This window comes from Lactuca virosa, chromosome 5 (genome assembly GCF_052849685.1).
Source record: "Lactuca virosa cultivar CGN04683 chromosome 5, Lactuca_virosa_CGN04683_v6, whole genome shotgun sequence".
Classification (NCBI taxonomy): Eukaryota; Viridiplantae; Streptophyta; class Magnoliopsida; order Asterales; family Asteraceae; genus Lactuca; species Lactuca virosa.
This window is the reverse complement of record NC_136430.1, coordinates 174,934,190-175,006,278: the sequence shown is the minus strand read 5'-3', so window position 1 is coordinate 175,006,278 and position 72,089 is coordinate 174,934,190. Positions and strand designations below refer to the sequence as shown.

Below are 72,089 nucleotides of genomic sequence, written 5' to 3'. Positions count from 1 at the left end.
GAAACCATATCATTCAGGGCCTCGCACCCTGAAAAACACACAAACTCCTTGATATCATCCCGCAACATATCATGGTACGTCACCTTCTTCATTTCCTCGTCTGCTGTGTACTACGGTACCAATAAAGCCCTCTCCTGGAACTTGGTAGTGATCTCTGCCACAGTCCCAGTAGTCCGGCGGAGATCCAGAAACCCTCGTTCCAACTGTTGCACCTCAATCGCCAGCGCAAACTCATCTCGGAACCTAGTCGAGAAGTCATCCCATAACAAAGCATCAATAATATCATCACCCAACTCACTACCAACCTCTTCCCACCAATCCCATGGCCTGTCCTTTAATAGGCAGGAAGCATATCTGACCTTCGATCCTCGGGGCAGAAACTCGTCCTGAACGCGTTAGCCATATCCGCTAACCACCTCCTACTAACAATGGGGTCCCTTTCCCCATGGAACGCAGGAGCTCCACAAGCACGGAACTCCCGGAACGAAAGAGTGCGAGGTCCTACAATAGCCATAACCTCAACACGGAACGCGCCGAAGCGCTCATCCGAGATATCCGAAATACTACGAGAAATCTCCGATGAGATGAATTCCCGTAACTGCTCGCTAATCGGCTCAGCACCTGCACCTGGGCAAGAACCCGAAACAGAGCCAGAACCAGAACCTGAACCACCTCTTTGAGTGCTCACCACCATAGCGAAACAACATGCAAGAGATTCGAATATACCCAAGAATCCTCATCCCACAGGCTTCTTAGATTTTCCAAGATTCTCCCCGATTCGAGTATGGATCCTATGCTTCCAGTAGTACGGGGATAATACTACCTTCCACACCTATCCACACTTTTGTCAAGAATCATACCGAATCCTCTAAGCCACCCACTCAAACTGATACTCTAACGCTTTCTAACAGCACAACTAAATCCACTAAAGCATTTTCTAGGCTTTCCTAGGTTTCGTCCTCACCCTGCCATCAACTGCTAAAGAAGTCCCCATAATGTCAGTTAGCTACCTTATGAATATAGTCACATGCAATAAATCTCAGATAATCCTTCGAGTAAAAGACTCATCCCTACAACGGTTAGACTCAAACGAGAGCTGCGCAATAGGGTCAAGTCCATCACTTTAAGATTATTCAACCTTTACTACATATGACTTAACACATTCACTTAATAGCTAACTCACATCACTTAAGAGTCCCACAAAGCACAAAGCAAGCAGCATTTGTGCAGTAGCGCTCCAATCCATAGAATAATCAAGGAACATCCAAACTCATATACTAGAACTCATGCTGGAAACTTCCACTTTTACTTCTGATTGCCTTATGCATGCAAATTATACACAATACATGATCAAATATACTGTTGAATAAAAGACTCTACCCTAGGACCACAACCAAACAAGGAACAGGAAATAAGGCCAAATCAATCATTCTAGGGCTATAAGATCCTAACCATACAAAATTTTAAAGCATACACAAATCAAGCCATTCTATCCACTGATCTGAAAACCATACTAGCATGCAATTCTACAAGCGCATACAATCAGACATATAAAGGCATATCTCCTATCATAAAATCCTGAGCAAATCCTTAGCCCTAATCTAGTATGCAATTCTTATAATCATATCATATATCATAATAAACATGTATGGTATTTTGGGAAAACTTACTTGAGCTCGGCTGATTGCATGCACTACACCCTTTCTTCTCTTAGAAAATTCTTTTCTCAAAAATGTATTCCTTTTTGAAATACTTACCAAATCCTCAGTTTGAGTTCAGACACACCCGAGAGTATGTTTGAATCCCTCAAACTAAGGCTCTGATACCAACTTGTAACGTCCCAAAAATAAGACCATACAATCACATTTTTTATTCAAATAAAAAACAGTGCTCCAAACATTGTCCATACAAGTTTAACAAAGTAAGTGTATGAGTATTGTTTCAAATCAGAGTAAATTATGAATGCAGAAACATGCGGTGTGTGCCCTACAATCATCCGGAGCTCCCTTGTTGAAAACCGAAGTACCTAAAAACACAACTAAAAACCGTAAGTACAAATCTTAGTGAGTTCCCCCAACATACCATATAAAAGACAAACGTATTGTCAGACATATCTGGGTGCCCGACCTACCCTACCGAGCATATATGGGTGCTCGACCTACCCTGCAAGGCATATCTGGGTGCCCGACCTACCCTTCCAGGCATATCTGGGTGCCCGACCTACCCTCCGGTCTATTTCAACCGGTTATGGGGTCTATTTCACCCCTACCACTACCACATAATAAAAACACAATCATACTGTCAGGCATATTTGGGGGCCCGACCTACCCTCCGATCTATTTCAACCAGTTATGGGGTATATTTCACCCTTACCACTACCACATAATAACATACATAAATCACATGATCATCAAACAATACATGAATGATGATAATTATCACACAGACAACCATCATACTATGTAATAAACAAAGGGTCTGCATTGGTGCCTTCGACCCGTAACATTCGCGAAGGGAGACTCACCTCAAATGCAGAAGCTCACTAAAAGAAATCCCTAGCTGCTGCCTGACGACCTCCCAAACTATCAATGCCAAAATAACACCCAATTAGCAATTGGGTTCCAAAGTATGCTCCATAATCCATACTTGGGGTAAAATGACCATTTTATCCTTGGCCCAACCAGACTCACAACTAAGGCCCAAGCCCAAAACTACAAGTTCCATAAAAGCCCACTATTGACCTAATTTTCCAAATTGGGCCCAACCCATATGGACCTTATCCTACAGCCCAATAATTCCTTGTCCAATGATAAATCTCAGATGACCCAAGGCCCAAACAGCAAGTCCAATAAAGTGGCCCAAAGGAAAGCAAAGCCCAAAATGCAACAACCCAAAATCCATCAAATCGACGAACGCGGGGTGTACGCTCAGCTATGCTGGGCATACTTGAGGAGTTCTAGATCGCGACCCATACGAGGTAGATTGGGCGTATCTTCATGTCACACCCCCAAACCAAGGATGGCGGAAACGTCTGGGGGTGGAGGAGTTCATGTATAGTATCACAACAACGAGTATAATAGTGCTCAAAGTAAATACAACCATCATAAATATAATTGAAAAGGTTACACCATAGTATATGTTTACATGTTTCAAAATCAATTACATTATGATGACAAAATGAAATGTTTGACGATTTAACGTCCCATCCTCAAAATGCTGTTGTTTTCCTGTTTCACTGATTTCCTGAGAATACAAGTAGTTTTGAAAAGTGTCAACAATTAAGTTGGTGAGTTCATAAGAGTTTTGTTTGAGGAAGAAACCGTTTTCCTTGTAAAAACGACAGAGTATGTGTCCAGAAAATCCAATATTTTCTTTATTAGGTGTGAAATGAATGCTCCTATGTTATGCGATAATGTACCCTAGAAAGACCCGTAGATTCCTTCTATAATCACCCAGTGTATATAAGTTATATAAAATTTAAGTTAAATAAACCGTCGAATATAATGGGTCTGCCCTAGGTCCACAACCAAACAATGAACAGGAAGTAAGGCGGGCCCACCAATTCTAAGTCGATTACAACTCAATTTTATATAACTCAAACATATACACTTAGCAATTATAGCTGAAAACTAGCAATTCTAAATGATATTTAGTTTTAATACCATGAAACCATTTTGTATAAACCCGGTACTTTGTATTCGTACCCCGTTTATATGAAAACCCGGTACTTTGTAATGTACCCCTTTTTGTATAAACCCGGTACTTTGTATTCGTACCCCATTTATATGAAAACCCGGTACTATGTAATGTATCCCTTTTGTGTGAAATGAAAACCTTTTGTAATGAGTTCGTAATGTAAATGAAACATAAACTATACCTATTATAGTTTATCATAATGTTTGTAATGTATATGCAACCTAACTATACCTATTATAGTTTAGCATATTTGTTTGTGGTGTATAATAGACTTAACTATACTTATTATAGTTTATTATAATTATTTGTAGTGGTAGTAACCCTTTGTATATGATTCATACCTTTAAACTAAGGTAAATAATATGTACTATCAGCAACATGTATTCAAATAATCCTACATACCTTACTCAACAAGTTACAAGGTGTAAATACGATTGTTAACTATTTTATAGTTTTTAACTTTCCTGATCCTGTTATTGGAAAATTTATAGAAAGATCATCAGAGGTTGAAATTTAGATCCGTAAACTCTGAGGGTTTAGAAAATGTGTCTATTTATTCATAAATTTTATCATGATTTTTAGTGACCTTTAACTTGTGCAAAGATGTCCAACTTCACAGACTGGTCCGAAGTGGTTTTTGAAATGATTGGCTGTTTTGTAAAAATCTCCATAAATTGTAGAAAAATCGTATGGAGATGTGAAAGTAGTCATTTTAAGGGTATAAACCTGAACTATTTTCATCTAATACAGTTTTGAAAACTAAAATGTTTAAGATTTTCAAAACAGTCCGTGAATGGAACTAAACTTTCTTGATGAAAGTTGGAGTTTGAGTTTAAGTTATATTATGATGTTTTAACTTGTATTCCCCCCCCCCCCCCCCCTAAAACTTGAAGAAAACATGAAAATGTAGGGGTATGAACTCACCTTGAGTGATTTCAGAAGATGGATGATGAAGAAAAGAAGTGTTCAACTCAAGAACACTTAGAAGATGCTTGAAGATTTGAAGATCTAACAACAAATATGACGATATTTGTGTAAGGAACTCATGATTTGAGTGAAGAAGTGTAAGGAAGTAAAGTGTGCGAAAAGATTTACTTACCAAAGGTGTGTGAAGAGCTCAAGATCAGCCTTGAATCTTGAATTCTTGGTGAGAGGAAGTGAGAGAGAATGGGTTTTGCTTTTTGGTGAAAAGTGAGTGAAATGGAAGGAGAGAGGAGATTTTCAGCTTTTGGGTGAACCTTTACAGCTGGAGGAGGGGTGTCAAAGGACCAATAGTACACTAGGTAGGGAGGAATAGTGACTGAGGGTTGTCCTATGAAGGTATGGGGGAGGTTGCTTGTGTCATACTCTAGATAAAGTCAACACTCTACCCCAAAATCTAACTTAACAGATTTTATTCTTGAACAAGGATTTCCCCCAAAAATATGATTAAAAATGAATATTTAGGGTCTCTTATGTTAAAATACGAGTTTTGGTGAAAATACCGCGTTAAAATCACGAAAAAAGGGCTTAAAACGAAGATTGGATCAAAAACCGGGAAGAAGTTGTGAAATTCCAAAGTCAGGAGGCGAGGTTCGGTCTTAGGAGCTTAGAACCGAAGGGAGGGCTCGGCTGATGGATTAGAACCGAGAGGAGGGCTCGGTCCGAGCAGGCTCGCAGACGGACACATCAGAAGAGGGACCGAAGGCGAAGGGTAGTTCGGTTCCAGAAGGAGGTTCGGTTCTTAAGGCCATGTTCGTTTCCTAAGAGGTTTCGGCTCCTTAAGGGGGTTCGGCTCCTTAAGGCTGTTTTTCGCATAAACTTCCGTTTTCGAGCGGTTTTCGACTAAATTAAGGGTCAGGATGCCCCGAGTGATTATAAAAAGTTGAGAGAGATTTTGAGAGAGATTTGGGAGAGATTTCACATACTTGGAGAGATTTCTCATACTTAGAGAGATTTAGGAGAGATTTCACATACTTGAAGAGATTTCTCATACTTAGAGAGTTTTGGGAGAGATTTCACATACTTGGAGAGATTTGGGAGAGATTTCACATACTTGGAGATATTTCTCATACTTAGAGAGTTTTGGGAGAGATTTCACATACTTGGAGAAATTTCTCATACTTAGAGAGTTGTGGGAGAGATTTCACATACTTGGAGAGATTTCTCATACTTAGAAAGATTTGGGAGAGATCTCACATACTTAGAGATATTTAGGAGAGATTTGAGAGAGATTTCGTTTGCAACCTTTATGAGTGTTTGGCTTCGTAACGCAAGGTTTGTACATCCCGTTAAGTCTCGTTATGAATGTTATACGCCCCCGAGGGGTATGGAATAATGTTTTATCGAGTATTTTCATCACCTGCCCTGATTAGGGTTTAGAATTTCCGAACACGTGAAAACTCTAAGTGATACTTTGTATTAAGATTGCGAGTTGTACAATAAGAAACATAATGTAAACCCTAATATACAAGGGTTAGATGAGTTGACCGGTTTGACTTGTTGACTTTAGTTGACTTTGACTTTACCAAAAATTGACGGTTGTCACATCATCCCCCCGTTAGAAAGAATTTCGTCCCGAAATTAGCACTTTGACCGGGACTTCGAGAGTTGGGGAAAGATGCGGGTACTTTTCGTAGTACAAGAAATTGATATGGCGGGGACCAATCCGCCTGATGTTAAATAACGACCTTGGAATTTCTTATTGTAACTTGAGTTGAGTCGATTTAAAAGGAGTTATTGTTTTGGAATGATAGTGTATTCTATGTGTGCCTTTATGCTCCCCGTTTTATCCTTGTTGTTACCATTACGAATATTCCAGGTTGTAGTTAGTGAGTACTAGTATTACGAATGCTTCAACAATTTGTAATGAAATTTGCATTATAAGTCCTACCAGATCTTTTATAATTGCTTGGTGTAAACTAATCGTATATCATTAAGATTGCTAGGGCATTCAAATGAGTGACCCCGCCTTAAGCCCACAACCAAACAAGGAACAGGAAATGAGGCGGAATCACACATTCTAAGTCCATAGAATCTTAATGATATATGCCCATAATGTTTACACCAGCCATCATAGATTCACTAGTAAAAACCCTGCGTTTTTATATAGATGATAAGACTTATTCGGGTTTTTCCGTGTTCTCGAGATGCTTTCAGCCTTTCTCGAATTTGTACTAAGTCATAAGTGATAACTTCTCCTCGGAGCGCTGCATAGGGCCTGCTTTAGTGTTTCTCGTCTGATTAGATCGGTAGGGAACATATGGGTTTGGTTTACACGACTAGACCTATTCGGATGCTAGAACGTTCACTCGCACTCCTGGGTAGCCTTGTCCCGAAGTTCATGGTAGGACTCGTACCTGGTCCATCTTTCATTAACTTGCGCATATAGGTCGTATGTAATTAAGGTTGGTAAGACAGTTGGATGGGTGACTCTGCCCCAAGTCCACAACCAGACAAGGAACAGGAAATAGAGCGGAAACACACATCCAATGTCCGTAGAATCTTAATTAATATTATCCTCGTGTATACACTTAGTAGGGATAGACTAACCATATTCGTCCCAAGCTTCTGTGCTTGAACCTTATCTGCTGCATGCGTGACATTCCCTAAGGGTCTTCTGGAAATACTTGTGGAAAGGTTTCGGAAGGTATAATACTCCTCTGGTGAGTGTTTTGGGGTTTCACAGCAAGAGATGACCCGGAGGTCCGTGTCAGATTTGTGTTTATAACAGACGAAGGTTTCGATATTCAGTGGGTTAGGTGAAGGGTCCTTTCATAGCCGTTTAATCGGGAAGGTGAGGACTATACCAATCGAAATCGAATGACGAGAACAGTATCTTTTTAGGTAAAGCATGTGTTAAGCTGTATTCGCACGAAATGTTCGTTAGAGTGATGGAGCATCTTGTGCCTCTTTTCAGTGTGTTCCGTTTTGATCAATTTTATTGTTACTGCAATTGATTCGTATTGATGTTACTAGTACTGATAGTAGGAGTGTCGTAAAACAAGGTTATTAGTTTTCAAGTATAGTATTTCCCGATTTTTCGAATGTGGCAAACAATTCATAGCAAAGGTTTATATAAATAAACTTATGAATTTAGTAGAAATGACTCGAATGTAATATTGTGATTTGTTCCATGCCTGATCCACTCCTAAGATCACCCGATGTATACCAGTTGTGTGTAATTAAGGTCCAATAGGCCGTTGAACTTAATGAGTCTGCCCTAAGTCCACAACCAAACAAGGAACAGGACCTAAGGCGGACTCACCATTTCTAAGCCGATCGTCTCTTAATTACAAATAATCTTGAGGTATACATTAAGTAATCATAGAGTTACCATAAGCAAATCGTTTGTAATACCAGGTTATGAAATATGTGGTAAACTCCCAATGAATTAAAATGCATGCCAATTTTATTGATATACTCTAGTTCATAGAGTTTAGGAAAGTTTGACCTTATATTAGGTCTATATTTCGTTAATCTAAGGAAAAACTTTGACGGTGACACGACCCCTTGAATAGCGTAGTCTCTAAATTTGAAGGGTCGAATTTATGTATATGATGTGGCAGTGTTCAAATGCATGCCAGGAGTTTAAGTCTGTAATGGTATGTCAGTAGCGTACACAATACTCGTGGCGGGTGACGTTCCGTGGGCCATAGAATGAAGACATGAGAGTTTTCATTGCCCTAAATCTTGCCCTGGCTTCTGCCATTTGATGTTCTGTTTTTACCACGTGTTTTCTCTAACGCTGTCTGACGTTCCCGATACTCTCTAATCTCAGCTCGAGTTGCGGTCACTTCCCTCTATAGGCTTTGATGTGGTTTCTGATCTGTTCATGGCCTCCATCCAGGTGACAAAGGCGAATTATGGTGATCTTGGTGGTAGCGCCAACCTCCATGATTTCGGCTGACCGATGCTCGTGTTTGTACGCTCTAGTGAGTGATGCGGCGTACTATGACAAGGAGAGCCCTGTATACTAATCCTCCTATTGTTGAGGTTGTAAAAGCCTCATCCATGTCATAGGGAGGGTGTTAACCTTGTTCCTAACTCCGTCTCTGTAAACCTACAGCTTATCGAGGCGTCGGACCATGGAAGCCTCGTCGGGTCTTTTCCCATTTCTTCTTTTCCTTTGTTTTCCTTCGGTTTCTCTTCCTCTCACTCCTCTTCCGAATTCCTCTCTGATCCAACCACCATTTTCCTGGTTAGGAAGAATGGGGTCTCTTGGTAGTTGAGCTCCCGTCACGTCGCTCGTGTGAGAATAGGGGTAGAAGAGACAATTAATATAAGTATAATCCTATGATTACTTATAGGAGGGGTGATCCTTATTAGTCACGTCTATAATCACATAGTGCATACCAGTTATACATAATCTGAGATAGAATAGACCTTCGAATAAATGGCTCTACTCTAAGTCCACAACCAAACAAGGAACAAGAAGTAGAGCAATAGCCATAGATTCTGAGTCTATAATATCTTTAATTATGTATAACCTTAGCGTTTGCACTCAGTCATTATAGACCTACTAATAGGGGTCTTTAGTTTTCACATAAGTTGGTTATAGTATCACCAAATACTCCTATAGTATTTTAATGTTTGTCTTATGTTTTCAATGTTTCTTTGTAGATAGAGTTGGTAAGTTTTTAGACTTGTTGCAACACCACAACCATTCCCGGGCATATGCTAATCACTTCTGGGATAGACATAGTTGATCAGGCTATGTCATTCCCAAACCTGACTATACATCCCCAAGCCTACTTGTGCCCTTCAACAATCACCACTTTTGTTTTATTCTAGTATGATGTTGACCTTAGTATGTATGCATGTATACTTTTAACAAGAAACTATTTACTTCTAAAAGTATAGTCTTTTGAAAATGTTTAATCAGAGACTTTTAGTCCCAAATGTATTTATAGTTTGTATATCTTATGTTGTTCGATATACTTAGTTCACTATAAACAATGCTCTGATACCAATCTGTCACACCCCCAAACCAAGGATGGCGGAAACGTCCGGGGGTGGGGGAGTTCATGTATAGTATCACAACAACGAGTATAATAGTGCTCAAAGTAGATACAACCATCATAAATATAATTGAAAAGGTTACACCATAGTATATGTTTACATGTTTCAAAATTAATTACATTATGATGACAAAATGAACTGTTTGACGATTTAACGTCCCATCCTCAAAATGCTGTTGTTTTCCTGTTTCACTGATTTCCTGAGAATACAAGTAGTTTTGAAAAGTGTCAACAATTAAGTTGGTGAGTTCATAAGAGTTTTGTTTGAGGAAGAAACCGTTTTCCTTGTAAAAGCGACAAAGTATGTTTCCGGAAAATCCAATATTTTCTTTATTAGGTGTGAAATGAATGCTCCTATGTTATGCGATAATGTACCCTAGAAAGACCCGTAGATTCCTTCTATAATCACCCAGTGTATATAAGTTATATAAAATTTAAGTTAAATAAACCGTCGAATATAATGGGTCTGCCCTAGGTCCACAACCAAACAAGGAACAGGAAGTAAGGCGGGCCCACCAATTCTAAGTCGATTACAACTCAATTTTATATAACTCTAACATATACACTTAGCAATTATAGCTGAAAATTAACAATTCTAAATGATATGTAGTTTTAATACCATGAAACCATTTTGTATAAACCCGGTACTTTGTATTCGTACCCCGTTTATATGAAAACCCGGTACTTTGTAATGTACCCCTTTTTGTATAAACCTGGTACTTTGTATTCGTACCCCATTTATATGAAAACCCGGTACTTTGTAATGTACCCCTTTTTGTGAAATGAAAACCTTTTGTAATGAGTTCGTAATGTAAATGAAACATAAACTATACCTATTATAGTTTATCATTATGTTTGTAATGTATATGCAACCTAACTATACCTATTATAGTTTAGTATATTTGTTTGTGGTATATAATAGACTTAACTATACTTATTATAGTTTATTATAATTATTTGTAGTGGTAGTAACCCTTTGTATATGATTCATACCTTTAAACTAAGGTAAATAATATGTACTATCAGCAACATGTATTAAAATAATACTACACACCTTACTCAGCAAGTTACAAGGTGTAAATACGATTGTTAACTATTTTATAGTTTTTAACTTTCATGTTCCTGTTATTCGAACATTTATAGATAGATCATCAGAGGTCGAAATTTAGATCCGTAAACTCTGAGGGTTTAGAAAATGTGTCTATTTTATCATAAATTTTATCATGATTTTTAGTGACCTTTAACTTGTGCAAAGATGTCCAACTTCACAGATTGGTCCGAAGTGGTTTCTTAAATGATAGGTTGTTTTGTAAAAATCGCCATAAATTGTAGAAACATCATATGGAGATGTGCAAGTAGTCATTTTAAGGGTAGAAACCTGAACTATTTTCATCTAATACAGTTTTGAAAACTAAAATGTTTAAGATGTTCAAAATAGTCCGTGAATGGAACTAAACTTTCTTGATGAAAGCTGTAGTTTGAGTTTAAGTTATATTATGATGTTTTAACTTGTATTCCCCCCATAAAACTTGAAGAAAACATGAAAATGTAGGGGTATGAACTCACCTTGAGTGATTTCAGAAGATGGATGATGAAGAAAAGAAGTGTTCAACTCAAGAACACTTAGAAGATGCTTGAAGATTTGAAGATCTAACAACAAATATGACAATATTTGTGTAAGGAACTCATGATTTGAGTGAAGAAGTGTAAGGAAGTCAAGTGTGGGAAAAGATTATTTACTAAAGGTGTGTGAAGAGCTCAAGATCAGCATTGAATCTCGAATTCTTGGTGAGATGAAGTGAGAGAGAATGGGTTTTGCTTTTTGGTGAAAAGTGAGTGAAATGGAAGGAGAGAGGAGATTTTCAGCTTTTGTGTGAACCTTTACAGCTGGAGGAGGGGTGTCAAAGGACCAATAGTACACTAGGTAGGGAGGAATAGTGACTGAGGGTTGTCCTTTGAAGGTATGGGGGAGGTTGCTTGTGTCATACTCTAGATAAAGTCAACACTCTACCCCAAAATCTAACTTAATAGATTTTATTCTTGGACAAGGATTTTGTAACACCCCGTTTATTTAAATAAATTAATAAATGTAAGTCCCAGACTAATTGGTGAAGAATTTTGATAGTTGGGGGTTGTTAGTAAGTTACAGAGTTATTTTGGGAAGAATTTTAGAAGTAGGGGTATGTTGGTAATTATTGGGTTAAAATTGAGAAGATTTTATGGGCCGAGGCGCTAAAGTGTAAGTTTTGGACTTGATTTGAAAAGAATATCAGAGGGCAGGGTTAAAAAGGTAATTGCTGGGTTGCTTTGCAAATGATTCTCAAGTGGAGGGCTATATGGTAAGTTTTGGACCTAAAATGAAAGGAAATTATGGAGTTAGGGGCTAAAAGGTAAGATTTGGGTTTAAATTGAAAAGAAATATAGTGGGGAGGGACCGATATTGGTAAAATAGTCCAAAGTTTAATGAAAACACGGGTGAACCCGTCACCTATATGTGCAGCCTCCATATTTAACCCATGACATGCGAAACCCTAAACCTAAGGATTCATTCAACCGCCACCACCTTGTGACCCCCCTAACTGCCACCTCCTTTCCACTCACGTCTCCGATGCGGACCAGGTCGCCATCTGCTGCCGGCGACACCGTGAGCGACAAGGACCAAGCGAGACCAGACTTGGAGCTGTACATGGCGAAGTGTGGGCTGCTAACGAACGGAATATCGCCAGAGAAACAAGCTGGGGAGGAGTCTCGAGCATTGAAGAACGAAGCCGACGCGCTTCGCCATCTGTTAAGGCGTTAGTGCCACTCCGAGTCCGATAGCCGCCCTTCCTTCTTCTTCTTCTGTTCAGCCGCCACCTTAGAAGCCTTCATGTCGCGCCGCTACTGTTACATTGTTGTTGTCGTTGCCGGATGAGTAACAGAACTGTGAAGATGCCGCCGCCACCTCTGCCCTTTTCTCTCCGTGATGATGGTTGTTGATGTTGCCATTAACCAAGACCGAGCAGGGACCATCGTCGGTCGTTGCTGTTGTTGCAGTTCGCTAGCCGAGACCGCTAACCCTAGCCGCCACCCTCATTGACGGACTGTTGAAGAAGAGAGGTTGTTGCCGCCGTCAACGTTCCTGTCAAGAACGATGATGGGCTGCCGGTGGGTGTCTATTTTCGTGTGCATGTGTTGTGTGTGTTTAATTGGTCGAAAAAAAAGTCACCGCCGCCACGAGCCACCGCCGGCCACCACTAGGGTGGCTGTGTGTGTGTGATTAGTTTAGTGTGTGTGTGTGTGTGGTTAATTGTGTAACGCCCGTAGATTAGGCTAGTCAATTTAGAGACGATAAGCGTCAAAAATGACTTTTTGATGGAAGATTATCTAGAAGGATTAATCTTAACTAAGTTATAGTATATGTTACGAGGATTCCGTACATATAAAGAACGCCGAAATCCGAGTTATAACGATGAAGTTATGACCTGTCGAAGTTTTGCGACAGAACCGGCACGACACAACGCGACGTAAATAGTGAATTTACGTTAGAGCGATATTTGGCCTTAGCGATCTAAATGAAAGTCGTAGAATACGTTAAACCGCGAGCGTGCATAAAAAGAACGTCTAAATCTGACTTCGTATGAGGAAGTTATGATTTTTCGAAGTTTCGGCTTAGCAGTGTACAGCCCGAAGTTCGAATATGAGATCGAGCGATATTTAGCCGAAATAATCTAAATGAGAATTGAAGATCTCATCTATAGTAGTGAAACGGCGGAAAGACATACGAAAACGGACGTCAGACGAAGGAGTTATGATTTTCTAACGGAGTTTTCCTGTCCTGGCCTACTAAAAATAATATATTAAAATATATTAAAAATAAATTCAAAATTAGCCAACGGAGTCTAAACGAGAGTTGTAGAGCATAGTCTCACCTACGCGTGCATATAAAGAACGTTGAAAACGTAGCTCGTATGCGAAAGATATGAATTTCTGAAGTTCGGGGCACGAAATCTGATCCTGTGTCAGAACTCACGACGTGAACACTGTGTTCACGACGTGAACTCAGAAAAACGTCACCTGGACTCTGTCAGACCCCACTTGTGATGACGCATGCAGTGACGATCAAGCCCCACGAAGTGAGCACTTGAAACTCACGACATGAACCCAGAAATTTCACCCTATAAATAGAAATCAAGGGTCAGCCGATTTTGGTTGCTCCTCCCTTACTCTCTCACTCCCGATACCCTCTCTAAGCCCTATTTTAACCCCCTGAAGCCCCAGTATCATCCCGAGAGCCGAAGCAAGTCCCGAAGCCCGAAGATCCCGAGAAGAAAAGAGTTTCCAAGCCGAAGCTCTGCCTGCGAGAAGCCCGGTGTGTGAAGATCTTCTAGTTTCACCGAAGAAATACTACTCTTAGAGCCGTAGTGCTGCCCGATCATCTTCTGATCAGGTAAGTGTATAGTCCCATTCATAAACACGATTTTAATACAAGTATTGTTTGAATGTAGTAAGTATACGTTTGGTGTGAGTGTGTAGTTACTTTCTTCTAACACATAAATACGAAGTATTTGCTATGAAATACGTGCTATGTGTTTATATATTATTTGTCTATTTGAAATGGGCATGGAATTGATGTTTTATACAGGTGTTAAATGATTTAAACTGTGTAAGTATTTGTATCTACGAAAATGTTGGGTAGAACATGAGTAGATGGGATAGTTGGTGACTATGGAGTTAGTGCCTATTGTATAAACCTTGGCGACGATGTGACTTCGTGCCTATTTGATGAACCTTGGCGACTATGGAGTTAGCGCACGTTGAGTAAACCTTGACGACTATGGAGTTAGCGCTTGTTGAGTAAACCTTGGCGACTATGGAGTTAGCGCTTGTTGAGTAAACCTTGGCGACTATGGAGTTAGCGCCTGATAGCTATGGATTTTGTACCTGATAGATAAACTTTGGCAGCAATGGACTTCGTGCCAATTCCTTAGGTAAATCCTTAGGAATGAATGAATGAAGGATAGTTGGTTCTTAAGGTAAAACCTTAAGAAATAAAGAAGATAATGGGGATGGGTAATTGGGTTGATTGTTTGCTGATTAAATATAATAATTATATTATTGTGGGTTGAAAACCCTATATGCTCGCCAGGCTCCCAAGCCTGACCCACTCAGTTTTCTTTGTATCACAGGTATCAATACGAAGACATATTTCACTGTGGGATTAAAGGAGATGTAAATCATTAGTGTAAATAAATGTAAGTTCTGTTTATGCTTATGTGTCTGTATCGGAACATGACATCCCGAGATTTTGTTATATAATGAAAATACTTTTCTTTAAGAAATGCTTTAATAAATTTTTATCAAAGTTTGTTTTGGGAACAAATTCCGCAAGAGTTTTCTTTAAACGATTACTCTGATTTTAAAAACAAAGCATAAATAAATCGGTCTTTTCTGGCCGTGAAATTGGGGATGTCACAGTTGGTATCAGAGCATTAGTTTAAGCGAACTATGAATTTTGTAGGAAAATTTCTAGACTTAAACTTAGAATGCTAAGTAATGATCGTGAGGAGTGTGTCTAAAATATGTTAGGTAGTACACCTAAATTGACACAAGCACTATTATAATTTAGGAATGATGCCTAAAATGCTTTTATGTGCTAAATGTTATATGTTTGCCATATATAATGTTATTTGTTCGGATCTATGATCTGTTGCCGACCGGATCTGGAAACCTTATGTGTTTAGGATTCTAAGCGTACGATTACGATATTAGGACTAGCATGTAAACGTTTCGGAGTGATAAGGATGATATATGTATCTATCGTGAATGAGGATCTAAATTCACCTTATTCGGTGTATAGATCAAGAATGGCAAGAACTAGAAGCGGAGTTGGAAACGCAAATGAGAACAGGAATCAACCACCAGTGATTGAGCAAATACCTGTTGTAGCTGCAGCACCTGAGCCAATGACGATGGCCGGTGTACAAGCAATGATGCATGCGATGTTGGATCGTCAAATGGAGGAGACCAGGCAGTTGCTTCGACAGAATCGTGAAGAACTGTCAATTCAAGTGGAAGAGCCCAAAGTAAATGGAGGGCATTCGGAAGGAGGAAACTACAGTGGGACCGTTGGTCAAGCCAACCCACCAATAGTTCGCCGAAACAACCAGGATGGAGGAAATGACGGACGTGGATGCAAGTACAAGGATTTTATGGCATCCAAACCACCGTGTCTTTCTGGGAGCCCGACACCGGTGCAAGTCATGGACTGGATCTCCGAGATGGAGACAATGTTTGAAAGTTGCGAGTGTAGCAACAGACAGAAGACCGCTCTTGCAATTCCTCTGTTAAAATCTGGAGTACTGAGCTGGTGGAAGTTACTAGCCGGTTCGATGCCCAAGGGGGAAGCTAGCAAGATGTCTTGGGAAGAGTTCGTGGTGCAACTGAAAATGCAATACTGCTCTGAGCAGGATCTTCTGGAAATCAACAATGAGTTCCAAAATCTGAAGAAAGGAAAATTGAGCGTCACTGAATACGCTACAAGCTTTACGGAGAAGATGAAGCTTATTCCATACCTAATTCCAACTGAAATTTCCAAGGTTAACAAGTTTGCCAATGGATTACCAGCGGACTTTGGTCCGCTAGTCAAGCAAGCAACCACTCTGAAAGCCGCCATCTGGGCAGCCAAGAATGTTGAGACCCAAATAAAAGAAAAGAGTCTGGAGAGAGCTGAAGTTGGAGAGAAAAGGAAACGTGAAGGATCTTCAATAACCAACAAAGAAAGCAAATTCTCGAAATCTGGGGGAAAAGATGAAGCTAAGTGGTGTGAGAAGTGTAAAAAGAAACACTTCGGGAAATGTAGCGAGGAGATGACTTGCTACAAATGTGGGAAGACAGAGTATTACGCCAACAAGTGCACACCTATCAAGAAGGTGTGCTACAGATGTAACGAAGAAGGGAATATTTCTAAAGATTGCCCAAAGAAAAACACACCTCCACAGCCAAGGGCATTCCACATGCTCCTCGACGAAGCAGAAAACGATGGGAGGATTAAAAGATGAAGACTTCATACCTATATATAAAGTCTGTATTAGGAAGTGTAGCCTATTAGAGGCATAGTATAGGGTGAACTTGAACCTTTGTGTAATCGTTTCAAGAAATAATATAAACCCTGGTTTTGTTATCTGATGTGTTGAATGATTATATGATTTATGTATGGTGACTTGGTTGACTGCGAGACAATACTTGGGACGAGTATGAGTATGTGTGAATGGTAGTATAGATCTATACTACTGGAAGCACAGGACTCACGCTTGGATCAGGGAAAGTCACAAGGTTACCAAGAAGCTAGTGATTGGTCTCGTTTTATTCAAATATGTTATTACCCTTGTTTCGGTAATGGCTAGTAGGATGATGGTTATTCCGACCCTAGTGGTCATATTAAATTGAGTCTGACTACGATGAGTTGGTTACATGGTCCAGAGGACCAAGTTCGATGTAACATCTGACTTAAGTCAGAAGATTGGAATCATTTTACAAGCCCTATTTCGTTGATGATTCCGGGATGTAATCATCCTAAGGGGGTGATAATTGTAACGCTCGTAGATTAGGGCTAGTCAATTTAGAGACGATAAGCGTCAAAATGACTTTTTGATGGAATATTATCTAGAAGGATTAATTTTAACTAAGTTTTAGTATATGTTATGAGGATTCCGTACATATAAAGAACGCTGAAATCCGAGTTATAACGAAGAAGTTATGACCTGTCGAAGTTTCGCGACAGAACCGGCACGACACAGCGCGGGCAGGATCGAAGAGCTTAGACAGCAAGCAAGCGAGAAGGAATCCTTTTACGTTGGAGCGATATTTGGCCTTAGCGATCTAAATAAAAGTCGTAGAATACGTTAAACTGCGAGCGTGCATAAAAAGAACGTCTAAATCTGACTTCGTATGAGGAAGTTATGACTTTTCGAAGTTTCGGCTTAGCAGTGTACAGCCCGAAGTTCGAATATGAGATCGAGCGATATTTAGCCGAAATAATCTAAACGATAATTGAAGATCTCATCTATAGTAGTGCAACGGCTGAAAGACAGACGAAAACGGACGTCAGACGAAGGAGTTATGATTTTCTAACGGAGTTTTCCTGTCCTGGCCTACTAAAAATAATATATTAAAATATATTAAAAATAAATTCAATATTAGCCAACGGAGTCTAAACGAGAGTTGTAGAGCATAGTCTCACCTACGCGTGCATATAAAGAACGTAAAAAACGGAGCTCGTATGCGAAAGATATGAATTTTTGAAGTTCGGGGCACGAAATCTGATCCTGTGTCAAAACTCACGACGTGACCTGTGTCCACGACGTGAACTCAGAAAAACGTCACCTGGACTCTGTCAGACCCCACTTGTGATGACGCATGCAGTGACGATCAAGCCCCACGACGTGAGCACTTGAAACTCACGACGTGAACCCAAAAATTTCACCCTATAAATAGAAATCAAGGGTCAGCCGATTTTGGTTGCTCCTCCCTTACTCTCTCACTCCCGATACCCTCTCTAAGCCCTATTTTAACCCCCTGAAGCCCCAGTATCATCCCGAGACCCGAAGCAAGTCCCGAAGCCCGAAGATCCCGAGAAGAAAAGAGTTTCTGAGCCGAAGCTCTGCCTGCGAGAAGCCCGGTGTGTGAAGATCTTCTAGTTTCACCGAAGAAGTACTGCTCTTAGAGCCGTAGTGCCGCCTGATCATCTTCTGATCAGGTGAGTGTATAGTCCCTTTCATAAACACGATTTTAATACAAGTATTGTTTGAATGTATTAAGTATACGTTTGGTGTGAGTGTGTAGTTACTTTCTTCTAACACATAAATACGAAGTATTTGCTATGAAATACGTGTTATGTGTTTATATATTATTTGTCTATTTGAAATGGGCATGGAATTGATGTTTTATACAGGTGTTAAATGATTTAAACTGTGTAAGTATTTATATCTACGAAAATGTTGGGTAGAACATGAGTAGATGGGATAGTTGGTGACTATGGAGTTAGCGCCTATTGTATAAACCTTGGCGACGATGTGACTTCGTGCCTATTTGATGAACCTTGGCGACTATGGAGTTAGCGCACGTTGAGTAAACCTTGGCGACTATGGAGTTAGCGCTTGTTGATTAAACCTTGGCGACTATGGAGTTAGCGCTTGTTAAGTGAACCTTGGTGACGATGGAGTTAGCGCCTGATAGCTATGGATTTAGTACCTGATAGATAAACTTTGGCAGCAATGGACTTCGTGCCAATTCCTTAGGTAAATCCTTAGGAATGAATGAATGAAGGATAGTTGGTTCTTAGGGTAAAACCTTAAGAAATAAAGAAGATAATGGGGATGGGTAATTGGGTTGATTGTTTGATGATTAAATATAATAATTATATTATTGTGGGTTGAAAACCCTATATGCTCACCAGGCTCCCAAGCCTGACCCGCTCAGTTTTCTTTGTATCACAGGTATCAATACGAAGACATATTTCACTGAGGGATTAAAGGAGATGTAAATCATTAGTGTAAATAAATGTAAGTTCTGTTTATGCTTATGTGTCTGTATCGGAACATGACATCCCGAGATTTTGTTATATAATGAAAATACTTTTCTTTAAGAAATGCTTTGATAAATTTTTATCATAGTTTGTTTTGCGACCAAATTCCGCAACAGTTTTCTTTAAACGATTACTCTGATTTTAAAAACAAATCATAAACAAATCGGTCTTTTCTGGCCATGAAATTGGGGATGTCACAAATTGAGATTTAGCCTTGTAAAATGTAATTTGAATTTGGAATAATGAAAATGAACCAAACCACCACCGTGAGGTGGTGGCTTCCGCCTCCTGCCGCCACCGGCCGTCGTGTCGGGTGGCGGTGTGCCTTGATTGGATCGTGACTAGCTTAGGACGTTTGGGCAAGGGACTTGAAACCCTAATAGGGCTTGTAAGCCCTAATGGGCCCAATGAAGCTTCATAGACTTAAAAGCCCAAGGAAGCCCTAATGGGCTTAGTGAAACCCTAAGGGACCTAGCAAACCCTAATGGGCTTGGGTATTAGTAATTAGGCCAGTAATGGGCCATCCGAGAATGATTATGGACTAGAATATTTAGTTGGGCTTTAGAGTAAGGCTGATATGAAGGATTGGGCCCAATTTGGAAAATTGGGCCATAGATGGGCCATAGTTTGGGCCTGGATGGTTGTATGATATTGGGCCCATAGAATGAGACATGTTGGACTGGACCAAATAATTGGGCCTTCAGAGAAGTCCATGTAGAGGCTTGGGCCCAATTTAGAAAATTGGGCCATATGTTGGGTCTTGATTCCTAGTTGACTTTGGGCCTATGGATTGGGCCTTGGGCTTGGGTAAGCTAAGCTTAGGGTAATGTTGTAATTATCCAAAGTATGTATTTATAGTTATGTAGTGGAACCCAATTATTAATTGGGTGTTATTTTGGTGTTGACAGTTCGGGAATCTGTCATCCAACAGCTGGGGTTGAGTCTGCGGGACTTCAGCAGTGTGGGATTGTGGTCTACGGGACTTCAGCAGTGTGAGGTGAGTTTCCTTCCAGTAGGAACGGGTCTACGACCACAATGCCGGCCCGTTTAGTTAGTAGTAGTTCCGGACTTCGGTCCGATGCAGTAGTTCAGTGTGCTTGATATCTTTGTGATTCAAGCATGTCTTTGTGTTATGTGTTCCGGACTTCGGTCCGATACAGTATGCAGTATATGTGTTTATGTTAGTAGTTATGATTATGATATGCTATGTTCAGTTCGTTCCGGACTTCGGTCCGATGCAGTAGTTCAGTGTGCTTGATGTCTTTGTGATTCAATCATGTCCTTGCGTTATGTGTTCCGGACTTCGGTCCGATGCAGTATGCAGTATATGTGTTCATGCTAGTAGTTATGATTATGCTATGCTATGTTCAGTCAGTTTCTGGACTTCGGTCCGATGCAGAGGGCAAGACCCTGGTTAGTTCCGGACTTGGGTCCGATGTAGTTTCCAGACTTCGGTCCGATGCAGAGGACAAGGCCCTGGTTAGTTCCAGACTTCGGTCCGATGCAGTTTCCGGACATCGGTCCGATGCAGAGGGCAAGGCCCTGGTTACTTCCGGACTTCGGTCCGATGCAGTTTCCGGACCTCGGTCCGATGCAGTGGGCAAGGCCCAGTAGTTGCTTTATATGCTATTGTATGGTATGAGGTAGTTTGGGGGAGCTCACTAAGCTTCGTGCTTACGGTTTTCAGTTTTGGTTTCAGGTACTCAGTTTTCAAAAGAGGAGCTCGGGAAGATTGCAGTGCACACACCATTTGTTCAGCCTGTGATGTTTATACTCTGATATATTTGACAGTTGTTATGATATTTTGAGATACATTGTTTACGATTCGTATATGACGTTTGATGAATATGGTTTTATTACCAATTTAAAACGAAATTTTCAGACTGTATTTTTGGGATGTTACAGATTTCCCCCAAAAATATGATTAAAAATGAATATTTAGGGTCTCTGTAACGCCCGTAGATCCGGGCTAGTCAATTTAGAGGCAATAAGTGTCGAAAACGAATTTTCGGCAAAAGATTATTTATAATAAATAATCTTAACCAAGTTGTAAAATATTTCTCAAGGTTTCCGTACATATAAAGAACTCCGAAATCCGAGTTATAACGAAGAAGTTATGGCCCGTCGAAGTTTTACGGCAAAACCGGCACGGCACCGGGAATCGTAAATAGTGAATTTACGATGGAGAGACTTTTAGCCTTAGTGATCTAAACAAAAGTTGTAGAAAACGTTAAACCGAGAGCGTCCATAAAAAGAACGCCCAAATCTGACTTCGTATGAGGAAGTTATGATTTTTTGAAGTTTCGGCTTAGCAGTGTACAGCCCGAAACTCGAATTTTAGTTCGAGCGGTTTTTGGCTTACGAGGTCTAAATGAGAGTTGAAGGTCTCATTAATAGGAACTCAACGGTAAAAAGACAGACAAAAACGAAGCTCGTATGCGAAAGTTATAGACGAAGCTTAGTCTTTACTTTTCAAGCGCGGCGAATTCGATACAGTTTTGTAAATCCGAGATAGAATGAGAATTAGCCAATGAGGTCTAAATGAGAGTTGAAGATCACATTAATAGGAACTCAACGGTAAAAAGACAGACAAAAACAGAGCTCGTATGCGAAAGTTACGGACGAAGCTTGGAGACTACTTTACTATACAATTCCTATAAATAAGAGATGAACTCTTCATAATTTCCTCACACCTTCAAACCTTTCTTTCTCTCTCTAACTTCTCTCTAACCTCCCTAAACCCCTCCCAAGTCTAGGGAACCTCCCTAGCACGAGAAGAAATCCCCGGAGCGCCCGACGTCTCCGAGAAGAAAAGCTTTCGGCTCGGAAAAGCTGCTCCAGCGAAGTCCGGTTTTTAATAAAAACTCGCTGTAAGTGAGCTACGCCTACGCTATTTTTAATATAACTTCTAATTAATTATAGTAACATTATTAGGACCTTAAAACAATTATTTGGGATATTATTATGAGTTATATAAGAGTGTTGTTTAACGCTTATATAATAATAATAATAATAGCTAGACTATTAATTAGTCGCGGTTAACGTTAGACTAAACCCTAGTGGTATTGATACTAGGTTTTGTCGAAAGAAATTGTTTTAAGAGTAACGAAGCGCTGTCTGAGTTTGGAATCATCACTTTAATAGGTGAGTGCATGGTCCCTTTCATCTTACACATAGATATGAAGTATTTTATATAAATTACGTGCTATGTGTGCATATTATCTGAATACTTGTTGTCTATGATGGATGAATGATTTTATACATGTTTTAAATGATTTAAATATATATTTATTTTATATCTACAAATACGTTGGGATAAAACATGGGTAGACGAAATAGTTGGTGTGTGATGAAATAAAATGATGAAAGATAGGTGATGATAGGAAGGTGATGATAATTAGGTGATGGATAGGTGATGATGAATCAGTGATGTAGGATGAAAGATACTATAACCTTGTCCGACAATTTAGAGATGTAGTCATCTACTAGAGTATAGATGGCGACCACGGAATATTCTAGACAACCCGTGGAAACACCAGCAGACTTATAACCTGTAGGTGATGAATTACGAGTCCAGGTGATGTGGTGACTGTATATTCATGCGATGATACTCTAACCCTTACTATGAATTACGAGTTCAGGCGACGTTGTAACTACGTATTCATGCCTTAGGAACGAGCATATAAGGAAATGTGAGGTAGAAAGATGAGAGGTAAATATGATATAGGAGATGACCCTTAAGATAATTCTTTAAGGAATATTAAAGAAGATAACGGGGATGGGTAATCGGGTTGATTGTTTGATGTTTAAATATAATAATTATATTATTGTGGGTTGAAAACCCTATGTACTCACCAGGTTTCCCAACCTGACCCACTCCAGCTTATTTGTATCACAGGTGTCGATACGAAGCTACTTTGCACTGAGAGATTTAAAAGAGATGTAGATCACCAGTGTAAATGAATGTAAGTTCTGTTTATGCTTATGTTTATGTATTGACGATGACATCCCAAATGTTTTAAATGAATAAAAATACATTTCTTCGGAAATGCTTTGATAACGTATTTATCATGTTTTTCTGGGAACAAATTCCGCAACATTTTTATTAAAAGAAGTACTCTGATTTTTTTATAAAGTATAAACAAAAAAATCGGTCTTTTCTGGCCGTGAAAATGGGGATGTCACAGTTGGTATCAGAGCATTAGTTTAAGCGAACTAGGAATATGGATTTATTTCTAGACTTAAACTTAGAATGCTAAGCAATGATTGTGAGGAGTGTGTCTTAGGTAATACACCTAAATAGACACAAGCACTAGCTTATTTAATGAAAATGCCTAACATGCTTTTATGTGATAAATGATTTATGATGCTAAATGTCTGAACGGATCTATGGTCTGTTGCCGACCGGATCTGGAAATTTTATGTGTTTAGATTTCTAAACGTTTAGATACGGTATTAGAACTGCCATGTAACTTTTCGGAATAATAGGAAGATTTACATGTCGATCGTAAATAAAATCTTTCCTATCTTAATTATCGTCATTATACACCAAACGTCTATAGATCGAATGGCTAGAACCCGAAGCGGAGTAGTGAACGCAAACGGAAATGGGAATCAACAGCCCCCAGTGATTGAGCAAATACCTGTTGTAATGGGAGTTGCGCCTGAGCCAGTCACCATGGCTGGAGTACAAGCCATGATTCGGGCTATGTTAGCTGAACAAAGGGAGGAAATGAGACAGATGTTGCATGAAAATAGGGACGAACCTACCATGCCCATCGAGCAAACCAAGCCGATTCCCGAGCAATCGGAGGAAGGGAACTATAGCCGCCAAGTGAGTCAAGTAGGGACTCAAGGTGAACAAAGGGATGACCCGGAGAGGGGAAACGACAAGGATGGGCGAAGGTATAAGAACTTCTTGAGTGCAAAACCACCAAGTCTTTCTGGAAGCCCGAAGCCGGTTGAGATTATGGACTGGATCTCCGAGATAGAGATGGTGTTTGAGAGTTGCGACTGTAGCAACAAGCAGAAAACCGTCTTTGCGGTCAGGCAACTGAAGAGGGGAGTCTTGAGCTGGTGGAAGATATTGGCAGATACGATGCCTAAGGGAGAAGCAAGTAAGATGTCTTGGGAAGATTTTCTGGTGCAACTGAAAATGCAGTACTGCTCTGAGCAGGATCTACTAGAGATCAACAACGAGTTTCAGAACCTAAAGAAAGGAAAAATGAACATCACCGAGTACGCTGCAAGTTTTACGGAGAAGATGAAGCTTGTTCCTTATTTAGTTCGAACAGAACTTTCCAAGGTCAACAGGTTTGCCAATGGATTACCAGCGGACTTTGGTCTAATGGTCAAACAAGCAACCACTTTGAAAGCCGCCATCTGGGCAGCCAAGAATGTTGAGACCCAAATAAGAGAAAAGGGTCTGGAGAAAGTTGAAGTTGGCGAGAAGAGGAAGCTGGAAGGATCCTCAAGACCTGATAATAAGGGAAAGTTCTCGAAGTCTAACCTGGACGACCGAAGGAATGGAGCCAAGTGGTGTGAGAAGTGCAAGAAGAAGCACTTCGGAAGATGCGATGGAGAAGTGACGTGCTATAAGTGTGGTAGGACCGGTCACTATTCCAGAGATTGTACATTCGACAACAAGAAGTGCTACGAATGTGGAAATGATGGGCATATTTCAAAGAACTGTCCAAAGAAAAATAAAGCTGCAAGACCAAATGCACCGCCAAAACCAAGGGCATTCCACATGATCCTCGATGAAGCAGACAACAACGCGAGGAATCAAGAATGAGGACTTCTTACCCGAAGATCGGATTATGCAGTAGCCATAGTTTCGTATGATGTAGCCTAGTAGAGGCATAGTCTAGGGTGAACTTGAACACCTATGTAATCGTTTCAAGAAATAATATAAAACCTTCGTTTTGTTATCTGATGTGTTAAGTTATTGTGTGGTTTTCTTGTATGGTGACTTGGAAAAACTGCAAGACAATACTTGGGACGAGTATGAGTAGGTGTGAATGGTAGTAGAGGCCTATACTACCGGAAGCACAGGACTCACGCTTGGATCAGGGAAAGTCACAAGGTTACCAAGAAGCTAGTAATTGATTTCGTTTTATTCGAGTATGTCGTTACCATCGAAGATGATTGTTATTCCGACCCTAGTGGTCATATCAAATTGAGTTCAACTACGATAAGTAGGTTACGTGGTTCAGAGAACCAAGTTTGATGTAGCGTCCGACTTAAACCAAAAGATTGAAATCAAAGCGATCAATAGAAGTATCGCGATTGTCGCTAAAAAGGCTTGTAGCTAGAGATACTAAGTTTTAAGATGTGATTATGTCACATTAGAACATGAAGGAAGGTATAGTTTGTTCTGGAATTTAACTCTAAGAGATTTGAGTTTAAGCACACGATGACAGGTCATTAGAATATTACACATCGGTACGTTGTAGTAACAGAGGAGCTTATCTTAAGCTTTCTAAGAAGAAGAAGGAGTCTCCATCAAGGATCGAGATTGTGACTCGAATGTCATAGTTTGGATTCTAACGAGCAGGTGCAAGTTCGAGCACCGCTTGCAGTCAAGAAGACCAAAAGTTAGATACACATTTGAAGGACCATAAAAGTTACGATTAATACCTAGGATGAAGAGATAACGTATGGAGTCATTATACAACCCTGTTTCATTGATGATTCCGGGACGTAATCATCCTAAGGGGGAGATAATTGTAACGCCCGTAGATCCGGGCTAGTCAATTTAGAGGCAATAAGTGTCGAAAACGAATTTCCGGCAAAAGATTATTTATAATAAATAATCTTAACCAAGTCGTATAATATTTCTCAAGGTTTCCGTACATATAAAGAACTCCGAAATCCGAGTTATAACGAAGAAGTTATGGCCCGTCGAACTTTTACGGCAAAACCGGCACGGCACCGGGAAGCGTAAATAGTGAATTTACGATGGAGAGACTTTTAGCCTTAGTGATCTAAGCGAAAGTCGTAGAAAACGTTAAACCGAGAGCGTCCATAAAAAGAACGCCCAAATCTGACTTCGTATGAGGAAGTTATGATTTTTCGAAGTTTCGGCTTAGCAGTGTACAGCCCGAAATTCGAATTTTAGTTCGAGCGGTTTTTGGCTTACGAGGTCTAAATGAGAGTTGAAGATCTCATTAATAGGAACTCAACGGTAAAAATACAGACAAAAACGAAGCTCGTATACGAAAGTTATGGACGAAGCTTAGTCTCTACTTTTCAAGCACGGCGAATTCGATACAGTTTTGTAAATCCGAGATAGAATGAGAATTAGCCAACGAGGTCTAAATGAGAGTTGAAGATCTCATTAATAGGAACTCAACGGTAAAAAGACAGACAAAAACAGAGCTCGTATGCGAAAGTTACGGACGAAGCTTGGAGACTACTTTACTATACAATTCCTATAAATAAGAGATGAATTCTTCATAATTTCCTCACACCTTCAAACCTTTCTTTCTCTCTCTAACTTCTCTCTAACCTCCCTAAACCCCTCCCAAGTCTAGGGAACCTCCCTAGCACGAGAAGAAATCCCCGGAGCGCCCGACGGCTCCGAGAAGAAAAGCTTTCGGCTCGGAAAAGCTGCTCCAGCGAAGCCCGGTTTTTAATAAAAACTCGCTGTAAGTGAGCTACGCCTACGCTATTTTTAATATAACTTCTAATTAATTATAGTAACATTATTAGGACCTTAAAACAATTATTTGGGATATTATTATGAGTTATATAAGAGTGTTGTTTAACGCTTATATAATAATAATAATAATAGCTAGACTATTAATTAGTCGCGGTTAACGTTAGACTAAACCCTAGTGGTATTGATACTAGGTTTTGTCGAAAGAAATTGTTTTAAGAGTAACGAAGCGCTGTCTGAGTTTGGAATCATCACTTTAACAGGTGAGTGCATGGTCCCTTTCATCTTACACATACATATGAAGTATTTTATATAAATTACGTGCTATGTGTGCATATTATCTGAATACTTGCTGTCTATGATTGATGAATGATTTTACATGTTTTAAATGATTTAAATATATATTTATTTTATATCTGCAAATACGTTGGGATAAAAATGGGTAGACGAAATAGTTGGTGTGTGATGAAATAAAATGATGAGAGATAGGTGATGATAGGAAGGTGATGATAATTAGGTGATGGATAGGTGATGATGAATCGGTGATGTAGGATGAAAGATACTATAACCTTGTCCGACAATTTGGAGATGTAGTCATCTACTAGAGTATAGATGGCGACCACGGAATATTCTAGACAACCCGTGGAAACACCAGCAGACTTATAACCTGTAGGTGATGAATTACGAGTCCAGGTGATGTGGTGACTGTATATTCATGCGATGATACTCTAACCCTTACTATGAATTACGAGTTCAGGCGACGTTGTAACTACGTATTCATGCCTTAGGAACGAGCATATTAGGAAATGTGAGGTAGAAAGATGAGAGGTAAATATGATATAGGAGATGACCCTTAAGATAATTCTTTAAGGAATATTAAAGAAGATAACGGGGATGAGTAATCGGGTTGATTGTTTGATGTTTAAATATAATAATTATATTATTGTGGGTTGAAAACCCTATGTACTCACCAGGTTTCCCAACCTGACCCACTCCAGCTTATTTGTATCACAGGTGTCGATACGAAGCTACTTTGCACTGAGAGATTTAAAAGAGATGTAGATCACTAGTGTAAATGAATGTAAGTTCTGTTTATGCTTATGTTTCTGTATTGACGATGACATCCAAAATGTTTTAAATGAATAAAAATACATTTCTTCGGAAATGCTTTGATAACGTATTTATCATGTTTTTTTGGGAACAAATTCCGCAACATTTTTATTAAAAGAAGTACTCTGATTTTTTTATAAAGTATAAACAAAAAAATCGGTCTTTTCTGGCCGTGAAAATGGGGATGTCACAGTCTCTTATGTTAAAATACGAGTTTTGGTGAAAATCCCGCGTTAAAATCACGAAAAACAGGCTTAAAACGAAGATTGGGTCAAAAACCGGGAAGAAGTTGCGAAATTCCGAAGTCAGGAGGCGAGGTTCGGTCTTAGGAGCTTAGAACCGAAGGGAGGGCTCGGCTGATGGATTAGAACCGAGAGGAGGGCTCGGTCCGAGCAGGCTCGCAGGCGGACACATCAGAAGAGGGACCGAAGGCGAAGGGTAGTTCGGTTCCAGAAGGAGGTTCGGTTCTAGAAGGAGGTTCGGTTCTTAAGGCCATGTTCGGTTCCTAAGAGGTTTCGGCTCCTTAAGAGGGTTCGGCTCCTTAAGAGGGTTCAGCTCCTTAAGGCTGTTTTTCGCATAAACTTCCGTTTTCGAGCGGTTTTCAACTAAATTAAGGGTCAGGATGCCCTGAGTGATTATAAAAAGTTGAGAGAGATTTTGAGAGAGATTTGGGAGAGATTTCACATACTTGGAGAGATTTCTCATACTTAGAGAGATTTGAGAGAGATTTCATATACTTGGAGAGATTTCTCATACTTAGAGAGTTTTGGGAGAGATTTCACATACTTGGAGAGATTTGGGAGATATTTCACATACTTGGAGAGATTTCTCATACTTAGAGAGTGTTGGGAGAGATTTCTCATACTTAGAGAGTTTTGGGAGAGATTTCACATACTTGGAGAGATTTCTCATACTTAGAGAGATTTGGGAGAGATCTCACATACTTAGAGAGATTTGGGAGAGATTTGAGAGAGATTTTGTTTGCGACCTTTATGAGTTTTTGGCTTCGTAAAGCAAGGTTTGTACCTCACGTTAAGTCTCGTTATGAATGTTATACGCCCCCGAGGGGTATGGAATAATGTTTTATCGAGTATTTTCATCACTTGCCCTGATTAGGGTTTAGAATTTCCGAACACGTGAAAACTCTAAGTGATACTTTGTATTAAGATTGCGAGTTGTACAATAAGAAACATAATCTAAACCCTAATATACAAGGGTTAGATGAGTTGACCGGTTTGACTTGTTGACTTTAGTTGACTTTGACTTGACCAAAAATTGACGGTTGTCACACTTCAGCTACGCGGGGCGTAACCGCTATTTGTCTAAAACTTATTTCACGACTTAATCCATTAAGTCCTTCCATCAAAACCTCAGAAGAGCTTCCAACTAAGCTCTTAATGCATAAAGTCGGCACCTTTATGCATTTGCATGACTCTATGGGACCCAACAACCAACTTAATCCATTAAGACCCAACATAATCCACCTAAAACATGTATGGATGATTTTTAGCCTTAAAGGTGGGAACATTATGAACTTATATCATCATAAATGCTAAGATTAGCAACTAAAAGTTCTTGGAGTGGTATCCAACCACTAGGTCTCACCAATGAGGTCAAAATCTGACCAAAACCCACATAATCTTAGATCTCAACTTCTAATTAGCAAGGTTAGAACCTTTTACCTTTTATGAGCTGTAAATGAAGCCAAAAGTATGGATCTAAACGTCCTCCCTTGAACCACAAGCTAGCACCAAACACCCTTTTCTTGAAAATGAGCAAGAATACACCAAGAAGACACTTAGATCTTACAATCACTCAAAATGAGGTTAGGGTTTTCGAAATGAGGCTTAGAAGGCAGAGGAGGCTGAGAATGAAAGAGCCTTGAGCTCATAAAGATGTTTAAATAGTGCCCAAACCCTTAAAATTAGGGTTTGGCACTCTGACCATTATGTTGGGAGTACCCCCAACTACGTTGGGCGTACCCATCTAGACACGCGTATCCTTCCTCGCCTACATGGGACCGCCTCGCCAACTATTTCCATTAGGGGTCAATTCTGCCAATTCTTCAAAATGTCATAACTTCCTCATCTTAGGTCCGTTTCCAACGAACCTTATATCCATGAAAAGGTGGCGAGAAGCCCTACGCTTCTAACAACACACCCAAGCCTTAAAACTTCCCGAACAAAACCCAAAATCCATAAAAGACCGAAAATATCAAATTATGATTATACAATTGGCCTCCGAAGACACAATCGAACACTTGGAATAACTAGACCATAACACCCACACCCGAGAAGGGCCAAATTCTTCCTTTCCCAAGGCCCTAAGCCTCATGACCACTGAAGATTGGACCGCAACCCTGAATAAAGAAGCGAATCTGAAACTGAGTGTTACATAGCGATAGTGGAAATTCGTTGGAGGTTGGTGGTGGACTAGATCTGGACGATATTTGAACAAAATCTGGTGGCGTTTCATACAAATTAACAAGAAATATATGAAGGTGAACCACTATAATGACGAGAGAAGGAGGAGGCGATAGTGGGGATGTTTACCGACAATGATCTGAGGTGGGCGACGGTGGTCGGCGATGGCCGAAGTTGGCGGCGTGTTAGAAGAGAGAAGTAGAGGAGAAAGAAACTTGTTGTGGAGCTTTATGTTTGTGAGATAACGAGAACCATATATGATAATTATTAGGTACAAATATCTTTTACGCATATTGACCATAATACCCCTATAGATTTTCCTATTTATAAAAACTAAAAAATAATTAAAATATTTAAAAATATAAAAATAATCTAATAGTATGTTATAAATGAGTGGTTATTAGAGTTCGTATTCTTTAATGGTATTCATTGGATCTTTTACTCCTGATTTTTTTTTTTTAGTAACAAGTTATATAAATTTAAAAATTTCAACCTACCTAAAAATATTTAAAGGAACATCTTAATATTTTTAACAAAAATAATTATAGAAATCAAAATTTTAAAACTCATACTCCATATTTTAATAGCCCAGTACTTTTAAGTTATAATGCAATACTCATAGCCGAATATAAATTTCATTAAAAAAAGTGAAACAATGAGTCAATCATTTCACAACACATTAACCTCCCATCTTCACGATCGTTGATCAAATTTGCCACTAGCGATAAATATTCTATTTAGTTAACTTTGTAAAATTTAAATAAACTATATGAAAATTCTATTTCCAATTTCAATATTCCATGAGCATCAAATATCCACGATGACCACTATCATGATTCGTGAATTGATAATTGATAATGTAGTTGTAGGTTTAGTTGTATTCACTTTTTTTTCTTTTTTATTTTTTTAATCATTATTTGTTAATTTTATACCATGCATGAATATCAAAGTTATTGAAATTTTGTTAATACTTATTCTTTTTCGGGTACAATTGTAAAAAACAATTTTGCATATATTATTCAATCTAATTCGAACATGCAATTAGTATTTTTTATTTTATGTTTTTATCGGTTTTATTTAAATAGTGAATCATGTGATTTACTTTTTAAATTCGCCGCTCGGAAGAAGCGTGTGGCGTATAGTGCTGGTGAATACGATATGTAAGAGATATAGGAAGAAAGAGAGAGAAATATTCTAGGAACTCCTAAAATTAGGGTAAAGACCAACACTGATAAACACATGCGTTCTTGTTAACGTTGCCATAAATATTTACTTGTGTGTTATAAAAGGAGTCTGTTAATTAGTTTTTCAAGAAAGAAAATTAAATTATTTTTACTTAATTCTTCTATCTTTTCAATGATTATCATGTAAAGTATTAATTCTTATTCCTCATCTTATCTTTTAATTTTAACACTTGTGATGATCTTATAAATATAACTTGTGATGATCTTATAAATATAAAGAAAAGTAGAAATATATAGGAGGGTATTTAAAGGGTATATAAAATAATTAGTTTGGTTTTTTGTTTAGAGAAAAAAATTACCATAAATATTCAAGTGGTTAAAGCATATATACAATTCAATATACAAGTAACATAAAAATGTATACAACAAATAAGATGATGTCAACGTACGCCATTTATAGGTATGATCAAAAAACTAGAAGAATGCTTACTTTGTACATGCAAGAACGTTACTGTACATTTTAAAAATACAATTCCAGATCATATATATAAATACTTGAAAGCCATATACAAACAGTAAAAGTCAAACTTTTATTACGAAAAACACATAATACGAACGATCAAAACACACATATCACAAAGAAAAGATGGAGCCAGGTAATCAGCCATGTATGCAAGACCACGACCACCGGGAGTTTATTAGGTATCCCTTACTTCAAAGACATTAGGATTCTTGACCACGATATCATAGATGTGCGCTGACTTGAACTTATTGAAGTCTTTTGGGAGAGATATGTGGTGAATTGTCATTGTTTTACGAAACTGAAGAACGTCAGGATCGTTATTGTACCTTTCCCATCCCAGAGACGTTAAAATTCGTTCAAGAACCTTGTATGAAGTGACCACTTCGTTCGTGGGTAGGTGCACCAGCACCTTGCCACGAGTTGGACCTTGCAAGGGGTCAGCACCTCGGCTCTCCACGAGCCTAACAACACCATTCTTGAACACCCAAACACCCGACATGCTTTATTTCCGATGTTATGGAAGTGAAGAATATGGATATCGTAGATAGTGAGATTTGGAACGATGGTGGAGGTCTATATATAGGGGGTGAGGATGGGTGGGTTGGTGATGACAACATAGAAGTATATATTCCACTAATATATTAATGGCAAATAGTTTCCAATGAGGTATATGTCCCTTAAACGTAATAATTCTTCTTGAATATGTACATCTGAGCTTCTTATATTTATTGAGAGGGTATCTTTTAAGAAAGTAACAACACTCTCGCATCAGATTTTTGTGAAGTGGCACCAGTTTGCGCAGTTTTCATGTTTGCAACTTTGCATCGATCGGGGTAGAAACCAATCAAACTTGCACATCCACGCTTGAACGTTGACCACCGAAAATTTTGGCCTGAATTGCTACTCTTTGGGATTACTGATCCTGCTAAATAGATTAGGATTAGATCAGAATATCCAAATTGATCAGGTCTTTGTGTTTCAATTCACCTATAAATCAGCTGGAGTCGAACCCTATGAAACACACACACAACGACCGAATGAGTATTACTCTTGCTCACCATATACTACTCTGCATTTCGTTCGTTTTCTGCTGCCGTAGTTTGCCTGGCAAAAACTGAGAGTAGTGGATATTTGCCTATGAGGATTTAACTGGAGTTCAACGGGCAAAAAGTGCTGCTGTAAGCCAATTAGAGGCCCAAAGCAAAAATATAAAATGGGCCTTTCAAATTTTAAAATTTACTAATCCCATGTAATAATACAATGCATATAATAATTCAATGATGTATGTGGAGACCAGTACCCTAACTCTTATTATTAAATTAAATTTTATATATGTTACAAAAGTTTTGACTTTGTTTAAGTGAAGTGAATTAAATATTAAAACCAATCTACACAGGGCAAAAAAGTAAGGAGATGGCTTTCAACGTAGGGACTTATTAAGGTAATTAACTTTTAGGTATGTTTACATTTAGGTAACTATCTTTTTTTCTACACATCTAGGTAACAAACTTGTTGGAAGTGTTCACATATGACCATTATGACCTGCTGTAGCAGGTTAAATCCTAGATGTGAACACTTTCAACAAGTTCGTTACCTAGATGTGTACAAAAAAAATAGTTACCCAAATATGAACAAAACGAAAAAATAAAAGTAAATTACACGAATGGTCCCTGTGGTTTCGGGTAATTTGTGTTTTTGGTCCCTAACTTATTTTTTTTAACTCGAATGGTCCATACTATTTATTTTTGTTGCACGTTTGGTCGCTGTCTTACCTAAAAAGACTATTGTGCCCTTATTAATTTATTTTTTAATTAATTTTCTTATTTATGTATTTATTTTTTATATATTTAAAAAAATTAATAGACCCCACATATCTGTATCTCCTCGGATGATCCATACTGTTTATTTTTTAAATAATTTTTTTTAACTCGGATGATCCTCACTGTTTATTTTTGTTACGCGCTTGGTCCATGTCTTACCTAAAAAAGACTATTGTGCCCTTATTAATTTATTTATTTTTAATTAATTTTCTTATTTATGTATTTATTCTTTATATATTTAGAAAAAATTAATAGACTCTACATATTTGTATCTCCTCACCATCCTATCTCTCATCCTCCTCAAATCTATTTATTTTCCATCTTTAGTAATATCGACATCTTCACCATCCCTTATTTTTTCGGTCATTCAACTCCGTCGAATCAACACCACAACCCACTAAAGATGAATAGACAGTGGGTTATGGTGTTGTTACCTAGATGTGTACAAAAAAAAGATAACTACTCAGATGTGAACATACCGAAAAGTTATTTACCTTAATAAGTCATTTTCCCTTCAATGTATTAAGCTCATCATTAATATGGATAGAATCGAATAAACGAGAGTTTAATCCTAATACAACCAAGGTTTGGGATTTATGTTTTTTTTTTATTTACCTAATCTAAATAACCCCATCATGCATTTTTGTTTTAAAGAAGCCAACTTTTAATTTCTTTTGTTATAGAAAAAAAAAGTTTTTTATAGTAAAGTTCCAACATTTTAAGAAAATTTTAAAAAATTTCTAAATTGTTTTTAATAGAAAAGCCCAAGAAACTGGATAAGTCTTTCTCTTTTCACTTTTTTAGCATGTCATCTATGTCACATGACATGCCAACTAGACATGTGGTGATGTGGTCAGCACGTGACAAAATCGAATCAATGAGAGTTTAATCCCCATACGACCATGGTTTGGGATTTATGTTTTTTTTAATTTACCCAATTTAAATAACCTCATCATGCATTTTTTGTGTTGAAGAAGCCAAAATTTAATTCTTTTGTCATAGAAAAAAAATGTTTTCTATAGTAAAGTCCTAATTTTTTTTAATAGAAAAGCTCAAGAAACCGGATAAGTCATTCCCTTTTGACCTTTTTAGCAGGTCACCTATGCCACATGGCATGCCAACCGGACATGTGCTGATGCGGCTGCTGACATGTCAGAACAAAAAAAATGAGATTTTTTTTAGGAAATAGATGAAGTATGATTCAAACCCACAACCTCCCACACATATACCAAACACCTTTTAAGTAAGTTGAAGACTTTCATGCATTTACTCCTCCAAAATGGTATATAATGTTGGTGAATTGTTTCACTAATAGTATTTAAGTGTAATGGATTGACTTGTTGACCAAATCAATCTTGATGAATATTAAACAAGTAAGGAAGGTATGGAGTACATACTTGTTTAAGTTTATACAAGATTCAAAGTAAGGGAAAAATGATATTGGAACCGAAAATGATATCAAGGTGGAATTGGTATCGGACCGAAAATGATTTCAAAATGAAGTTGGTATCGAACCGAAGCTGATTTCAGAATGGAATTGGTATCGAACCGAAAATGAGTTCGTAACTAGAACAGAGTTCGAAACGAAAATGATTTCGTAACTGGAAAGTTACTGTTCACTTCTGATGGATAGGAACTCGATGGAACGGTACTCTTCACTTGAGATGAATTGGAACGTGTTGAAGAGTTACTGTTCATTTCTGATCGATTGGAACTCATTGGAACGGTACTCTTTACTTGCGATGACTCAGAACAAGTCTAAATGGTACTATTCATTTCTGATGGATCGGAATTCATTGGAACGGTAATGTTTACTTCCAATGGTTAGGAACGAAGTGGAACGACTCACATCGGAATGTATCGGAACGTTTCAGATCGAAATGTGTGCAGTTTTGTGTTTTACCTGTCGGTTCGGTATTTTATCCCGTAGATAAAACGAATGTTTTGTGTCAGGTTTGACTGTTGGTGACAGTTTTGGGACAAGATACATATTTAAGAAAATTTTAGTCAAAACTTTTTGGTACCACAATGAAAAACATACCTTCGCTTTCTCTTTTCTTGCTCTCAAAATTCTGAGTATTATCCAATTGAGGATTTGGGAATAGTACCCAAATATTTCGATTTGAAAGTATTAAACATGATCTTAGAGTTTCCAAGTGCTTAAAATCTCAAATGTCTAACAAAAATCAAAGTAGATTTATAACAAGAATCAAATTATTCTTGTGATCATGGGAAGTGACAATTATATGAAGGACATAACAAGCAAGTTTAACACACTAAACAAGTTTGAAGGGCAAGATTTTCGTAGATGGAAAAAGAAGATGTATTTTCTCCTTACTACTTTGAAAGTGGTCTATGTCTTGAACCATGCCAGAATTTGTTTAAAATGAAACTTTAGAGGTAACAAGAAGAATATCAAAGTAGGACAATGATGACTACATATGTCGTGGTCATATTTGTAATGGTCTGTCTGATTCTCTGTTTGATGTCTATCAAAATGTTGAAACTGCAAAAGAACTGTGGGATTCTCTTAAATCCAAGTACATGACTGAAGATGCTTCAAGTAGGAAGTTTCTTGTCAGTAACTTTATGAGTTACAAGCTATCTGAATCCAGGCTTGTTATGGAACATTTCCATGAAATGTTGAAGATCTTAGGACAGTTTTCTCAACACACTCTGAAAATGGATGAAGCCATTTCTATGGTTGTGATCATTGACAAACTGCCCCTTTGCTGGAAAGATTTTAAACACAATCTGAAACATAACAAAGAGGAATTAACTTTAACTCAACTTGGAAGCCATTTACGGATTGAAGAGTCATTAAGGACTCAAGAACTTGATAACAATCGTAAAGGCAAGAATCAAGTTGGTTCCTCTTCTGTGAACATGGTTGAAGGAGCAAAGTTCAAAGAATCCCAATAAATCTAATGGAAAAAGAAAGTTTAAAGGAAGGATGACAAGTCTTCCAACAATAAGGAAAAACTAGTTTGTTGGAATTGTAACAAACCAGGTCACTTCAAGAAAGATTGCTGTATTAGTAATGTGAACAAGGAGAGTGCTGGACCAAGTGGGTCCAAGGATCCTGTTAGGATTGAATCCTAGTTAGATCGAATAGATTAAAACAAGTAAGAATATGAACACAACAAATAGATCAAAATGTGCTTAATGATTATAAGCCACAGCCTCAGAAGAACTCGATGAAGAATTGCTACTGTAGAGGCGTGTACGGTTACAAGACTATTTCCAAAGTTACAAAATACGGTGCATGCATGCACTTTAAATACTCTAACCCTAATAATATATAATGGGTGGACAGGCCCAGCCCGCATACAAAATGGACTAAACAAACAATCATAATGACGTAACACTTACCCTTTGCTTCAATTGAGGCGAGAGTCCTTCAAGGCTGAGTTCGCTTCTGCACATCAAAAACTTTCGGAATAATGCTTAGCAGAACCTTACGAACCTGGATATACCATAGAATCATATCCGAAAAACACTTCTTGTCGCCTTTGCTGTTACCCCTATGCTTGTTGACCATATCCAAAACATACTCCAGGCAAGATGTAGTGAACAGATGCTTATCAACAAGAAAAAAGCAATCCTTATGATAGTCTGCATCGTTTCGTTCTTTCAACTGAAAAGCCACATACCATCCTTCCTTTTGTATCTTCCCAAGCTTTAGCTTCTCAAAACCTTCTGGTACTTCTTTAGCAATAAAACTGGCTTCCTTCGCAAAACAGCAGCAATTTCCACATCCATTTTTCTTACCTCTTGAATATACAAAATTATCATCTGCTTGAGGTGAGCAATAACGGGCTCATACTTCTGTCCTCTCTCAGAAATAAATTGTAAAGCATGATCAAGTCATAAGGGTTGAGGCAAGGCAGATCAGCGATAGTGAACTCGTGAATCTGACTGGATGAGCCTCTCGCAACCTTGAACTTCGCATTTGGGAAGCTGTCAGTTTCGATTGGACCAATGACCTTCACAGCTGTAATCTTGCTAGCACTCCACGTTTCGTATTGTGGCTTCATATTATTGAGATATAAAGAAAAGAGTAAATGATATGCGCCGCTATCCGTAGATGGGACATTCGCTACTTTCACAAAGGAGCGAAAATTGAAGGCTTTCGGAGTTATTGGCAGGTCCAACTGCGAATCTGGTGTATTTTGAAGATCGAATGACACAACCGGTTCCAGCCAATACTGACTTGACATATCTACAACGTCACTTTGAATTCGCTTCAGAATCCACACTGGAAATAAAAGCTTTTGGCTCTCCAGCGTGACCTGAGCTTCGCGTTCAGCTCTTTCTTTCGCTTCAGCCTCGCGAAATATTCTTTGGTGCTGATCCATCTGAGCTTCACGTTCCTTTCGCCTTTTTAGCTCATTTTCATCAGACTCTTCATCTTCATCGTTAATGATAATTGGCTCTTTATTGAAGATCTTTTCTTTTCCTTTAAAATCCGAAGCTACATTACCCTTCGGTTCTTTGTCTGACTTGGGCTTGGGGTTTTCCTTCTGAATTAACTTTACATTTTCTCCCCTTGTTTTTCGATTAGTGCTTGACTCCGAAACACCCTAAATCTGGTTCAGCATTGCGAACACCGACCTTAATTTTTTAGGATAAATACTTCCTGACAGAGATAGTGATCATTGAGTCATGAGTCTCAATGATGTCGGAGAGAAGGCCATTCGCATCCGCTATACAGCTCTTGATAACAGCCTTTTCTGACAGAAGGTCAGTGATTTGTTTTTCAGCCAGCTCAAGCTTCATTGCGAGAGCTTGCTTGTTCGTTGTAGCCACTGCAAGCTGATCCTTAAGACTTTCGCCAAGTCATCTTGAAGTTTTTGAATTTGAGTTGAAATGGCGGTTTTGAACTCCGAGTGATTAGACTGGATGCCAGTACGAACACCTTCAAGCTTTGTTCTTTCAGAGCGAAGAGTGGATCCAAGGCTAGAAATAGCTTCATTGGCCTTCGCTGTGTTAGATTCGGATGAGCTCTGAAATGTTTCCATGAACAGGCGAGCATCTGTAATTAGTTTATTGACTTTTTCGGTCGTTTCTTTCCACACTGAATTAGAAGCATCTACCGCCTTGTTCATCTTTTCAAGGTTGGCAGAGTGCTCCTTCGTAAGGGCCTCAAGAATGGACTTCATCGATGCTTGTGAATAATCATCAGGAGATAATGTTTTAGAGGCTTGGAGTAACGAGTCCAGTTTCTCATTTATCGCCTTGAGTTTCCCTTTAGTGATAGGAGCTTCATCATTACTTTCAGTCCAAATGTTGAATGGACTGTAAGTGAATCCTGTGAAGTTTGCGTCACCATCATCGCCATATATTGTGTCTGCATCATCTTGGCGAAAAGGAGAGACAAGAGGAGTGGAAAGACTAGCTGTGAATCCTGAAGCATCTGCCCCTTCATTAGATGCATTGGCAGTTACTGGAGGATCAACAGTGAAGGTAGAAGTAGTGGCGGTTGAATCAGTAAACAGTGTGGTGTGGGTTTTCGAAACCCCCACGGATATTGGTGGGCAAGGGGCAATGGTGATAGGTGTTGAAACAGTGGCAGTACGAGAAGCGACAAAAAAATCTTCAAAGAGGTCATTTGTTATCGGAATAGATGTTGGGATTTCAAATGTTAGCTCAGGATTCGTAGACACTGTTTGTGAAACCTTCGGTTGAGATATAGTTTCTGCCTCATCTTCATTATAAACCTGTTTATGAACACAAATCTCTGAAATTGTGTGCGACTGCGAATCTTCATTGTCACTCGGTGTTGGACCTCTGGGTTTGCGAGCCACTTTCTTAATCTTCTTTTTTTAGGAACTTGAGGAGGTTCGGAGGTGCCTTCATCAGACTTTCGTTTACGACCCTTCTTTGGTGACTTAGAAGTGCCAGACGGACCAACTTTCGCATCCTGTTGCTTTTCTCCTTTCTTATGTCCCTTTTGACCTCCTTTCTTTGGTTTTCAACTTCATTGATGATCGATTGCATCTCAGGAGTTAAAGGACGAAATCCTGAGACTGGAAGTTTTCTGTAAGATTCAAGAATCTTGCTTGCGGCAGGGACATCGCGAAACATGGCTTCAGGAATGGAGCCAACGAATGAGAACTTTGAGTTGTCAGCAAGAATGATGTTTTTAGTGTGGAATATTGAAATGGAAGACATGAAGGAGTGTTGCATCACCGGAATTTGGAGCTTCTCAATTTCCCTTTGAACGATGACTGTCCAGAAGTGAGCATAGGAAATTTCACTGTGTCGGGTTGTAGAATGGGTACTTTGGACCAACTGAGCCCAAATAACAGCACCAAAATCAATGTTGATCCCCATGTAGATCCTATACATGATGTTCATGAATAACTTACTGGCACAATCTGAGCCAGTCACACGCTCAGAGAAACTTTTGAACAGTAGGGTAAAAAGCCCATTCTATTGAGGTGGCAGATTGGGTTTCCTGAATTTAGAGATGGTAGTTAGGGTTTCTTTGTACCCCATTTAGTAAAACATCTCCATGATGGCTGCGATGGAGACAGATTTTGGGTCAACCAAATCATCATGTTGAGCAAGCCTTAGTAAGGTGCAGAATCGGGACTTGGTAATCGAGGTTTTCTTGTTGTGAATTTTAAAGGTGATTCTTTGTTCCTCCTTGATGTAGCAAGTAGACGAGTAGGCTTTGGATAAGAGAGACATCGGAACAATCTCTGATGTGGTCAAAGCTTTAACTAGAGGGGAATATTTCAAACACTCCACAACGGGTAGAAGAAAGATGTCGTAATTGAGAGGTTCGAGATCGAGAATCAAGTTTTGATTTGGCTTGATGGCGAGAAGCGACGACTGTGCTGATTGATCTTGAACAAAGGGAGTTTATGATGAGGCGGCCATGGATGCTTGTTGGAGAGGATGATGAACAGTAGAGAGAAAAATCGCCTGAGGGTTTTGAAATCTTTTGAAAATAGTGAAGAATGATGAATCGTCGAAAAACCCTTTACAGCGTACCCAGGAGAGAGAAAATAGGGTGACAGTTGCATTTTCCCGTCTAAAACGTCGTCTAAAAAGGCGTGATATGACAACTGTTACGCTATAAAAAGGTGTCAGGCGGCGGAAAATCAGGCGTCGTTTCAAATTTCATGCGCCTATTTGAAACCTTATCCATTAGGATTGCCGCTTTAATTACCCCCTTTCACAGTTAAGACAGATACGAGCTTTTGCTTTTAAGTAAACCTCAGTGGAAGTGCGAAACTGAAAATAAATGTAAGTGCCACGAACCAGACTTTTGGAAAATCACAAAGATCTTCATGTGATAGTGTGCCAAAGATAGAGAAATAAAGAAAAACATATATGTGGGATTTTAGTACCGTCTTATTTACGACACAAAACAGTGGATCCCGGGCAACGATCTCTTCCTTCGAAGTCAAGAGAGACTAAGAAGTGTCTGTGTGGTTTCCCATTGAACTACGATCATCTGTTTATTAAGAAACAGTGAAAGCCATCTTTTAAAAAGCTTTATTGGGTGGTCCTATCTCCAACGAAACTGCGAAACTTGATATAAGTCTGAAAGTTCGAATGAAGTACTTGTTTGACCAGTGTAGTCAATTGAACAAGTAAGCTTTGGAATTATTTTAAGTAACAAGGATTCGCATAGAAATCTTAAGAAAAATAAAAACTGGATCTATTGGGTAGAAACGTCTTAGGTCTAGAACATTCATTAAGATCTCGCAAAAGAAAAAGAGATTTCTTTGTACAGATCATGAAGGTGGAGTTTCATTAATTCCTTGGGGAAAAGTCTAGAACATGTATATTGTTCACCGTCAATTCGTACAAGTGTGTTGGATTTTGGGTTTCACTCAATTCGTGGGGATAACGAATTGAAGATCATAAACACAGAAGTTGTGTAAACATTAACCTCAGTGGTAATACTTGAGAGTCTCGAGGGTTACATTGGTGAATGCGAAAGTGATGGAGAAGAGTATGAGGTGGTTCCAAAGAAAATAGTGTACCTCTGCTATGCGAAAGTGACCAAGCAGTGAACTCTGAACTCATAATGAGAAGAGTAAGGTTGATCAAGACTTATGTGAAAGAACAACCTAACTGGGGAGAAACGATTGGTGTTATCGGATCATTAAGGCTTCAACATAGAGTCATTGAGGCTTCAGACAACATTCAGCATCATGCTTCTAGGGACATTTAACTAGTACATAGATAAGAAAGTTTATACCAGCCCCATCATTCGTAATTCAGATCATCAAGATTTGTGATATGAAACCTGCTCAATTATCTAATATTTTTGGTATTTTGAAATAAGTAAAATAAAACACAAACAAATAAATACATAATTTACAAAAGGATATAAAAAGTTCCAAACCATGAGTGAACAGTTGATCGTGAGACACTATGAACTTTCGTATGAATTCGCAAGATAAAAGAGGGCTATGAATTACTGTGAGCGTTCACACCGATTCGCATGACAAAAATATGACTCCGAATTACTTCGAGCGTTCCCATCAATTGGCATGACATCCTATAGACTACGAAAGGGAAAGTGTAACTAAAATACGAAAGTGTCACTATGAAAGCGAAAGTGGTTTTGGAATCTATTCAGCTTCCATCATTCCTTAGCCTTGAAGAATACGATTGAATGTAGATTCAGGTAGGGATTTTGTGAATATGTCAGCTAATTGATCAGCGGATCTAACAAAAATGTATCTCGACATTACCATCTTCCACATGATCTTTGATGAAGTGATACCTAAGTGTTATATGTTTCATTTTTGAGTGTTGCACTGGTTTGTGACAAATGCGAATGGCACTTTCGGAGTCACAATATAGTGGAATTCGTTTCATGTTCAGGCCATAATCACGAAGTTGACTTTGAATCCATATGACCTGAGAAGTGCAAGAGGCAGCAACAGTGTACTCGGCTTCAGCTGTTGATAAGGAAACACATGTTTGCTTTTTGGACTACCAACTGACAAGTTTTCCATCAAGATATTGGCATCCTCCAGTTGTACTCTTTCTATCTAACCCGCATCCTCCAAGATCAGCATCCGAAAATGCTTGCACAAATAAACCATACTTTGAGGGGTACCATATTCTAAGAGAAGATGTTCGTTTAAGATACCTGAATATGATATTGACAGCGATCATGTGAGGTTCTTGAGGATTAGCGTGAAACCTAGCACAATAACAAATGGAAAACATGATATCTGGTCGACTAGCAGTTAGATACATTAGTGAACCTATCATTTGACGATAAAGAGTCATATCTGCAGCCGGTTTTTCCAGGGATGGAGTTAGTTTCGTTCCGAATGCCATTGGAACCTTTACCTTTGAGTATCCCATCATTCCAAACTTAGCAAGAAAGGTCTTCGTATAAGCTTCCTGATTTATGAAGATTCCTTCCTGACTCTGCCTTATATTCAAGCCAAGGAAAAAGTTAATCGGACCCATGGAGCTCATCTCAAATTTCGTTTCCATCAATTTTCGGAACTCAGCAGTTAAGCTTGGGTTAGTTGATCCGAAAATGATGTCATCAACGTAGATTTGGATGATCATCAAATGGTCGCCATATTTCTTGCGAAAGAAGGTTGGGTCCACCGAACCTTGTTTAAAGTTAGCCTGTTTTAAAAAGCGAGTAAGAGTTTCGTACCCGGCTCTCGGATCTTGCTTCAGACCATAGACTGCTTTGTCCAGAATATAGAAGTGGTTGGGATATTTTTCGTTTATAAACCTAGGTGGTTGTTCTACATACACTGTCTCTTCAAGTTCCCCATTTAAAAATGCACATTTGACATCCATATGGTATACATCAAAGTTCTTGTGCGCTGCATATGCCAAGAAGATACGAACAGATTCCAACCATGCAACTGTTGCGAAGGTTTCTTCGTAGTCGATGCCTTCTTCCTTGAAATATCCCTTGACAACCAGTCGTGCCTTGTTTCGTATGACGTTACCTTCTTTGTCTAACTTATTGCGAAATACCCATTTGAGACCAACAACAGATGCATCTTTTGGAGTGAGAATAAGTCTCCAGACCTTGTTTCGTTCGAACTTATTGAGCTCCTCCTGCATGGATTGCACCCAATCAGAGTGATCAAGAGCAATTTGAACATTTTTAGGTTCAATTTTGGAGATGAACAAATTGAACATGCAAAATTCCACTTTAGAGAATAGTGAAGTTCGCTTCGCTTCTTGTTGAGCTCTCGTAAGAACGCCTGAAGACAAATCTCCAACAAGTTGAGTTTTCGGATGATCTTTGGTCCATTTAGCTAATGGAGGGTATTTTGGATCATATGATGGATTCAATTCCGCATTCACTTCATTAAATTCTGATTGTTCATCCGAATCATCATTCGCATTTCCATTCTCCCCCTCGAATGATGTATGATACTCATCTTCTGGATTCGGATTATCCCCCTGGAAAGGTGGTTGTAAACTGAAATCAGGGGTTTCAGGGGTTTCGTTCTCCCCCTGAACAGGTGCATTCGGTGTTGTGGTTGAAGACGAACCCTCCCCCTGGACTGTGTGTTCGTAGCCTGATGGACATTCGTATTTTTTGGATCTTGGTTCAGATCTTTCGCAGTGTCATCAATGATTTCTTCAATTCGTCGACTTTATTGTCAGCTTCCTTAGAATCGGACGAAATTGCATTTTCTGTTTCGTCGAAAAGATTCATGAATTCGTCTTAGAGAGAGGAATTGTTGTTGCATTCGCTTGTGGAAAGATCTCCTTTGTTTGACTATCATCTTTCTGAAACCTCTTTAAATAATTATCATCAAATGTGACATAGTAGGTTTCTTCAATCTTCTTGGATCTTTTGTTCAGAACCCTATATTCCTTGGAGGTCAGCAAGTATCCCAAGAAGATACCTTCGTCATCTTTCACATCGAATTTGTTCCTTTGTTCTTTAGAGTTGAAGATGAAACACCTGGAACCAAACACATGGAAAAACTTTACGTTAGGTTTTTGTTTGTTTATGAGTTCAAAAGGAGTGATATAAAATCTCTTGTTGAGAATTGAACGGTTTTGGGTGAAGCATGCAGTTCCAATTGCATCGGCCCAGAAGTAAAGCCGCAGATTTGCAAAAGCAAGCATGGTTCTCGCTGCTTCACACAATGAACAGTTTTGCCTTTCAACGGCCCCTTTCTGATGTGGAGTAAAGGAGTAGAAAAGTTGTGTGTTACTCCTTTCACAGTCAAAATTTCTTCAAACACTTGGTTTTTGAATTCTAACCCATTGTCGCTGCGAATGTTGCGAACCAACTTTCGCAATTGTAACTCAATCTGCTTTATGAAGTCTTTTAACTTTGGAGTGTCTTCTGATTTTTTCTTAAGAAAATACACCCAAGTGAAACGAGAAAAATCATCTACAATAACGAGAATATATTTATTACCACCAATACTTTCAATCGCAGAAGGACCACGAAGGTCGATGTGCAAACGTTCGAGTGGTTCAATGACTTTCGTATTCACTACAGTTGGATGACTCTTCCTGCTTTGCTTCCCCATTTCGCATGCAGCACAGAGATGGTCCTTGTCGTATTTTAAGAGAGGAAGCCCTCACACGTGATCACCAAGAACAAGCTTGTTGATATCTTTTAAGTTGAGGAGCGAAAGTCTTCGATGCCATAGCCAACTATCATCTGTAGGTGCTTTCGTCAGTAGGAAAATGGCAAGCTTCCCTCGGATAGGATTAATTTTTAGTGGGTACATTTCGCCTTTGCGTTTTGATTTTAGAAGTACCGACTTTGTCTTTTTCTCCATGATTTCTGATCCTTCATCATCAAACGAAACTTTCAATCCTGTACCAACAACTAACCGTGAAACACTTATAAGATTGTGCTGCAATCCCTCTAAATATGTCACTTTGCGAATTGAAAATTCTCCGTTAGTGATCATCCCATATCCATTAATCTCTCCAAGTGAGTTATTTCCGAACTTCACTCTTCCACCGTCTTTTAGTTCTCTGTATTATCGCAATTCCTCCTTCCTCCCTATCATGTGACGCGAGCAACCGCTATCAATGTACCATTCTGAGTCAAACTGTTTGTCACGAATTACCTACGAAAGTTAAGCAATTGTAGGAACCCAAAGTTGTTTGGGACCTTGTGAGTTTTTCACAGGAAAATAAATAGAAGGATCAACCAAATATGTTCATTTTATTAAGGTTGTTTTATCTTTCTTTGTGATTTTAAAAACGGTAATCCTATTATCTTTTAAATTCGCATCTTTGGTGGATGGTTTCTTTTGTTTATTCTGGATTTGCTGTTTAACAACCTTTTTCTCAACTTGCTTAAGATTAGCTTCAAATCTTTTTAGAGGATTTTTAGACTTCGAAAGCATATTTCCTTTGCCTTTAATGTCTTGTGAAGCCTTGACTGAATGCGAAACATGTTTGTTAGAAAGTAAGCGGGAATTGGTTTTCTGCTCAGGTTTCACATGATTTTGAAAAGATGATTTTTGAGAAACTTTTTGGTGCGAGACCTTAGGGGCATGATTTTGTTGAAAGGTCTTAGGTTTCGCAGACGAAGAGACTTTCGCATTTGGATTGACTTTTTCTTTATGAACGAAATTTGGATTTCTAGACTGCCAGAACTGCTTTATTTCCTTAAGATTCTTGTTATATCTAGCATTCCTTTGGCCTTTTTGAGCCGAGAACTGCTCTGAGGATTTGTGAATATTGGCCCTAGGCTTTGGCTTTCTGGTAATATCGGTCCGAACTGACGATGTATCACTTGGAACGTTCTTAATTCCACTTAGACTTCCCATTTCATAGCTTGAATTAACTTTGTTTAGGAGTTCTGCTACGTATCTGCTCTTTGTTCTCCATGAGGTCATTTCGGATAGACCTTTGGTTTCGTTTGTATTGTCGATTGGAGCAGACCAGAAGTACTTATCACATCCATCTTTGTTGTCATCATTGAAAAAGGACGTTAATTCAGCTGTTTGATTTATGTCCAGTCCTTCAATTGCAAAAACTTGGTTAGGAACAATTTGGACTTTGGGAAAAACAGTTGCTTTGGCTTTTAAAACTCCAGGTTTATTTTTAGAAATACGTGTGAACTCAATTGAATCTTCAGAAATTAGAACTTTCGCAGGGACAGGTTCGTTTTGAACAAACTCAGAACAGTCAACCTCATCCTCCACAAAGATTTCACTCATATCACTTTCATCGTCAAATTCAGAAACATTTTCAACATCAAGTTTGTTTTTTGAATTTAACTTGGTGCTTAATGAGTCAAATTTCTGCACAGTTTGGGATTTGATTTTCTCTTTGTCTTTTTCATCCAAAAGTTGTTTGAGCATGTTTTTATGATCTTTGGACTTTATGAATGATTCAATTTTGTCTAGTCCTACTCTGTACGCATCTGAAGTTTCGTCTGATGAGACAATGGATTCGTACTTGTAGCAGTCAGCGTCGATTTTGTCCTCTTTGAATTCGAGAAAGGGCAAAACCATTTTGTGAATTTTCTCTCCAATCCCACAATTAAGATGCAACTGAGTGATATTGAAATAAATTATTTTGGCAATCAAACAAAAAATATTACGCTGTTTTAAAAGACTTAAATTATCCCTCGATAAATAAATCGACTCATCCCTAGACTTAGATAAATCAGACTCTATCTTCTCTATCCACATGCGTCTCTCCCCACTCTTTGACGAAACCCTGCTGATTTGATCGGTTAAGTTAGAGTTTGTTAAATGATTTCTTTTTAAACTGTCACTAAAACTTGAAAAAAATGTATCTTAAATCATTTAGTTCAGTTTCATAACGAGATAAGGGTTTGTTTAGAGTTTCGAGAATAGAGTTTACCTTATTGATGACCTGCTCGCACTCGTTTATTTGCTCAGGAACAGTTTTTGCCTCGAAGCAGCTATCAGAAACACGGTCACCGTCGGTAGCATATCCCCACAGTCCTGACACATCATTTGTCACCATCAAGCATCTTCCTCTAAACTGTGAATCTTCTTCCTTTGCTACGAAACTTCTTCCATGAGTAGGCATGCGAACCTCTTCATCTTCGGAATCAGTGGACCAGACTTCAACCCTGCCAAACTCATCTTCAACATTATTTTCCTGCACAATCAAAGCAGGCATAGATTTATCAGCATTCTTTTTCTTATTTATCTCCTCGAGCTTTCGGAGATGGTATGTCTCATCGTCTTCTCCTTCCTTCTTTTCGCTCAACGTTCGCAGCATACTGTCCTTGGCTAAGTGGTTTTTGCCATGACAGTAGTTACAATTATAGCCAGACTCACCCGTGAGCTTTTTCTCCTTCTTGTCCTCTTCTTTTTTAGAACTGTTTGCACTTTCTTCTTTTACATTGTCAAAATTGTAGCTTCCCTGCCAGTTTCAGTTCTTGTTCCTGTTGAAGTTTTTCTTTGCGAACCTCCTTGGGTTGGACACCATCATTGCGAATTATTCTTTAGAAAGTTCATAATTGGAGAGCTCAAACTCCAAATCATCATCTTCTGCAGCCTTCTTACCCTTAGTTACAAGTGCCAACGAACCTACTCCAGAGACAATTTTTCCTTCTTTTGTCACCTCATCATCATGTGACCTTAGGATACCAACAAGCTTAGCTAGTGTGTAGTTCTTGAACTACTCATGTGCTTTAACAGTAGAAACAACAGCCTTCCATTCAGACCTTAGACCATTCATGAACGTGACTTTTTGCTCAATAAGCTCACGTCCAATCTTATGTTTCATCATCCTGCTGAGAAGATGATTGTAGCGATTGAAGGTCTGATCTAAATTTTCTTAATGGGTATCTCATAAATTATCATTGTTGATGGAGCGTGTGTGGTTTACCAACACATCAATTAAGATGATAAACGACATTGAGGTTACCAAGCACATTTGTATGGTTATTGACATCTTGTTTGTGATCCTCGGCATCCCAGTCACAAATAAAAGAGCATAATCTGAGATTAAACATGTCATTGAATAGTTTCAATGTATTTCAAAAGATCTAGGAATTTCATTTAATTTCAATTATTTTTGGTGGAATTGGTAAATCGTCATTTACCTACCTTTATAAAATTTACAATTAGATTACGGAATCCCTTTTCTAAGTTGTGAATTATATAGTTGGATCCTAGCCTTGATATTTTATTCTGGGTTTCTATATTAAAGAGTATTGTTGACTAACTAAAACTACTTTCTTTTATAGATGTCTACCAAGGCTGATGCTTCTGCTTCCTCATCGTCCTCCCATCATAACTTCTCCTTGCTATCGATCTGCTCCAAAGTCATATTGGATGGTTCCAATTATAACGATTGTATGTGAAACATCAAAATGTCACTTCGCTTCGAGAATAAATAGTATGTCCTCGAAAAAGAACTCATTAAATTCGAAGTGGCCAATGTCACTCCTGAAGAATAAGCCTCCTATCAAAAACACTATGACGATGCAACAAAAGCTGCTTACATCATGGTCACCACAATGACCCCTGAGGTGCAGAGATTCTATGAGGATTACTTGGCGTATGAGATGAACAAGGACCTTATGGAAAAGTACCATAAGAGAGCTCGTCAAGAAAAGTACGAGGTGGTAAAGTCCCTCATGGCATGCAAAATGAAAGAGTGAGAATTTGTTTGTAGCCACATACAGATTATGCAACGTTACGTGGAGTGCCTTATCAGGCTTAATGTGGGCTTTGATGAGGAGTTGGATATTGACATATTCTTGAACTCCTTAGCAAGTTGTTATGATCATTTTATTCTAACTTATCAATTGAACAACAATGAGACCACCTTGGTTCAATTGCACAATCTAATACAAAAGCTAAGGGAGGAATGAGGGGTAAGAACTCAAACACTAATCCTGCTAGTGCTCCCATTTTGGCTATTGGTCAAGGAAAGTGGAAGAAGAGGAAAGGTCGTCGAAAACGAAATTGGATGTGAAAGTCTCATACTAGGTCATCAAGTAATCAACCTAAAGGAAAATCCAGTTCTGATGTTCCTCCAGTTTCTGATTCCAAATAGGCCACTTGCTTTTACTGCAATGAGAAAGGTCATTGGAAACGAAGCTTCCCAAAGTATATGCAAGACATCAAGGATGGAAAGGTGAATCCATCTTCTGCATGTATATAAACTATTTCATGTAATAACTCATCATCTTCTCGTTCTTGGGTCCTTGATACAGGATGTGGTTTTCACATTTGTTCTGATTTGTAGGGGCTAGGAGAAAGTGAGGAGGTGGAGCATGGAAGAATGAACCTGGTCATGATTAATATGCGATCTTTAACTGTCACCAAGATTGGAGTTTATTGTCTAGTGTTGAGTAGTGGTGTTTGTTTAGATTTAATAAATTGTTGCTACTCGTCATAAATTACACGTAACATTATTTACTTTCATGCACTGTTTAGACAAGGTTTCAGATATTATTTTAATGATTTGAATGTTTCTATTTCAATTTATAAAATTTTGAAACTTTACCTTGTAATGGTGTGTATAAAATTGTGACGTGTGTAGACAATTTAGGCAATAGTGTATTTCAAATTGATTTGTCTAATGGTATAGACCAAGAATGCTTGTGGCATTGTCGTCTTGGACACATCAACAAGAAACACATCACCTAACTCCAAAAGGATGGAGTGATGGAATCATTTGACCTAAGGTCAGATGATGCATGCGAATCTTGTCTTTTGGGTAAGATGACAAAACCAACTTTCACTGGATCTTGTGAAAGAGGTGAAGGTTTATTGGACCTCATACACAAAGATGTGTGTGGACCCTTCATATCTACACAAGGGATGCAAATTGATTTTATGTAACATTTACAGATGATTATAGTAGATATCATTATATTTACTTAATCAAGCATAAATCAGAAATCTTTGAAAAGTTCAAAGAGTTTAAACATGAAGTCGAGAATCAATTGGGCATGAAGATAAAGATGCTCCGATCAGATAGAGGATGAGAGTATCTTAGTATCAAGTTCCACGATTACCTCAAGGAATGTGGAATAGTTTCACAATTGACCCCTCCTTGGACACCAAAACTTAATGGTGTGGCTGAGAGCCGCAATCGAACCTTGTTGGACATGGTTCGTTCCATGATAAGTCGAGCTTCTCTTTCAATTTCATTCTGGGGGTAAGCATTGGATACTGCCGCGCATATTCTTAATCTTTTCCCAACTAAAAAGGTTTCCAAAACACCTCACGAGATGTGGACAAGGAAATTTCCCTCGTTAGCACATATCAAGGTTTGGGGCAGAGAAGCTTTCGTTAGATGAGAGACTCGCTTGAACCTCGAAGTGAGAGATGTATTTTTATAGGCTACCCACATAAGTCCTTTGGATATTTGTTCTATAGACCTAGTGAGAACGTGGTCTTTGTAGCACGAAGAGGAATCTTTCGAGAGAGAGATAGGTCATATGCAAAGAGGACAGTGGGAGCACCATTGACCTTGAAGAGATTCAGGAGTCAATCGATGAAGGAACCTCTGAAGACGCTAGGTTTCAACCAGAGGAATAGATTCGAGTTGACCCAGTTGACAATACATTACTCTTCGTTGCTCTAGTAGAGTTAGCATGCCACCTGAGTTCTATGGTTTCCATGTAACTATAGATGGTGATATGTTTATCAGTGGTATTACACTGGTAAATTTGGATGAACCAGCTAACTACAAGGAAGCAATGGCAAGCCCTGGGCAGCCAAATGGAAAGAGGCAATGGAGAGCGAGCTCAAGTCCATGTATGACAACCAAGTTTAGAATTTGGTTGATCAAAAACCTGGTCGGAAGATAGTTGGTTGCAACTAGATCTTCAAGAAGAAGACCGACATGGATGGTAATGTGCACACATTCAAAGCACGACTAGTTGCAAAGGGATTTACTCAAATCCCAGGTGTTGACTATGATGATACCTTCACACCAGTGGCTAAGATAAAATCTATTAGGATATAGCTAGCCATAACTTCCTTTCATGACTATGAAATTTGGCATGTCAAAACTCCTTTCCTTAATGGGAAGTTGGCTGAGGATGTTTACATGAGTCAGAAAGAGGGTTTTGTTGATGCAAAGTTTCCTAATAGAGTGTGTATTCTTGAGAAATCAATCTATGGATTGAAACAAGCATCTCACAGATGGAATCTTTGCTTCGACGAGAAAGTCAAGGAGTTGGTTTCCCTAGAAGTGAAGATGAGTCCTATCTATATGTCAAAGCTAGTGGTAGTATAGTAACCTTCCTAGTATTGTACGTTGATGACATGCTTCTTATAGGAAACAACATTCCAACTTTGAAATAGGTTAAATCTTGGCTTGGAAAGTGTTTCGCTATGAAGGACCTAAGTGAGGCTTCCTATATTATGGGGATAAGAATTATAAGGGATAGGAGTAAAAGACTGATTGGACTTAGTCAAAGTACATACTTGGAAAAGGTGTTGAACATTTTATTATGAAAATTCCAAGAAAGGAGAACTTCCCATTCAGAGTATTACCAAACTGAGTAAGACTCAAAGTCCGAGTACCGATACAGAGATAGCAAAAATGAGTCAGATTTCATACGTTTCCGCCGTTGGATCAATCATGTATGCTATGATATGTACTCGCCCTGACGTGTCCATTCCTTTGAGCATGGTCAGTCGTTATCATGGAAATTCTAGTAAAGCTCATTGGATAGCAGTTAAGAATATTCTCAAGTATCTGCGAAGGACTAAGGACTGGGTCCTGGTACTTGGTGGAAGTGATACATTGAGAGCAACTGGGTATAGTTACACCAGCTTTCAAACGGATAGAGACAACTTCCATTCTCAATCTAGTTGGGTGTTTACTTTAAGTGGAGGATAAGTTACTTAGAAAAGTTCCAAACAAGAGACAGTGGATGATTCTACCTGTGACTCAGAGTACATAGCGGCAAGTGAAGCATCAAAGGAAGCAATTTGGTTAAAGAACTTCATCAGAGATCTTGGAGTTGTTCCAACCATTAAGGAGTCGATGAAACTTTTATGTGATAATGAAGGAACAGTTGCCTGGAAAAAGGAACCAAGAGATCATGGAAGATCAAGAAATATCAACAGAAAGTACCATTTCATAAGACATAGAGTAGAAGAAGGTCACCTCATTGTAAAGAGAATATCATCTGAAGAGAATCCTGTAGATCCACTCACAACTGAGTAGGGATAAACACATTCAGCATGCCTGGAGCATAGGTCTGAGAGATGATATTAGTTTTAGTAGTTACTTAAATTTTGTTTGGAACTTGTAAAAAAAGTAATTGTAATTGAATTTTGGTGATTAAATAATAAAGAATTATTTAGGAGTTTGTTTACTACCTTTTGTCAATTGTTTATTCTTGTGTTTCATTTTGCATGTTTGACTTCCCGAATAATTCGATTATTCAAACTCCACAGTCGCTCTTACTTTCGGAAGCAAGTAGTGAATTAAGACTATCATGAATTGAATTGTAGATTGTCTAAAGAGTTTTAGACATAGCAATGGTATTGCTACAATGTTCGTGAGTACTTAGAAATGGAGATTTAAGAATTGGATAAACCCACGCTCAAAGAGTTACTTTATGGAATTTATCAGGAGTAATTCTGAGACAATAATATCTTATAATCTTAAAACGGAGATATATGAGTTATAGTTTACAAGTTAGTTGTGCATTGATAATACGTAAACGCATCAGTAACTTGATGTTATAAAATGTATTTTCATGCAAAATTTGATAAGTATATGGTGCAAGCATATAAGTCAATGTTTATTCGTTCCTTTTTCCCTAACAGGAAAAGCGATATCGTTGGGCCCCTCGGTGATTTGGTGTTGACTTATAGTGTCGGGCCCGGCCAGGAGTAAATTAATGTGTTCAATTAGAACTTCTATGTCATTACAAATCATAAACTGGGAAACAATGTCTTGGATAATGAGATTGATTCTGTTCCATGTCTCGTGTTCTAATGATATCTTGTTGACTGAAGGATTAAATGTTCACTTATCTTACGACACGTAACTGACTGGGTCAGAGTTCGACAGTGGCTTTTGGAAGCTAGAATTTGATGATCGATACAAAATTATACTATATATTATAGTTATAGACTTATCCAAGTGGGTGACTGTTGGATTAGGTGTCCAAGCCCATAACAAAAACTAGTATAGACTTGAATTGATTGTGGCACAGTCCTTTTGGGTTGCCCTCAAACCTAGCAATTGGACAAGATGATTTTACAGAGAAAGAGATTAATTTATTATGTGAGTAATAAATTAAATAAATGGCTTATTAATGTGTTATGAAAATAATATATTAATTAGAAATCATATTATTTAATTAAGAATTAATCATAAGTTATTTGGAATTAATTTTGGGATTATTTGGGTTAATTAAAAGAACAGAGATTGATTGGTTATTTACTGATAGTTAAGAAAGAAAGGCTCTAGAACCTTATGGAATGAGTTGGATGAAAATCTCTAGGGCAAGCCTAGAAGATTTCGTCCAAGGCCCCTTGGATAAGGGGATTGGACTGCTTGGTCACCAAGCAAGGGAATCTTGGGCTTATCCCTTAAACCCTAGCTTTGGCACCAAGTTTCCTCAACTATATAAGTAATCCTTTGGTCCCATATTTCATCCATCCCTTTCCTCTACAAGCCTTGGACGAAAATTGCTTCTCCCCTCTCCTCTATGTTGATATTATCCTCTTGATAGTGTGGGTGTGATTCCATTAGAGGCACGACACTTGTGGTGCTTGCTTCCAAGAGATCAACAAAGGAGAATTCTAGTTTTTTGCTATAACAACTAAAATGTATGTAATCCTAAAGCCCTCTCCTTTAAATTTTGAAAATATCCTATGGTTTCTAGGGTTCTTTTTGATGTTCTTTGTTATAGTCTCAATATAGAAAGCGTAGATCCTATTTAGGTTGCATGCAAAATTAAGAGTTTTATTTTTGTTTGTTCACGTAAATCCCATTAGTGGTATCAGAGCGTTTGGTTTGTTTTCTGTTGAATAGCTATAATAGAAGAATAAATCAATTAGGGTTTATTGAAATTAAACCCTAAAAGGCCATAATTTCGACTAGGGATAGGGTTTTAGAAACCCTAACCTCCACCCCTTGGATTTCGAAATTTAGGGCTAGGGTTTTGAAACCCTAGCCTTCCTCCCCAAGTATTTTCGAAAATGGTAGGTTATTAGGGTTTCCATATTTTAAACATTTGTTAGTTTAATTTGATTAAAATGGATAATTATAAAATTAGATAAACCTATACCCTAATTTTTGAAAATTAGAGGGTAAGGATTAGGATTAAATTATTTGATTAATTTGATTAGATAATCCTTAATTGATTTAATTTATTTAATTAATTTTTAACTAAAAGATAATAATTAAATCATTATTAATTTATTTTAAATTTAATTAATTGAATATTAATTTCAAAATTTAAAATATAAACCCTGGTATTTAGAAAATTTTAAAATACACCTTATACTATATGTAAAATTAAAAGCTTAATTATTACTATATGTATAAGACTAAAGTCAGTCAAATCGCTAGTACGCCTCATTCATGAAGTCATACTATAAGGGGAGTTTAAGGGAGCAGCGTCAGGATCCGGTCCAGTCTCAGCCTGCAGCGAAGCAGTTCAAGCCCACTGGTTCACAATCAGAATGTCAGAGGGGTCGCACTTGTAGCAAGTGCACCAAGGTTCATGAGGGTGTCTACCGATCTTCTTGTTCTAGATGCTACAAATATGGAAAGGAGGGGCACTATACGAGGGATTATCGCTAGCGGGCCCCAATACCGAGCACCAGGATTTGTTACCATTGTGATGAGGTGAGCCATATGAAGGACCAATGTCCCTTGCTTGCTAAAAGGTCAGTGCAGGCTCCAACCCCGACTACTTTGAGGATCACAGATGGCCGCCACGGTAGGGCAGAGTCCCCCGAAGGCTCGAGGTCATGCCTTCCAGGTTACAGTGGAAGAGGCTAGGGCGGCACCAGACGTCATTACTGATATGTTTTGATTTATTATTGTGTCAATTATTTTATGGTATGATTATGTTTATGATTCTACTAGGTACCTTCTTAGTGAACTCCTTGCATGCTCTTGTTCTTTTTTACTTGGGTGCGAGTCGGTCTTTTGTGTCTCTGTCTCTTAGTAGAAGTTTTTATATGACTCTTGGAGAGTTGGAGTGTCCATTGCGGGTTTCTATCGCCAACGAACGCGGGGTATCGGCATCGAGCATTTATCGGGGTTATGTTTTGGAGATTTTTGGGGTACGTGATAGTAGGGATGGACTGCTTGAGCGGGTTTTGTGTGATGATTAAATGTGAGGGTCAGCAGGTGGTAGTTCGAAACCCTAGTGGGGGAGAACTGATTATTTATGGAGAGGGTACCAGGATTGAAGCAGCCTTTTGTTCTGCTGTCAGGGATCGGGAATATCTGCAGCATGGGTTAGGGAGTTCCCAGATGTGTTTCCGGAGGAATTACCCAATGTGACTCCTGCAAGTTAGGTTGAGTTCATGATTGATTTGGTTCACGGTGCGACTCAGATTGCTAAGGCGCCATACCGATTAGCACCGTCAAAGATGCAGGAGTTGTGCTCTCAGCTTCAGGAGCTATTGGTCAAGCAGTTCATCAGCCCAAGAAGTTCACCTTGGGGATCACCAATCTTGTTTATGAAGAAGAAGGATGAGTCTCACTGCATGTGTATTGATTACCTAGAATTGAACAAGTTAACAGTGAAGAATCGTTACCCACTTCCACGGATTGATGATTTCTTCAATCAGTTGCAGGGTGCATCTTGGTTCTCCAAGATCGATTTGAGGTTAGGATATCCTCAGATGAGGGTTAGAAAGGAGGACATAGAGAAGACAACATTATGGTCTCGTTATGGTCATTACGAGTTCGTGTTTATGACTTTTGGGCTCACCAATGCACATGCGGCGTTCATGGATTTGATGAATATAGTATGCAAGTCGATGCTCGATCGTTTAGTTATTGTTTTCATCGATGATGTCATGTTCTATTCGAAGACTAGGGAGCAGCATGAGGAGCACCTGCTTGAGCTTTTGGGAGTTTTGAGGCGGGAACGACTATATGCCAAGTTTTCGAAGTGAGTTTTGGTTACGGGAGGTCCAGTTCTTAGGACACCCTGTTAACCAGAACAAGATTTTGGTCGACCCGGCCAAGATTGAGGCTGTTATGTGGTGGGAGGTTCCGAAGTCTCCCTTGGAGATCAGGAGTTTTCTGGGTTTAGTCAGGTATTATTAGAGATTTATTCAGCATTTCTCCAAGTTTGATGTACCCCTCACTCGTCTGATGAGGAAGAGCGTGGATTTTCTCTGGGGGCCTGAGCAGCAGGCTTCATTCGAGACGATGAGACATAAATTATATGAGGCCCCACTGTTGACCCTTCATGAGGGTGGTAGGGATTTTGTTGTATTTTGTGATGCACCCAACATCAGTCTGGGGGGAAGTTCTTATCCAGCGAGAGAGGATTATCGCGTATGCTTCTCGGCAACTAAAGTCGCACGAGGTACGGTATTGTACGCATTATCTAGAGTTGGGGGCGGTGGTGTTTGCCCAAAAGATTTGGCGGCATTATCTGTATGGGGTCTGATGTACCATCTACATGGATCACAAGAGTTTGAGATATCTCAAGGATCAGCCGAATCTGAACATAAGACAACATAGGTGGCTTGACTTGGTCATGGATTATGACTGCGAGATTTTTTACCATCTAGGGAAAGTGAATGCGGTCACTGATGCTTTCAACTGCAAGTCTACCTGTTCCTTTGTTGGGAGCCTATGTATGTGGATATCTATCGATTCGCCACTTATGGATCTGATCAGAGAGGCCCAGACTAAGGGAGTCAAGAAGGAGAATTGGAAACATGAGCGAATCAGGGGTGAGATTGACAGGTTTTCTACCGATGGTCGTGGATTATTGACCATATATGACCGGAGGCGGCATGGCAAGCTTCATCCATTCGAGGTTCCCATGTGGAAATAGGAACTGATGACCATGGATTTTATCACCAAGTTACCTCGTACGACTAAGGGGTTCGATGCAATTTAGGTTATAGTTGATCGTCTAACCAAGAGTTCCCACTTTCTAGCTATTCGGGAGAGCTCCTCGGCCGAGAAATTGGCCGATGTGTATGTGCGCATATCGTTGCTCGGTATGGTGTTATAGTTTCCATTGTATATGATTGAGATGTTTGGTTCACTTACCGGTTTTGGAAGAGGTTGCACGGGGAACTGGGTACAAAATTGCATTTTAGCACAACTTATTATCCGCACACTGACGACCAGAGCGAGAGGACCATCCAGACGCTCGAGGATATGTTGAGAGCCTATATTATAAACTTCGGTGGGATTTGAGATTCCTACCTTCCTTTGGCTGAGTTTTTTTACAACAACAACTATCACTCCAGTATCGGTGCACCGCCATTTGAGCTTCTTTATGGGAGGAAGTTTCGTACCCCAGTCTGTTGGGGAGAGGTTAGTCACAGGGTCAGGGGAAAGACCGAAGTAGTTCTTCAGATGATAGAGCTTATTCAACAGATCACGCAGAGTTTGCAGACAGCTCAGAGTCGGTAGAAAAGTTATGCTAATAGGCGTTGATCGGAGTTGGAGTTCTAGGTCGGCGACATGGTTTTACTAAAGGTATCACCCTGTAAGGGTGTAATACGCTTCAAGAAGTGGGGCAAGTTGGGAACCCGATATATTGGGTCGTTTCAAGTGTTATCCAGGGTAAAGAAGGTAGCCTATCGGTTGGATTTTCCTGAGGAGCTAAATCATATTCACAGCTCCTTCCATGTTTCTCAGCATCGAAAGTGTTTGGTTGATGATTCAGCAGTGGTTCTGATTGATGATATTCAGTTCGATGAGTGCTTGAATTATGTTGAGAGACCAGTGGCGATTCTAGACCGGAAGTTGAGGGCCTTGCGCAAAAGGTAGCACCTTTGGTCAAGGTCCAATGGCAACACCGGAAGGGTTCTAAGTGGACATGGGAATCTGACGCAGAGACGCGTAAGCACTACCCTGAGTTATTCGCAGCTGAGGACTTCGAGGATGAAGTATGATTCAAGTGGGGGATAATTGTAACACTAATTCCAGGTATGAATTTAACTTTTCAAATGTCAAATGTTATTCTGGGTGGCCACAGCGTGGTGGAGCCTCACCACGGCGTGTCAGTATTTTATGGGTCGCGAGCTTTTAATGAAACACCATGTCATGGCTATAGGTGTCACGTCATGGTAGCTACTGTTAGTGGAAACCCTATTTTTTAGGGTTTGAGCCCTATTTAATCATCATTAACTCCCAAGACCTTTTTCCCTCATCAGCCTCCATTTCCCACTTTGTCCCTTACAAACCCTAATCTCCATTTGTGGTGCCTTGAGCTCATTTTGGTGTTGGTGTCCACTATTGAAAGAAGAAAGCCATTGGGAAGCAAGGAAGGGTCTCCAAGATTTGTAGATATGAGTTTTACACTTCTTGAACAACCCCCAAAAGGTATAAACTTCTGAACTTGATGATTATCTCTCTAGATCTTGCTAGTTTTAGAAGTTATGTTCTTTTAGTTCAATATTATTGGTCTAGGTGAGTTGGACTACTCTAGACCAAATGAGTTGCGCTTTTGGACGTTTTGGGATGTCTAGAGTTATCAAAATGGGATCTTGACCCTTCACTTTCCTCCATGCATGTATTATGTGGTTTAGAACATTGTGAAATGTTAGGTTTTAAGATTTAGACACTTTATAGCCATGCAAAGTCATCAAGTTGGAAACTTTCTGAATTAGAATGTTATTTGGGACTAGAATTGAGTTTTGGACGAAAGGAATTTAGGGATTAAGAGCTTATTGTTTAATCCATGTTGAGATTTTGCACTTTTTGGACATAAAATAGAGATCTTTGCTCATTGGAGGGTATTAAGGGATAAAGTTGGAAACTTTATCCATTTACACCCTAGAATGGACTAGATCTAGAATTTGGATCCCTTAGGATCGAAGAAATCAACTTATTCCATTAAGTTGTTCGAGGAACAGTGACTACGGCATGGCGACTGGGCTAAGGCCCGTCTGTTTTGGCAATTTGTGGTCACGTCGTGGCCAAGGAAGGCCACGATATAACAGTCAGTTCTAGGTTGACTTTTGACATTGACTGTTGATTTTTACCAAGTTTGACCTCGGGGCATTTTTGGTATTTTGAGCAGTAGTTTGGGACCAGATCATTGTTTGTTGTATAGGTGATCGGTAGAGTTGGCATTTGGAGTATTGTCTTTCTACTATCATATCAGATTGTGAGGTGAGTTTTTCTTACTGTACTTGTAGGTATAAGGCACCAAGGCCGGCCCACTGGAAGTTTTATCCTGGTATATTGGATTGTTGTTATGTTGATTATGTGCTACATTAGTATATATGTATGATTACCCGTGTTCACTGAGTATGCGTTATATTGGTAGATCTATATGATTACATGTGTTGCTGGTTATTGATTGTTATTGTATATATTGACATGTTATGGTTTGTTGGATTGAAGCAGTCCTGCTTTGTGCTAAAGGCCAAGACACTCGGGCGGTCCTGATATACTAAAGGCCCGCGAGGCAGTCCAGTCAGGCCGAAGGCCCTAAGAGCGGTCCAGATAGGATGTAGGCCCTGCGAGGCAGTCCAGTCAGGCTGAAGGCTCATACATGCATGTCATTATCTGTATTGATTGTGTGTGGTACTTTGGGGGAACTCACTAAGCTTCGGCTTACAATTTAAGTTTTATGTTTCAAGTACTTCAGATGATCGGGGGTAAGCAAAGGTGTGATCATGCACATCTTTCTGATTTTTATGATATTTGATTTTGGGATACTCTGATTCGTGATTATTACTATTCGAAACTATGTTTGTAAAACAATTATGTTTTTTCGTTGAAATAAAAAAAATTACCTTGATTTTAATGATGTTACAACGGATAAAATAGTCGCGCACCTTCCCCATTCGCCACATCGTGGCCGCCAAACACCATGTTGTGGGAACTGAGTTCAACAACTTAATGGATTAATCCATTTTCCGTCCAATTTAATGGCTCTAAAATTCAGATCTAAATCTTCCCAAGGTCTTAATGGATAAAGATTCCAACTTTATCCATTAAGACATCCCTATAAGCCTAGATCTCAATTCCAAGGTCCTAAAAGTAAACTTAATGCTTGGAATCAACCACTAATCATTCAATCCACGAAGTCTTCAACCTGAAACTTCCATAAGGGTTTTAGGGACCCTAATGATCCCTAAAAATGAAAACTTTATCGATATGCATGCCCCATGCATGTCCTTTCCTAAATATATGTCAAAAGATGCAAAATGACCTAAAATTCATGCAAAATCCCCAAACCACAACCACATTCTAGATCTATGAGATATAATGTTCTTGGGACTCAGAGAAATCATAAAGTTGCAAATTTTATCTCTTCTACTCACTCTATCTTCATAAATGGGGAAAAATATGGAAAAATATCTATATCCAAAAAGCATACAACAAAAGGATGAGAGTTTGAGGACTTATAAGAAGTCCAGAAGCTGCACACAAGGATGATGAGGGGTTTCTTGGAGGAACTAAGCACCAATTCTTCTTTTCCTTCCTTCAAAACCACCACAAGCTTGCAAAAGTGAGCTTAAAAGCCTCAAGTGGGCTAGGGTTTGCTAAAAGGGCCGTTTAGAGGTGATGGAGTTTGACGATGGGGGAAACCCTATCAACTACTACCTTTAAATAGGGCATAAGGCCCGAAAATTAGGGTTTCTCATAAAATGCTTGCCACATCGTGGCCAACATATTGCTACGTCTTGGCACAAATTTAAAATACACGCTTCCAATAGGCTTTTCCACATCGTGGTGATACCTTCACCACGTCGTAGCCAACCAAATTTTCCAAAACACTTTAAAAAAATTCATACATCGGAATCCGGATGTTACATGCCATCCCATGAATCTTGTTCTTGAAATTTCTAGGAGGCGCCATGTCTAAGCCAAACGGAAAAGGTAAACCGGATCCAATGAAGCAGAGTTAGCAAAAACAAGATGGCGAACATGTGAAGACATCGGTGGTAGAAGTTTCAATCGAAGAGGGAAGACGCAAACTGGAGGAATAAAATAACATTGTAAGTTGTGAAGAATCGGAAGTAGAGGAAGAAGACAATTATCGGTAGAAGAAAGAAAAAGAACGATTGAATTGGTAGATGATCACGGTGGAAACGACATGATAAGGCTGCGGAGAAGACTTGTCACAGAGGCATTCTGTTGGGAGAAAACATATTGGAAGATACGATGACATTGGAAAAGGAGCTGCAAGCCGATGATAACCACCACCAACCATTGACTAACCATCAGTTGATGAGTAGTACCCGGCTGGCTCCAGGTTAATGAACACAAGTCATTCCAAAATTAATATATATATATATATATATATATATATATATATATATATAAATTGTAATTTGTAACTTTTAATTTCTATTTAATGTAGTATTCAAGTTTTACATTTAATATTATTTATCAAAATACATAATAAATTGTTGATGTGACAATCCATTAAACTTTAATAGAGTTTAATGGATTGTACGGTTTAATAGGTAAAATGATATAGTTAGTAGAATACTGATGTAGCAATCTATTAAACTCTTAAGAATTTAATGAATTAGAGATGGCCTAAACTGCATCTAATCCTGAAATGTGTTGTTTCCGACTCTTGGCAAAATTACAAAATGCTTTTGTAGTTAAAAGGATATGGTATATATATACATACATACGTACATATATATATATATATATATATATATATATATATATATATATATATATATATATATATATATATATATATTCTTCACCCATGTAGTTCCATCAATTTTATGTTCTACCACTCCTATCAGTCATGGTGCGACACTATCACTAACTAAACAAAGCCTATAGATGATGATAGGGTTACTGGTTACAAAATACTATCAAATTTTAACGTGTATGTCCTAGAGGTAGCGATATGTCACGACACCCGTTACAGGATGTACTGTTATAGACAGTCATCTCTTGGTTGTCCTTGATGTCGCGACCACTTTCACCACTGCCCAAGTTAATCCCCACACAATTATACACTATATGTCTTTATGAAGCATAATTGTTGAAAATCCTTCCTAGAAACCATAGTCGTCAGATTTGTATCAAATTTTTTCCTAATTGCAACAAGTCCTTATTTACGGTTGTTGTGTAATTTTATATTCTACTTCCTATTTACCCCACAATCAGCTTGTCTCCATGTAGTACAAGCTTCAACCTCTTATGTAACATCCGTCACTTGAGGTATTATTTATTTTAAGTATTCATTATTTGTTGTTGGGCTTTAGCAAGTAGGCCGTGTACTTGGGCTGCCCAGAAGACGTACGCTAGGTGTAAGCTTGGCGTACGCGGGGCGTAGAGGAGCTTTGGATTCGGGAGGCGCAGGCATGTACGAGCATCGTACCAAGGAGTACACACAACGTACGTGAGCAGATTCCAAACCCTAATTTTTAGGGTTTAAGCCATATAAATAGAACATTATGACTCAAACCCTAGCCTCCTTACCAGCCTCTCAACCTTAGAAACCCTAGATACCCTCTCTTACTCCATTCTTGTATGTGTTTGGCCTTTTGAAGCTTGTTTTGGTGATTTGGAGCTTGGAAGAAGAGAAGAGAAGTTGGAGAAGAAGAACTTGAGTATCTTGAGCTCAAGGATCTAAGATTACCTCACCATTTGGCACTCACTGGAGGTATAAAGCTTTCAAATTTCCTCATGTATGCTTAGATCTAGTGTAGAGATGTTTTGGGATCTTTTTAGTCCCAAGAATGGATCTTTATGACTCCAACTCGTTTCTAGGTCTAGGGTTGCCACCCTTAGTGACATATGAATCCCATAAGAAGTAAAGTTTCAATCTTTAAGGTCCAGTTTTGACCATGCATGAGATCTAGCCATTTCCATGGAAGTTAGTTGCTATAGTCCAAGTTTGGGTTCATTTGGTGGGTTACAAGCCACTAAGTAGTCAACTTTATGAGTTAAGACATACTAAGGGACTTAGATCTGTAATATGGGCATAAGGTCTTAATAGAATAAACATTTTTGAAGTTGATGGCTTAACAGGGTAGTACGTTGGGCGTACAAGCCAGTACGTGTAGCGTAAAAGCCATGCAGCAGTATGCTTAGCGTACAGAGGAGTACGCCTATCGTACTCTCAGGATTTTGGCTTTGCGATGTTTGGGCCTCGGTTTTGGCCAATCTTTGGACTTAGTAGTTATTAGGCCTTAATGGGCCATCAGAAGTCAGATAATGGACTAATGACATGTTTGGGCTTAAGGAAAGGCCCATTTGAGGAGTTGGGCCCAATTTAGAAAATTGGGCCATTAGTGGGCCTTTAGTGGGCCATTAATGGGCTTGGAAAGATTAAATGGAATTGGACCTTGGATATTGTCCAATTTGGACTAGGGGTAAAATGGATATTTTACCCTAAGAAGAATTATGGATTTTGACTAAGTGTTGTTATGATAATGATAGTCGGGGAGTCGTTGGAGCAGCCACTAGAGATTTCGTCATTGTGAGATTCAACAGTCAACTTTGCGAGGTGAGTTTCCTCTAGTAGGAACGGGTCTATGACACCAAGGTCGGCCCGTATATGTAATCTTATTAGTAGTCGAGTGTGGGCGAGGCCCGTATCTCGTAGATAGCCGGTATAGTATGGATTGACATTCTGATTAGTAGTCTAGTGTGGGCGAGGCCCGTATATCATAGATAGCTGATATGGTATGGATGGATATGCTTACTTATACTTGTTGTCTGTGTGATACCTGTATGTGTTCATGATTAGCTGAGTGTGGGAGAGGCCCGTATCTCATACTAGCTGAGTGTGGGCGAGGCCCGTATCTCATAGCAGTTGAGTGTGGGTGAGGCCCGTATCTTAGAGATAGCAGAGTGTGGGCGAGGCTCGTATCTCCTAGTTAGATGAGGGTGGACGGGGCTCGTATCTCATCGAGTGTGGGCAGGGCCCATATCTCCTAGTCGCATGTTATGTGGTAGTTTAGGGAGCTCACTAAGCTTCATTCTTATAGTTTTCAGTTTTGGTTTCAGGTACTTCCGGTAGCAAGGGGAAAAGCTCGGGATGACTGCAGTGCACACACCTGGGATGCTTTTACTTTGATATTTGGATATGAGTTTTGATGTGATACTCTGATTTGATACTACAAATTATGTTTTTGGATGGAATGCTTTTGATAACTATGGTTTATTTAATAATTAAAAACAAAATTTTTGGACTGTATTTTTACAGTACCTGCACTAAATAGCAGTGTACGTGGTATAAATTTTTTAAAGAAAAACCATTTTTACAAAAAGGACTTGGTATAAATTTTTTAAAGAAAAACCATTTTTACAAAAAGGAATTTGAAAAGAAAAAAAAGGGTGTGGTGCATGCAATCAGCCGAGCTCAAGTAAGTACTCCCAAATTACCCATACAAGTTTATGTTATGATATAATTATGAGAACAACATGCTAGATTAGGGCTAAAGATCTAGGAATGATGCCTTGTATGCCTGTTATATGCATGCTAGTTTAGGGCGAAGGATCTAGGAAGGATGCCTTATATGCCTGTTGTACGAGCTTATTGAACTGTATGCTACTGATTAGTCAGTAATATGATGGCCTGAGTAGGATATGCTTGATTATGTTTACTCAATGCTCGAATGTTGCTTGCCTTGTGCTTTTAGGAGTTCTAGTTATCTTTAACTAACTAGTAAACGAATATGTTAAGTTAGATAATGTGAGGACTAAATAATTTCAGAAGGTTAGGTTTAGCTCTATTTCGTAGCTTTCGTCTCAGTCTAACCGTTGTAGGGTAGGACCTCTCATTCGAAGAATTATCTAATCTTAGTGATATGTAATGGTATTCGCGAGCTAGTTAGGGGAGATAGCAGAGACTTCTTATGCAGCTTATGGCGGAGAGTGGGTTGGTGATTACCCTAGGGCAAGCCTAGGATGAGATTAGCATGAGATCAGCAGTAGTAGTAGAAGGGACTTGGTCGAGTTGAGGCATTTCTTGAGGAAGTTACGGATAGATGTGGAATGTAGTATGGGCTCATACTACTGAAAGCAGAGGATCCGTACTCGAATCAAGGTTGAGATGAATCCAGGGAACTTGGAGTGACAGATCCCTCAAGTTATGATGAGTATTCTGATGTTTTGTTATGGTGTATATTCAGAATGGTGACGCTACACACTAGACCAGTTGGCACTTCGGGAGCCGGTGAGGGATCAGGTTCGGGCTCAGGAGCGGGGTAGCTTAATAAGCAGACGAGAGTGTTCATCTCATCTGAGATTACGCGCAACATTCTAGACCAGACTCCTGTGATCTTCAGTACAATCAAGGAGGGCATCTTGGAGTTTTTAGATGAGAGACTAAGTGCATTCCGCACTGAAGTGGCGGCCATGATGGGGTCACGCACGCTGACGTTCAGGGAGTTCCGAGCTTGCGGAGCTCCAGACTACCATGGGGCTCGGGACCCCATTGCTAGCAGCAGATGGTTGGTTGATGTCGCCAACGCTTTCCGTACGAGCCGATGTCCCGAGGGGGACAAGGTCCGACTTGCTTCCTGTCTTCTGAAGGACAGGGCACGTGACTGGTGGGAGGAGGTCAGACATGGTATTGGTGATGCTGTAGCTCTTGATGCTATGAACTGTAGTGATTTTCGGCCAGGTTCCGGGCCGAGTTTGCACCTATGATTGAGGTGAAATAGCTTGCTAGAGATTTCCAGGATCTTCAGCAGACGACTGAGACGGTGACGGAGATCACCACCATGTTTAGGGAGAAAGCCCTTCTTGTTCCGCAGTACGTGGCAGACGAGGAGATGAAAAAGGCCCGATATCATGACATGTTGAGGAGCGACATCAGACAGTTTGTGAGCCAATCTAGCTGCAAGACGCTGGGGGATATGATAGTGAGGGCTCGTGAGAAAGAGATTGATTTAGAGATGGAGAGGAAGAGAAAGCCAGAGACGGTGTCTGACGTGGAGGGCTCGGGAAAAAAGCCCAAGGTAGATTCCCGAGGGAAGGGCTAGTAGGGCCGAGGCCATTGCGGCAAGTGTGGTAGGAAGAACGAGGGCACATGTAGGGCGGGTAGTTCGGGCTGCTTCAAATGCGGCCGAACTGGACATGTCAGCAGGGATTGCACTACTACCACCACCACCACAGTATCTGATCTAATTTTCTTTCAGTGCAATCAGAGGGGCCACAAGAGGTCCCAGTAGCTGACTTTAGCAGCAGCAGGGAAGGTGGCGGCACCCGCTCCTGCTACGTTGAGGATTACAGACGGCCGACAGGGCCGGATAGAGGCACCAGTGGCAAAGAGCAGAGCCTTCCAGTTGACAGCATAGGAGGCACGTGCAGCTCCTGATGTCGTTACGGGTATGTATCTTCTCCTTATCTCTTTAAGTATGTTGATTATTACTTATGTTTATGTGTTTCGTTATAGGATCGTTCCTTGTGAACGGTATATCAGCTCTGGTATTGTTTTATTCGGGGGCTACCCGATCTTTTGTGTCGCTCGTACTCAGCAAACGATTTATAGGAGCTCCGGGGGAGCTGGAATGTCCGCTAGATGTAGAGATAGCAGATGATAGGACTGTTCGGGTTGCCAGAGTTCATCGGGGGTTTACACTGCAGCTGTTCGATGAGCATTTTTCAGTAGATTTGGTCCCCATTCCCCTGAGAGGGAATAAGGTTATTGTGGGTATGGAATGGTTGAGTCCTAATGGACCAGTGATCGACTGCGAGAGTAGCTAGTGAGAGTTCGGACTCCTATTGGGGGAGGGTTAGTGATTGAAGGCGAGAGGCCGCAAGGTGTACCGACTTTATGTTCAGCAGCGAGAGCGAGGCGCTACCTTCAGCAGGGTTGCGCATATTATGTCGCCTATGTTATGGATACCCAGGATAAGGGTAAGGAGACCGTAGATGATGTACCGATTGTGCGGGAGTACCCGGACGTGTTCCCAGAGGACCTTCCTGGGATACCTCCGGAGAGACAGGTAGAGTTCAGGATTGACCTGGTCCCTAGTGCGGCTCCGATAGCCAAGGCACCATATCGGTTGGCTCCTCTCGAGATGCAGGAGTTGTCTACGCAGATGCAGGAGCTGTTAGACAAGGGATTTATCAGGCCGAGCACTTAGCAATGGGGAGCCCTGATCCTGTTTGTGAAGAAGACGGTCGGGTCACATCAGATGTGCATAGACTACCGGGAGATGAATAAGGTAATAGTGATGAACCGTTATCCCCTCCCAATGATTGATGACTTGTTTGACCAGCTTCAAGTTGCATCTTGGTTCTCCAAGATTGATCTGCGATCGGGTTATCACCAAATGTGATTCAGGGATGACGACGTACCGAAGACAGCTTTTCGGACTCGCTATGGTCACTATGAGTTCGTGGTGATTCCGTTTGGGCTCACCAATGATCCTGCCGTATTCATGGACCTCATAAACCGCGTGTGCAGACCGATCATGGGCATGGGCATGTGTGCGGTGTTGATGCAGCGAGGCCAGATGATAGCATACGCTTCGAGGCAGCTGAAGCCTCACGAGGCTAACCATCTGACGCACGATTTGGAGCTGGGGGCTGTGGTTTTCACCCTCAAGATTTGGCGGCATTACCTCTATGGGGTTCGTTGTACCATTTACACAGACCACAAGAGTTTGAGATACCTCATGGATCAGCCGAATATAAACATGAGGCAGCGTCGGTGGTTAGATGTGGTGAAGGATTATGATTGTGAGATCCTTTATCACCCATGGAAGGATTACGACAGTCGTGGATTGTTGACCTTGCACCGGTGAGTCTGGGTTACTTATTATGGCGGGGTACGCCAGATTCTGATGGATGAGGCTCACAAGTCGAGATTCTCCATCCATCCCGGGGCGACGAAGATGTATCGGGAGCTTCACCCTGATTATTGGTGGCTCTGCATGAAGCGGGACATAGCATGGTACGTAGAATGGTGCTTGATTTGCAGTAAAGTCAAGGCTAAACACCATCGACCTCATGGAAAGATGCAGCTGTTGGAGATTCCCATGTGGAAATGGGAAGATATCACTATGGATTTCATCACGAAGCTTCCCAGGACCGCACGTGGAGCGGATTCGATATGGGTCATCGTGGATCGATTGACAAAGAGTGCTCATTTCATCCCAATCTAGGAGAGTATATGGGCTTAGAAGCTAGCCGAGATCTACGTTCGAGAGGTGGTGGCACGTCATGGAGTGCTAGTTTCGGTAGTGTTGGACCAAGACGTTAATTTTACTTCCAGATTTTGAAAGTGGTTTCACGATGAGATGGGTGCTCACCTCCAGTTCAGCACCGCTTTCCACCCTCATACGGATGGGAAGAGCGAGAGGATGATTCAGACTCTCGAGGACATGCTGCATGCATGTTTTTTGCATTTCGGTGGTAGTTGGGATACGTATCTTCCGTTAGCGGAATTTTCGTATACCAACATTTACCACGCCAGCATAGACCGACCACCCTTCGAGATGCTCTACGGGAGGAAGTGTAGGACCCTAATTTGTTGGGGCGAGGTCGGACAGAGGGTCATGGGGAGTACCGAGGTGCTACTCAAGACTACAGAGAGGATCCAGCAGGTCCGGAGCAGGCTCCAGACTGCTCAGAGTCCGCAGAAAAGCTATACTGACAAGCGCCGTTCAGACTTGCAGTTTCAGGTGGGCAACATGGTCCTTCTGAAGGTGTCACCTTTGAAAGGTGTCATCCGGTTCAGGAAGCGGGGCAAGTTGGGCCCTAGATACATCGGTCCGTTCAGGGTTTTGGCTAGCGTGGGCCGGGTTGCTTACTGTTTGGATCTTCCATCAGATCTCAGCCAGATCCACAGCACTTTCCATGTTTCTCAGTTGCGAAAGTGCTGAGTGGATGACTCCGCAGTTGTGCCTCTAGAAGATATACAGGTTGATGACAGCCTGAACTACATAGAGAGACCAGTAGCTATTCTCGACAAGAAGACGAAGGAGCTGAGGAACAAGAGGGTTGAGCTGGTGAAGGTGCAGTGGCAGCACCGCAAGGGCTCGGAGTGGACCTGGGAACCCGAGGAGGAGATGAGGGAGCAATACCCGGAGTTATTTCTAGATGCAGCGGACTTCGAGGACGAACTCTGATTCAAGTGTGGGAGAATTGTAACATCCGTCACTTGAGGTATTCTTTATTTTAAATATTTATTATTTGTTGTTGGGCTATGAATTGGATAAGTGGATTATTGAGTTGGACTTTGGCAAGTGGGCCGTGTAGTTGGGCTGCCCAGAAGACGTATGCTGGGCGTAAGCTTGGCGTACGCATGGGCGTAGAGGAGCTTTGGATTTGGGAGGCGCATGCACGTACGTGCAGCATACGTGAGCAGATTTCAAACCCTAATTTTTAGGGTTTAAGCCATATACATAGAACATTATGACTCAAATCCTAGCCTTCTTACCAGCCTCTCAACCTTAGAAACCCTAGATACCCTCTCTTACTCCATTCTTCTGTGTGTTTGGCCTTTTGAAGCTTTTTTGGGTGATTTGGAGCTTGGAAGAAGAGAAGAGAAATTGGAGAAGAAGAACTTGAGTATCTTGACCTCAAGGATATGAGATTACCTCACCATTTGGCACTCACTGGAGGTATAAAGCTTTCAAATTTCCTCATGTATGCTTAGATCAAGTGTAGAGATGTTTTGGGATCTTTTTAGTCCCAAGAATGGATCTTTATGACTCCAACTCGTTTCTAGGTCTAGGGTTGCCACCCTTAGTGACATATGAGTCCCATAAGAAGTAAAGTTTCAATCTTTAAGGTCCATTTTTGACCATGCATGAGATCTATCCATTTCCATGGAAGTTAGTTGCTATATTCCAAGTTTGGGTTCATTTGGTGGGTTACAAGCCACTAAGTAGTCAACTTTATGAGTTAAGACACGTTAAGGGACTCAGATCTGTAATATGGGCTTAAGGTAATAGAATAAGCATTTTTGAATTTGATGGCTTAACAGGGTAGTACGTTGGGCGTACAAGCCAGTACGCGTAGCATACAAGCCATGCCGCAGTACGCTTAGCGTACAGAGGAGTACGCCGATCGTACTCTCAGGATTTTGGCTTTGCGACGTTTGGGCCTCGGTTTTGGCCAATCTTTGGACTTAGTAGTTATTAGGCCTTAATGGGCCATCAGAAGTCAGATAATGGACTAATGACTTGTTTGGGCTTAAGGTAAGGCCCATTTGAGGAGTTGGGCCCAATTTAGAAAATTGGGCCATTAGTGGGCCTTTAGTGGGCCATTAGTGGGCTTGGAAAGATTAAATGGAATTGGACCTTGGATATTGTCCAATTTGGACCAGGGGGTAAAATGGTCATTTTACTCTAAGAAGAATTATGGATTTTGACTAAGCGTTGTTATGATAATGATAGCCGGGGAGTCGTTGGAGCAGCCACTAGAGATTTCCTCATTGTGAGCTTCAGCAGTCAGCTTTGCGAGGTGAGTTTCCTCTAGTAGGAACGGGTCTATGACACCAAGGCCGGCCCGTATATGTAATCTTATTAGTAGTCGAGTGTGGGTGAGGCCCGTATCTCGTAGATAGCCGGTATAGTATGGATTGACATTCTGATTAGTAGTCAAGTGTGGGCGAGGCCCGTATCTCATAGATAGCTGATATGGTATGGATGGATATGCTTAGTTATACTTGTTGTTTGTGTGATACATGTATGTGTTCATGATTAGCTGAGTGTGGGCGAGGCCCGTATCTCATAGTAGCTGAGTGTGGGCGAGGCTCGTATCTCATAGCAGTTGAGTGTGGGTGAGGCCCGTATCTTAGAGATAGCAGAGTGTGGGCGAGGCCCGTATCTCCTAGTTAGATGAGGGTGGACGGGGCCCGTATCTCATCGAGTGTGGGCGGGGCCCATATCTCCTAGTCGCATGTTATGTATGGTATGTGGTAATTTGCGGAGCTCACTAAGCTTCGTGCTTATAGTTTTTAGTTTTTGTTTCAGGTACTTCCGGTAGCAAGGGGAAGAGCTCGGGATGATTGTAGTGCACACACCATTTGTTTTAGCCTTGGATGTTTTTACTCTGATATTTGGATATGAGTTTTGATGA

The 72,089-nt window shown here is 39.8% G+C and overlaps 1 protein-coding gene across 1 annotated transcript; it reads right to left on the bottom strand.

The window, feature by feature from the left end:
• Positions 1-32,208: 32,208 nt before the first annotated feature.
• LOC145111770 (flowering-promoting factor 1-like) lies at positions 32,209-32,723 on the bottom strand. Its single transcript, XM_079048019.1, has one exon. The coding sequence runs from the start codon at positions 32,657-32,659 to the stop codon at positions 32,336-32,338; it is 324 nt and encodes a 107-aa protein (XP_078904145.1). The 5' UTR covers positions 32,660-32,723; the 3' UTR covers positions 32,209-32,335.
• Positions 32,724-72,089: the final 39,366 nt, after the last annotated feature.

What these genes read in the sequence shown, in the direction of transcription:
- LOC145111770 (XM_079048019.1), bottom strand. Translation starts at nt 32,659, where the DNA reads ATGTCGGGTGTTTGGGTGTTCAAGAATGGTGTTGTTAGGCTCGTGGAG.